General features: G+C 44.0%; 5 protein-coding genes and 1 long non-coding RNA gene across 10 annotated transcripts; 5 read left to right on the forward strand and 1 right to left on the reverse strand.

Moving 5' to 3' along the window:
* Positions 1-14402: 14402 nt before the first annotated feature.
* LOC133930125 (uncharacterized) lies at positions 14403-17409 on the forward strand. The gene is made up of 8 exons (XM_062376820.1): positions 14403-14613; positions 14698-14769; positions 14847-14915; positions 14996-15340; positions 15424-15541; positions 15646-15941; positions 16039-16375; positions 16500-17409. Exons 1-8 carry the CDS (start codon positions 14403-14405, stop codon positions 17407-17409), a joined length of 2358 nt encoding a protein of 785 aa, XP_062232804.1.
* A 423-nt stretch (positions 17410-17832) lies between these two features.
* Positions 17833-19233, forward strand: LOC133930126 (uncharacterized). The gene is made up of 3 exons (XM_062376821.1): positions 17833-18107; positions 18231-18473; positions 18945-19233. Exons 1-3 carry the CDS (start codon positions 17833-17835, stop codon positions 19231-19233), a joined length of 807 nt encoding a protein of 268 aa, XP_062232805.1.
* An 866-nt stretch (positions 19234-20099) lies between these two features.
* LOC133883707 (protein SCAR2-like) lies at positions 20100-21599 on the forward strand. Its single transcript, XM_062323125.1, has 4 exons — positions 20100-20732; positions 20814-20897; positions 21004-21111; positions 21202-21599. The coding sequence occupies exons 1-4, from the start codon at positions 20730-20732 to the stop codon at positions 21241-21243; spliced, it is 237 nt and encodes a 78-aa protein (XP_062179109.1). The 5' UTR covers positions 20100-20729; the 3' UTR covers positions 21244-21599.
* A 44-nt stretch (positions 21600-21643) lies between these two features.
* Positions 21644-24929, reverse strand: LOC133883708 (uncharacterized). Its single transcript, XR_009902949.1, has 3 exons — positions 24791-24929; positions 23565-23693; positions 21644-22193 (listed from the first exon to the last, which is right to left on the reverse strand). It is a non-coding gene; the product is annotated as an uncharacterized LOC133883708 (long non-coding RNA).
* Positions 22613-28994, forward strand: LOC133883706 (uncharacterized). Of its 5 annotated transcripts, none has more exons than XR_009902947.1 (9): positions 22613-22717; positions 25583-25661; positions 25736-25893; positions 25977-26189; positions 26270-26395; positions 26887-27020; positions 27105-27180; positions 27262-27593; positions 27680-28994. XR_009902947.1 is itself a non-coding variant. In XM_062323124.1 (4 exons), the coding sequence occupies exons 2-4, from the start codon at positions 27124-27126 to the stop codon at positions 27930-27932; spliced, it is 642 nt and encodes a 213-aa protein (XP_062179108.1). In that variant the 5' UTR covers positions 26419-27020; positions 27105-27123; the 3' UTR covers positions 27933-28994. The 5 variants fall into 5 exon arrangements, 1 of the variants encoding a protein (XP_062179108.1); XR_009902946.1 differs by having other exon boundaries at positions 22640-22752; XR_009902948.1 differs by lacking the exon at positions 22613-22717 and adding an exon at positions 23672-23725.
* Positions 28995-31972: 2978 nt separating this feature from the next.
* On the forward strand, positions 31973-34536 carry LOC133930127 (uncharacterized). The gene is made up of 5 exons (XM_062376822.1): positions 31973-32327; positions 32429-32499; positions 33087-33200; positions 33288-33650; positions 33736-34536. The coding sequence occupies exons 1-5, from the start codon at positions 31973-31975 to the stop codon at positions 33982-33984; spliced, it is 1152 nt and encodes a 383-aa protein (XP_062232806.1). The 3' UTR covers positions 33985-34536.
* The last annotated feature ends 36895 nt before the right edge of the window (positions 34537-71431 follow it).

The following is a 71431-nucleotide window of genomic DNA, read 5'->3' on the forward strand; positions in this document are numbered from 1 at the left end:
TATGTCTGGTCTGGTAGAGCCGAAGGTGCTAGAACATATGGCTGCATTGAAGCCATTGATCGCCATTGAGAAGAAAATGCCAAAGAGTTCGGCCTGTGAGCCTGACCCTGGGTCTGCTAAAACTGCCACGTGCTGCCTAGCCTGTACGGTGCTTCGTGATGCACTACCCTTGCAAGATCAAAGGGTTGCTTCCCTAGGCTTTCCTTCAGGGCTACAATGTATGGACATTGCTTAGTTGTATGACCAGGACCTTCGCCATGCAACTCACAGTACAATGTGCTTGGGTCACGCGGAGCTCAACCTCCTCGGCCACCTTGACCTATGCCACCTCTACCGCTTCTGTCTTTGTGGGCTCCACCACCTTGGGCTTTGACGATCTTTTGCATTACATCATTGAGTCTAGACTCTATCTAGTTGACTTCTTTTTGCTTTGTTGTATACCTGGAGGCCTCATTTTTCTTTGAGTGCTTCGGCGTGTCTTTCGGTTGGCCAATGTTTGCGTCCTAGTTTGATGGATAAGGCTTTGGTGTTTTCAACACTACCGTTTCGCTTTGTCGACAGTGATGGTACACTTTAGACCTTGCATATTCCTCCATTTTATAGAATATATCACATGACAATCATCAGACTTCATGTCAGTTAATTTCAAATCTTTCATGTTTACTAGTCTCTTTATGTTTGCAGAGTAACCTGATAGAACTTTGATACCATGCAAGCACTTTCACATTGCAATTTTCTCCGTCTTTCTTAGACTATAGCTAGCGGGACCAAGATATTTGTCGCCTTCTTCCATATCTTTAGGATGTAGATTAAGTCTAAGTTTCAAACGTTTCAGGTCCTTCAGTGTTTAGAGTGTATATTTTGTTTTGCCAGGTATGACTAGTAACGTACTAATCAAGCTAGCACACACATTCTTCTCCATGTGTATGACATCTATTGTGTGTAGAACCACCAAATCTGACCAATAAGCTAAGTCATAAAAAATATATTTCTTTTTGAACATAGGAGCTCTAAGATTAGATTTCAGAACCGGTGTACTCCGCATCCCTTTCCCAAGGATAACCCTAACTCCATTTACCATATCATATACTTACCTCCTAGTGTGATGCTTAGAAGGTGATCGAGTCTCAACTTTCCCATCAAGAGCTCTCATATTTCTATGGTACGGATGATTCTTATGAAGAAATTTACGATGACGTAGGTACACCATTTTTCAACAATTCTTTAGCCACAAGCTTTCTATTTCATCAAAGCAATGCACGCATGCAAAGTAGCATTTTGATAGTCTAGCCCGATAGGTTACTATGGGCTGACCAATCTTGTATTGTTACAAACAACATTGCACATAGGGTGAAGTTCTCTCATTTGTATTCATCTCATACCCGCACACCATTGTTCCACAGTGTTACAAGATCTTCCATTAATGGTTTCAGATAGACATTGATATCGTTGCCAAGTTGCATCAGCCCTTTTATCAGTACTAGCATCATAATATACTTCCACTTCATACATAACCAAGAAGAGACATTGTAGATACATAGAGTCATATGCCAAGTGCTATGACTACTGCTCATGTTCCCGAATGGATTCATCCCATCCGTACTCAACCTAAATATTATATTCTTCACATCTTCTACAAATGGCTTCTTGTATTTTCTTTCGATGTTCCTCCACTGTGTAGAATCAGTGGAGTGTCTCAGCATTCCATCATCCTTGTGCTCCTCGGCGTGCCATCACAACAATTCAACATGCCTTTTATTTGCGAATAAACGCTTCAAATGGGAAACTATAGGAAAATACCACATCACCTTGACGGAAGTCCTTTTCTTCTTTCCTTCATCATCGATATCATCACTGTCACACTTGTAATGTGATGCACCACATACCAGACATGCTTCCAAGTCTGTATGCTCTTCGCGATACAACATGCAATTGTTTGGGCATGCACGTATTTTTTGTACTTCCAACCCCAATGAGCACACAACTTGCTTGGCCTGGTATGTGTTTTCTGGTATCATATTTTCCGTTGGAAGCAATTTCTTCAAGAATAGTAATAACTCTCTGGAACTTGTATCAGACCATCTATTGCTTGTCTTCAATTGTAGCAGCGAAAGCATGATATACAACTTTGTGTGCTCTTTCTCACATCCCGGGAATAACAGTGTTTTAGAGTCCTCTACCATACACTGAAACTTTTGAAACTATCTCTCATTGGTGAAGTTCTCCTCCCCATCGCGCAACATCTGCTTCAGATCATCATCGTCGTCGTCAGCCAACATCTGCTCTAGATCATCATCGACTAACGTACCTCTGACAGGCGACATATTTGTGTATTCATCAGCCGGCATATCAGTGCACAAGTCTTCATTTTCTCTATCAATGTGTTGTCCTTCCTGTACAATCTCAGCTTCACCATGCTTGGTCCAACGAGTATAGCTAGGCATAAAGCCCATTAGCATAAAGTGAGAATGTATCTGCTGGGTGGTGAAAAACTGCTTCTTGTTCTCATAATCGACTTATGGACAACACATGTATTGAGACTGTGTATTTGACTTGTGCGCCACGGCTACGAGCAGGAAATACTCTATGACGTTCTTATACTCTACGCTCACACGGCTCGCATCGTACATCTATCTTCTATACATCTACAATTATATCATTATTGTAAATCAATATTCAAAATATTTAGAATATTTTGTAATCACCAACAAATAAATTACCTCACCATCTCCTATCAGCAATTGACCCTAGTTGGAGGAGCCGTCTTTTGTATGCTTTTGTATCTGCTTCTGATGAGTGTTTGTTGATGTCATCCCTAAAAAAAATCATTATTATTCAAGCCTTATGTAGGAATAATTAAGTAAAAATGAAAAATAAATATGCTCATACATAAAGTTTCTATATTAGAGCCTGATAATTAAATAAAATATAAAAATATAATTGGATCTGGCTGCATACCTAAATATCATGGTGAAAGTTTTTAATTCATTAAAAATCAAAATAAATACGCTCATACCTCAAGTTTTATATTGGAGCATGCTAATTAATTAAAATATAAAAAATATAATTGGAGCTTGCTATATACATAAATATCATGAATATTTTTTCTAATTTATTAAAAATAAAAAATAAATATTCTCATACCTAAAGTTTCTATATTAGAGCTTGCTAATTAATTAAAATATAAAAAATATAATTAGAACTTTTTATATACCTTAATTTTATGGCTAATTTTTCTAATTCATTAAAAATAAAAAAATAAACATGCTCATACCTATAGCTAATATAAATCAATAATAAAGATACTTTTCACTATAAGCTACTAATTACAGCTTCATATTATAAATGGGGTATAATTGCATTTACATTGTCTTAAAACATCATGGTCATATATTCATCTCCATCATTTCAAAGTCTAGAGCAATTTAGCAAATAAAATTCAACTATAAATATATTGGAGATTAAGTTACATACCTTATAACATCTAGGACATGAGGATTCCTCGAAAATTTAAAGCCCCAATAACTTGGTAACAAAAAATGGCCACCACTAAGCAAGAACAAAACTACTCATTGTGCTTGTACTTGGAGAAAGAGAGGACCACTTTTATATAGCCGAGACATCACTGCTGGCTCATATAACTATCTAATAGTGATGCTCTGCTATCACTGTCGGTTAGTGGCTTCAGTCAGTAGTAATGGAGCTATGGATCACTGTCGACTCAAGCATTGGCCGACAATGATAACCCTTATCACTACTGGTTCATAAATCACGATAACATATTCTTTCCGTATGGTTTATGGATCGCTAGTGATATCACTGCTGGTACATTAACGATTAATAGTGATGGATTGATGTATAAATCTATTTTTATAGTAATAAGTGTAGAGAAAAGATCTATCTCTACTTTATCGTAAGAAAGAAATGTGTTTCCTACGCTATCCCTATTTTTATAGCAATGATGTCTCGACATCTCTCCTACTTAAAAAAGAAATAAGGCGTGATCCGTCCGTCGTGGAATATTCCTCTACCTCCCCTCGTGATTCCTCTGCCGAGCGTCAACTCCGGTCGAAGTTCTTGGACGGCCCTGCCATTGATCCTCGATTCCCCGCCATGCACGCCCGCGCGACCGCCGCACCCCTCTCTCCCCGATTCCACGCCCCGGCTCCCGAAATCGCCGCGCCATCCCCATTCTCATCGCCCATCCGTATCAGCCACACTGGCTTCTCCGCTTTCCCGCCCGCATCCTTCTCCGCGCCCCTACCCCCTCCCAGGGCGAACCGTCTTGGGCCCATGGATATTTCCTTGCCGCCACCACCGCCGAAACACCCGCACGGCACAACACCCCAACCGCAGTCGCTAGATGCACTCGCCATCTTCTCCGCAGCCCCCTATAAGTACCTCCGCGTCGAGGGCAACACCACGGCGGCATTTTTTTGGGGTTGGATTGGAAGGCTCGCGAGGTGAGTAGAACTAGAACCATGAGGTGGTCTCGATCGATTACCGGTGTTTTTCTTAGAATTTCTTAGTTCTAGAATTTCTGTTCTCAAAGATGACAACAATTTTCAGGCTCAGCACCGCCAGAGCACCCTTTCTCCCCGATAGCTGGTGCTCCCTTTCTCCCCGACAGAGCACACGCACCGCCAGTCCTTCCAGGTCCTGCTCAGGTGAGCTCACCATCCTCTCTTGTTGCCAATCCTTGTTTTGATTTTCGCGTAGCAGGTTTCTTGTAACAGATCGATTCGATCTGTGAACTGGGTACTTAGCACCAGATTTCTTTTTTGCATTCTGTTCTTGGAGGGAGCAGTAGACCAAAGTGAAACTTGAATCTCGTTTGACATAGCTTGAAGCCTCTCACTAACTCACAAATATTAACGATGGCATCTGTTATCCTGCATGTTCGGTTACAGTAGGTATGATATACACAATTCACAACTATCTGCTCATGTATGTAACAGCATGTTGTCACTTGATTGATTCGAATATACTTTTGATGTACTGGAAATTTGGTTTTAAGATGAAAATTTTATTTCACAAACTCATGAGTAACATGAATATTCATCCTGACCAAACTTATAGATGGCAAATTTGCGTAGCAGGTTTCTTGTAACAGATCGAATCGATCCGTGATCTGGGTACTTAGCACCAGTCCTACATGTTTCATTTCTTTTTATTCAGTAGTTCTAAATTCGTGACATTTATCCAAAATTTCTTGCATCGATCCAATATGGCATATTGTGAGACTTACATTGGGTAGCTTTACTTAGTTTTTGCAGATACATGATTATTTTAGCCCATGTGTGGAGATTGTGAGTTCGTATTCATTGTGTAAGTTGTGCTCGGATGGGAAGCCCAGTAGAAATTTTCATAGCTCACGACTCACATGGTTTCCACCTGTGTAGTTGTGAATGGGTTTTGATTGAGTAAACAAAAAACAACACGTGAATGGGTTTTGATTGAATAAACATGTGCAGATGTGCTGGTGTGGTTTATAAATTTACATGTTCTTAAACATTTATTCTGCAAATTTGCCAACCCTCGCCGCTGCTGGTGAGCTCCTGCAGACTCCCTGTCTCTGTTTGGTCGGTTCCGATGTTCTTGGGGTGGGATTTGTGTGGCTACATACTCCAGCTGATAAATTTACATGATTATTTTAGCTTTATATGTGCAGGTGTGGTTTATAAATTTATATGTTCTTAAACAATTAGAACTTTACATGTTCTTAAACTTTAGAGGTGATTGAATATGCAGCATGTATAGGTGTGGCTTAGTTTTGCCACTTCTACTCATGATTATTTTAGCTTTACTTAGTCCATTGCCTTGCCATTGCCCTAATATTTTTCACTATTTAATTGTCCCCTCATATTTCTAACCTTTTGTTTATGTTTTGTCAGTTGAAAACAAAGGGTGCCTCCCAGCTAAAGGATTATTGTACCAATTTAGGTAAAGGAGTTTGTCGACACCAAACAGGATCCTTTGTGGCTTGTGATAAGGTCAGTGTTAATGTTCTTGAATTTCTGGGTTCTTGAATTTCTGTGGAGCCATAGTGACTTAGTTGAGAATGCTTCTTAGTTGAGAATGGTTTCATTTTGCCGTTCCAGTATGGGTTTAGGTTGGTGTTGTCTGTTCTGGTTTTGAGAAAAGAATTTGGGTTCATCATGGGCCGATTAACTGCACAACATTACAAGTCCAAGCACATCATGTTGTGCCTAGAACTAGATGGCATTGAACATAATCTGGGTTCTATACTTCTATCATGTGTAGTAAGCACTGAGGGTAATTAAAATTGAATATAGAACAGGAAACCCTTTTAAAAAATGTTAACATACCACTGAGGTGGGCTTCTCGTTTCTAAAATCTGTACAAGTTTTGAGCAACTTCCTTGGGTTTCTTGTTAGCCATTTTCTCTTGCATTGCAGCAAGAGATACAGAGCCAACAGATGTTCCAGTTTCAGTATCTGTGGTTTTTTTTCCTACCCTTGTGACCGGGTAAAGCCATTGCCACAGCATATAAAGCCATTGCCACCGGGTCACGGGCATCCTGATGACTGGACCTGGTGACATTGGAACTAGGCATCCCAATGCTACATCCAAATGCCATCTACCCTTTAAATTAAACAGATCACCATCCCAGCAATCCCAGCAAGGCCTTCAGTTATGTCTGTCAATAGACTATATAGTGCTTGGTACCTGTGTAGTTGTGAATGGGTTTTGATTGAGTAAACATGTGCAGGTGTGCTGGTGTGGTTTATAAATTTACATGTTCTTAAACATTTATAAATTTACATGTTCTTAAACTTTAGATTAGATTTGTTTTGCCACTGCCTTCAGTTATGTCTGTCAAGAGACTATATAGTGCTTGGCACCTGTGTGTCAATATTTCCTTGCTAAAGCCAGCAGCAAGGCCTTCCAGGAATGGCACTATCCAGAACCCACAAGCTAATTTTGTGGTAATCCATAAAATCATGACCTGTATTCATAAATTATAAATGAGTCCTTTTTTTTCTTAATACCACATTTCAAGTGAAGTGTAAATATCCTACTAATAGATCATTAGATTTAATTAGTGTCTCTGATTTAAATAATTCCTTTAGCCAGACAATCCGATAGAAGTGCTCCAAAGCAAAATTCTTGGAAGATTTTGTGCTGAATTCCCACTTTTGTCTGATTTTTTTGGTTACTGTTCATGTTCTTCATGCAGGTATTCGGTAGCATATTGAGCTGTTGTTGCACGTCTGTCGATTTTGAGCTGTCATTTCCTGGCGAGTTGTGATTTGTTCCTTCCATTGAAGCATGCACTTTAGTTATCATGTATTTAACATTTTTTTGCTGCATTTTTCTGCTGCATATTTAAGTTATCCTATGATTTACGATGATGGTATACCTTTCACTGTTTGATTATCAGTGCATGTTTGGTCTCGGTTGTGCGAATGCTCTAAAATGCTTGATACCATGGTGATTTGTAGCATGCTTAGATATCATGTTCATGTATCCTTCAATTCATGGCATGTAATGAGACTATCATCCAATCTTAGCACCCTAAAGAAAAGAGATATCTTGTCTAACTTGTGTCCATAATCTTGTCTCACTTTCGTTGTTATCCTGAATAAAAAGAAATGAAACATATAGGTGAGCTCGCCATCCTCTCTTGTTGGCAATCCTCGTTTTGATTTTCGCGTGGCAGGTTTCTTGGAACAGATCGATTCGATCCGTGAATTGGGTACTTAGCACCAGTCCTGGATGTTTCATTTCTTTTTTGCATTCTGTTCTTGCAGGGAGCAGTAGTCCAAAGTGAAACTTGAATCTCGTTTGACATAGCTTGAAGCCTCTCACTAACTCGCAAATATTAACGATGACATCTATTATCCTGCATGTTCGGTTACTGTAGGTATGATATACACAATTCACAACTATCTGCTCATGTATGTAACAGCATGTTGTCACTTGATTGATTCGAATATACTTTTGATGTACTAGAAATTTGGTTTTCAAGTGTGCTGGTGTGGTTTATAAATTTATATGTTCTTAAACATTTATAAATTTACCTGTTCTTAAACTTTAGATTAGATTTGTTTTGCCACTGCCTTCAGTTATGTCTGTCAAGAGACTATATAGTGCTTGGCACCTGTGTGTCAATATTTCCTTGCTAAAGCCAGCAGCAAGGCCTTCCAGGAATGGCACTATCCAGAACCCACAAGCCAATTTTGTGGCAATCCATAAAATCATGACCTGTATTCATAAATTATAAATGAGTCCTTTTTTTCTTAATACCACATTTCAAGTGAAGTGTAAATATCCTACTAAGAGATTATTAGATTTAATTAGTGTCTCTGATTTAAATAATTCCTTTAGCCAGAAAATCCGATAGAAGTGCTCCAAAGCAAAATTCTTGGAAGATTTTGCGCTGAATTCCCATTTTTGTCTAATTTTTTTGGTTACTGTTCATGTTCTTCATGCAGGTATTCGGTAGCATATTGAGCTGTTGTTGCAGGTCTGTCGATTTCGAGCTATCATTTCTTGGTGAGTGGTGATTTGTTCCTTCCATTGAAGCATGCACTTTAGTTATCATGTATTTAACATTTTTCTGCTGCATTTTTTTGCTGCATATTTAAGTTATCCTATGATTTAGGATGATGGTATACCTTTCACTGTTTGATTATCAGTGCATGTTTAGTCTCGGTTGTGTGAATGCTCTAAAATGCTTGATACCATTTTGTTTTGTGGCATGCTTAGATATCATGTTCATGTATCCTTCAATTCGTGGCATGAAATGAGACTATCATCCAATCTTAGCACCCTAAAGAAAAGAGATATCTTGTCTGACTTGTGTCCATAATCTTGTCTCACTTTCGTTAACCACCGCCTTGTACTGCTAGCTCAATGGAGCCAACTAATGTTACTCGAAAGAAAACGTATGCAGACTTTTCCTACCGCCAAGTAGTTTCTAGGTGAGTACAATTTCACCTGTCAAATCAAAATTAAAATGAATCGTAAATACGTAAAGCTAAAATATGTTCTTTTAATACAGATTCAAATTATTCGACGACATTGAATATTTGGACTTGGAGAGATTATGGAGTGTCGCCGTTAGGGTAGATGCCAAGTTCCCGGTCTCTCGTCATCGTGATAGCCAACACTTTATTCTCATGGATATCAATGTAAGTCACTTGTATAATGGATAGATATAACAATTGTGTTATACGAAATCTTATCACAACCTAACTTTGTCGGTTATTAAATTTTAAGGGATCCAAGATAGAAGCAATTGCATCGAATAACAACGTTGAGAGATTCAACACTTTACTCGCAGAAGGGTGTGTTTATACCTTGCATGAAGTAAGATTCGATCCTAACTGGGAGGAGGCAGTGCAGTTTCCAAACATTGGGCATCAGGATGAGTGTGTCTTGAATGACCGCACTAGGGTTGAATCGTATACTGTCGGTGTATCAGGAACCAGAGGTCCCTAAATCCCGAGGCCAGGCCAGCCATCCGCCGCATGGCGCCATCCCGCGAGGTCTCTCCTGTAGGATGAGAAAAGATCAAGTCCCGGGAGAAGGTGCTCGGGGCCACAGTCAGTTGTCCCTGAGCACCCCAGTTCCCCGATGATCCACGGAGTCTAAGTACTGGGAAGAAAGTGCTCGGGGAGGTGTCCGCTCAACACCGAGCACCCTAGTCCCCCGATGATCAAAAGAGCCAAGTTCCGGGAGAGAGTACTCGGGGCTGCGTGCGGTAGCTCCCGAGCGCTCGGTTCCCCGAAGATCCGTACAAGAGTGCTCGGGAGAGAGTGCTCGGGGCTGCACGTGGCAGCCCCTGAGCACTCGGTTCCCCGAAGGTTTGTGCAAGAGTGCTCGGGAGAGAGTGCTTGGGGAGGCGAACAGTACCCCCGGGCGGCCGGAACCCCGAGGACAAGGATAGGCATTCTGGGGAGAGAGTGCTCGGGAACGAACAGTACCCCCGAGCACTCGGTGCCCCGACGACCCAGAAAGGCCCCCGAGGGGCCCGCCGATGAGGTGTCAATCAGTCAGAGGTCCGAGGCTGCATTTAATGAGCATGCGTGGCCTGACACCTCCAACTGCTCCCGTCGCAGCGTCAGTTCTTGCCATGTTTTGGCAGAGAGGCGTGGGCTTATTAATTGCACGGGTCCCGTCCCGTGTCATCCGGTTTGTCTTGGGATAACATCGCGAGGATCAAGGCGTTTCGTCTGCCGCACTGCTGTGGCAGAGGAACAAGATAGGGCGGGCACGCCGGGTTGCTCTGCGGCTGCCCGGTGGGCCCTCTCCACGGCGCCCGTTGCCAGGGCGTTTATGGTGACAGGTGACCAGGCGTGCGACGCATTTTCCATCCCCGGTCACTTCACCCAGAAGAAATGGTGACGCCTTTTCCAGTCATGGTGTCTTGGAACTTGTGCCCCCTCCTTCCCGTTCGGGGCATGTCTCGGCCGGCGGGTACTTAAAATAGACGGCAACTCAGAAGCAAGACGAACTCTCAGAGAGAAGACCAACAACGGCGTGAGAACACCAACCACACAACGAACCAGACCAACGAAGAGAGATACTGTGAGCAAGGCTGAGCACAGTTCCAGCCGAAGAACAAGGAGCCTCAAGCTCTTAGTTAGGCTAACATTCTTGTAACCAGCAACATCCTTGAAGGACTTCCTCAGGATAGTTATAGCATACAGGAGTAGGGTATTACGCCCCTGTGCGGCCCGAACCTGTCTAAATTCCGGTGCATTTACTTCTCCTTGCACTAGGTCGACACCCCCATCACCGGCCGTTGCATTCATTCCCATTTATTTCTCCGACGAACTTATTCAGGATCATCCCCCTGGCCGAATCTAAAAAGGGGTCTCTCGGGATCCCTGCGACAGGAGTTAATCCTCCGACATATACCATGCCTATTCAATTTCCGCTCTATCCGAAACATCTCACGCCAATCCATGAAGTGTACCGACGTCCTAACAAGACATTTGTAGGTAAGAATTAAGTGTGAAACATTTCCTTTTGTCTGTTATATAGAGAGAAGCAGGACTGTTCATTTAATAAACTGATAAATCGTACAGATATAGCTGGAGTTGTTGTGCACTGGTGTAAACTTGAGCACGTTGGTCATAGTAAACCCTATAGAGAGGTCATACTCATGGACACAAGGTACACAAGTTATTATGCAGTTAACTCAAGCTTTATATAATAGAGATAATAATTTCATGCAAAACATCATATTTTTTAATTTTATAAAATTGTAGGTTCAACCTGATAGTTGTTGGAATTTGGAGTCAGCTTTTAGAGCGGTATGCGATAAGCTTGCAATCTACGGGAAATAATCATCACGTTATCCTTGGGACCATGCTAAAATTGAATAAAAGACACAGTGAGTGTTTCCTCACATTTCTTTTTAAAGATAAAGAATATTGACATAGTTTCTACATATATAACGTCGTAATAACTAAGAAAATGCAATATATGATAGGGTGTCTGGAGACTTCAGATCACATGAGTTTTGCATTCAATCCAGCTAATCTTCAAACATGTCAACTGCGTGGTGAGTAGTTCCAGAACCATCCATGAAATTTTGTACAACTCAAAGTACTTAAAGGGTAATTATGCTAAACCAAATAGTTGGATTAATTGAAACATCCCTGATTGGATAATGCAGCCTTCGAGCGGTGGTGCGTCACGGGCAAGAGGGACCTCAGATTCGTGAATAGATTTCTTGAAAAAAGGTGGGCGTACCTCGCAACAGTGGTGTGACCTATGTTGGATACTTATGGATTCAAGTTCACCTCGAAGGATAATTTTTTAACAGATAATGCTAAATTATGATTGGTTTGTAGTTTTAGATCAGACATGCTTGATTTTATTTTAAAATGGTAATAATGCTTGGTTTGTAGTCACCGTAATTTGTATATTCTTTAAGCAAGAGCACCTCTTTTCTTTCATAGGTAAGCAAAGAAATTACGAGAATATTTGGTGCTGTGCTATACCATGAGCATGTGGTCTAGGCACGCGTGGCAGGAGCGATGCATGTATGGAGAGACCATTTTTGTACATGCATTTATTGTTTGGTCTACTTACTTTCTGGGTGATGTGTTTTGATTGTTTGCCTGTTATTATTGAAGGGAATTGAAATGTATGGGCTGAAAAACTGAGTTGAAGTTGCATGAGCATGTGGTCTACGGCATGCTCCAATTCTGGCTGTCGGTCATGGCAATTCTGCGAATTTTTGTTTAACAAATTATGCAAATTTTAGTTTAACGAGTGATCGAGTTACATTGCTTGTAATTCCATTTTGCATGACATCAATTGATCGATCATCAATGCATTATTTTGAGATATGATCGAGCTGCAGACTTAATTATTTCCTCTTTTTGCTTGCTAGATAGATATCCCAGTGTGTATATATCATCTAGGTAATCTCAATTGATCAAGTAATTAGTTGAATTAGATAGATATCCCAGTGTGTATATATCATCTAGGTAATCCCAGTGTGTATTATACATGTTTTTATGTATCCATCTCTCACGAAACTTCAGCATCGAATTCACACCCTAAAAACCCATATATATGATTGTCCTCGTTTCCTTTCGCCTAAGCTGAACAAGGTTATATATAAGCTGGCTGTACGAATCTCGCAAAGCAATTAAGCAAATCAGTTGTACATCAAATATAGGACTCCTTATTTTCGAAAGAACAAAAGCCCAGTGAAATGGTGAAAACAGACTTTATTCATTCACTAGAGGAGCGACTCTCTTGCAACAGAGTAATGTATTGATTACTGAATGCACTTGATCTTGAAATATCATATACTCCTTGACTGCACCATGAAATGCATTTTCATACTTCCAATGAAACACATACCAACCACATATAACACTAGGACTTCCATCGCTCACCTTGACTGATTTAAGTAGGAGAGATATTAATCTAACCAGCGGAGATGTCCGGGTGTCGCACACCATTCAAAGAAATATCCAACACCACCAACACAGGTATTGCAAAACAACTTATGTCTACTTCAAGTGCATATGTATCGTTTGATACTTCACGACTAAATACATGTTGTGCCTTTATAGGTACTGCTAACAATATCAATGTTGGTGGACCAATCACAACCATTTCACAGGCGGCCCTCACAGATCCTAAAGAACTTAAAAGGCAACGGGAGCGGGAACGGTATGCGTAGAAAAAAGATGAAATACTAAAGAAGCAACGTGAAGCATACCATCGAAAGAAAGCTGAAGCCGCCCTTATAAATGCCCAACAACATCAAAGTGCTACAACAAATACCTCTATCCATTTGCCAGGTACTTCAAAAAGTAATCAACGATCATTATTGGTATACAAGATGTACTTATTAGTTAAAGCAACTAAATACATGTTGTATTTTCTTAGTTGACCCTAACATTATCAACAAAGAAAATGTGGCTCCTACAAATTCGCAATAAGTTTGTACCTCGTATAAGGGCCAAGAAAACATTATCGACAGTGCGAAGACAACAAATACCAACTTTGTTCAATTGCCAGGTACCGTGAATATTTATATGCTCATGTTATAAATTTCAACATACTATTTGGTTCATTGTTGACTGCATGAATATTAGAAGAGGGACACGTTGTAGGTGACTACACACGTACATCTGGACTAGCAGGTGGACACGAAAGCATCATTGGCATCACTACGACTCCAAACTGCCATATTTCAGGTACATACATTGACCTATTTTTGCATGCTACTATATTAAAATTGTTGTCATTCATTTGATGGTAATTTGTAGTGTGTAAGTATCCCACAATTGTGATGCACACAGATGCACATTATTACATTCCTGATGTTGCCACCTGTTCCTATTCCTCGCATTGCAGAGCAACATAGTACCATGTCAGAAGAGCAAATACCACTACAATGTACCCCTGATTCTATCCAGACCATGACCATTGATGATTGTGGCACCCATACTCCACCTGCTAATAATTCACAGATGGGAGAGTTAATAAACAAGCAAGTTGAAGCTAAACGAGTGAGGGATTGTGCGCGATACGCAAATATGACACCTGAACATCGGCAAGCAAGACTCGATCGTCAAAAGCTGTCCTATGCAGTGCGACGCAACACCCTTAGTGAGAAGCAGATTGAAGCAAGTCACGAACGTCGAAGGGTGCATAATATGACACCCAAAGACAAGCAGGCAAAGAGAGATCGCGATAAAGCATGGAAAGAGTTGAGTTGCAACACTCTAAGCCAGGATTCCATCGCCATGCAAAACCCAGTGTATGTCCCTGAGGTTGTGCCACTCGCTGTGGATGCATCCGGTCCACATGGATCCACAGTCACATGTGATTGGTCGATTCCTGCGGTCAAAGGTACCCCTATTTACATCCAGTTAGCATGTGAGCAGATGCCGGACATGGAGATCCCCGATATGGCTGCCAGTCAAATATCATGTAGACAACGTGTAATACATGGAGAAAGGCAAGCATTGCTAGCCCGTCGTAACAAGCACTTTGCAACATGGCGTGACAAGAAACAGTCTGCCTTGATAGAAGAAAGTCCAGCTGAGAGTGCGGAAGACGTCAAAGATTTAGAACCTACAACACAATCAGTCGTCATTAACAATGGTAATGTTCTTACATGTGTTGTTCTTTCCTTGCAATCCAATACAATATAGGTACTGATGTACGGTACTTGTTTTGTATTGACAGAAAATACCCCTCCGGCCCCTCAAACTGACAACGTTGCCACGCCTCCAACACAGCCACCAGTTAACGATGACGGTAATTTCCTTGATTGTATTAATTTTATATTTCAAATGAAATCAGGACCCTCATAAAAATTTATATTACCGTAACAGGTGATGATGATGGCGTCATATTCGAGGAGGACTTCGAACATGAGGAGGGCTACATGTTCGGTGGTCAAGGTACTTTTGACATTTTTTTCGCCTTCTGTCCATATCTTGTATAGCTTTATGTAACTACTTGATGCTAAAAATATCTTCAGACCGAGACACCAACGTGGATATCGAATTCGATCAAGCTGACAACGCCTCTGCTTCTATCTCTAGCGTACTCAATCCGTACGACCACGTGTATAGCAATATACCTCCAGCCACGCACATGCTGAAGCCTGGTGAAGACTGTCAATATTGCAATGCGAAGAAGTTCGAGCATGAGACAAAGGGTTTTTGCTGCCGTAATGGGAATATTAAACTATCCACCCCAGATACGCCATCTGAGCTCATGAGACTCTGGTCGAGTTCAGACACTGATGCTAGGCACTTCCGTGACAACATTAGGTTTTTCAACGGTCATTTCTCATTCACCTCGCTCTACTGTCACCTTGACAGTGAGACCACTGACATGAGAAAACATGGTATTTACACGTTTTGCACGGCCAAATGTACCACAACATACGGTCATTCGGTACAGATGGCTCAGAACTAAAGCACCTGGAGCTTTACTTCTACGATGATGATTCCAATCTAGAGCTTCGGTTTCGTCGCTGTTGCAAAGAGCTGTACCAGCAAGATAATGATGTCATTAGAAAGTTGGTTGATATACTACGTGCAACCCGTACTCTGAAAAACTCCAGAGTATGGGACAGGTTGAGGACCTTGATGACTATTGTCTGACACTGAACCTTGACCATAGGTTGGACCAGAGAACATATAACGTGCCAACCACTTCAGAGGTTGCCGTTGTTTGGGTTGAGGGGAGCGACCGCCGAAGGCAGTTTGAGAATAGTGTTATCCTGCAAGGGAAGAACAGAGAAGTATATGGCATCCGGTCGTATCATGGATGCTATGATGCACTGTCATACCCTCTCTTCTTCCCTAGAGGCGAACTCGGCTGGCATACCGACATCCCAAAGGTTGGTGTGTCCATCGATCAGGTGAACGCAGCTCGTGCGGCTCGTAAGGCTCGTGGTAATAATGATGAGGATCCAAGTTAGTGTTCTCAAAAGATGGCATTTGCACTACCAATTCTTGGCACTGTACTCTCTTATGTACAACACTAGCCTCTAACACCATATGCTATGTGCAGATTCTGGTGGTATGCTATGCATGTCCGTGCGAGATTACTACTGCTACAAATTCCAAATTCGGCCAGAGATATTCAACCCAATGTTGTTTGGTAAGCGTCTTTTTCAGCAATTCGTGGTCGACACATACATCAAGATTGAGAGCTCGCGACTGGACTACATATGGGCTCATCAAAAGGAGTTAAGGGCGAACCTGTACCAAGGCTTGGTGGACAGCTTGCATGCCAATGAGGGAAGAGTAGACGCTATTGGAAAATGGACTGTATTGGCTACATCATTTATTGGAGGACCTCGAGACAAGAGGCGTCGGTACATGGATGCTATGGCTTTAGTGCGGAAGTACGGGAAGCCGGATGTCTTCCTCACAATGACATGCAATCCAAACTGGGATGAGATCACGCGCGAACTCTACCCTAGCCAGATACCCCCAGGATCGTCCTGATCTCATTGTGCGTGTTTTCAGGGCGAAGCTAGAGGAACTAAAAAAGCAGTTGCTTCAAAAGGACATTCTTGGCAAGGTGAGGGCCTATGTCTATGTGGTGGAGTTCCAGAAGAGGGGCCTACCACATGCCCACCTCCTGCTCATCATGCAGGGGCAGTACAAGCTCACGCGTCCCGAGCAGTATGATTGTCTCATCTCAGCCGAGCTCCCGAACAAGCATAAGTATCCTGAGCTCTATAAGATGGTCGTCAAGCATATGATGCATGGCCCTTGCGGTGTGCTAAACCGCGAATGCCCGTGCACAAAGGACCGTTCATTATGCAAGAATCATTATCCGCGTCCTTTCAACGCTACTACCTTACAGGGCAAGGACTCCTACTCGGTGTATAGGAGACGTGAAGATGGCCGCTGTGCAATGGTTCGAAAACACCTGCTAGACAACAGGTGGGTCGTCCCTTATAACCCTTACCTTCTTCAGCTGTTCATCTGTCACATCAATGTTGAGGCGTGCTCGAGCATAAAGGCCGTTAAATACCTATTCAAGTACATATACAAGGGCCATGACCAGGCCTCTGTGACTGTGAGCGAGGCTGACAAGGCAGACAGCAACGAGGACATAGATGAGATCAGGCAGTATAGAGACGCGAGGAGGGTGACCCCTCCGGAAGCCTTGTGGAGGATATACGGCTTTGAATTGAGCAAGAACTTTCCACCTGTGATGCAGCTGGAACTTCATCTCCCAAACATGCACATGGTTTCGTTTCAAGAGGGCCAAGATATCCGACAAGTGGTAAACTATGAAGGTGCTGATAAGTCAATGCTGTCAGAGTACTTCGAGACGAATAGATTACATGAGCATGGTCGAGGTATCTTGTACCGGGATTTCCCCGAGTGGTATACTTGGCAAAAAGGCAAGAAAAAGAAATTCTAGCAAAGAAGGGTACGAGAAACAGGTGGACAGGTTGGTAGAATCGTATCAGCTCATCCGGCGGAGGGGGAACGCTACTATCTCCGGGTTCTCCTAAACCACATGTCTGGTGCTACATCCTACGATGAACTAAGGATGGTTGACGGCGTGATCCTACCGACCTTTCGTGAAGCTGTAGAGAGAAAGGGCCTGATCGAAGCAGACAACACACTGGACGAGTGCCTTACAGAAGCCGAGTTATTCCAGATGCCACCATCGCTCCGAAGGCCCTTTGCAATAATATTGGTATTCTGTGAGCCCAGTGACGTGTGAGGACTCTGGCACAAGCACCTGGAGGCAATGTCGGAGGACTATCGTCGTAATAATCTATGCATAGTCGCTGTAGAACAAATAGTTTTGGTAGATATCAGGAATATGCTACAGTCAATGGGGAAGGACATAAGGTCATTCCCTCTTCCCGAGATCGATGAGGCACATGATACGGCCAGCGGTGTGCCTAGGGAGATCTTCGAGGAGTCCACCATCGAGCTCAATGTTGAGGACGCAACTCTGTTGGACTCCCTCAACACTGAGCAAAGGGCTGCCTACGATGAGATTCTATCTGCTGTCGATAGCGACGAGGGTATAGTGTTCTTTGTGGATGGACCTGGAGGCACCGAGAAGACTTTTTTGTACAAGGCATTGCTCGCAATGATACGCGGGTAGAATAAGATTGCTGTGGCAACAGCTACGTCCAGTGTTGCAGCTTCCATATTGCCTGGAGGAAGAACTGCGCACTCGCACTTCAAGATACTGCTGAGTATTGATGATGGTGCATTTTGTAGCTTCACGAAACAGAGTGAGATTGCCAAGCTTCTACAGACTGCATCACTCATTATTTGGGATGAAGCCTCCATGACTAAGAGACAGGCAGTGGAGGCGCTGGACAACAACATGCGTGACATAATGAGCCGACCAGAACTGTCGTTCGGTGGAAAGACGGTTGTGTTTGGTGGAGATTTCAGGCAGGTCCTTCCTGTTGTCCGAAAGGGGTCAAGGGCTCAGATAATTGATGCGTTGTTACATAGGTCATACCTATGGGATTGCATGCGTCACCTAAAGCTTGTACGTAACATGAGGGCACAGAGCAACCCGTAGTTTGCGAAATACCTACTGCGCATCGGTGGTGGCACTGAGGAGGCCAATAGTGATGGCGATGTGCGTCTTCCTGATGAGATATGCGTGCCGTATAAGGGGAGGACACTAACCTTGATAAACTAATAGACTACGTTTTCCCAAGGCTGAATAATAATATGTCAGATCCTAACTACATCACCTCGAGAGCCATCTTATCCACACAGAATGATCGTGTGGATAGGATTAACATGAAGATGATCAGTCGCTTTCCGAGGGGATGAGATGGTGTACCATAGCTTTGATCGTGCAGAAGATGATCCCCATAACTACTATCCCCCTGAGTTCCTTAACTCGCTGACTCCTAACGGGTTGCCCGCACACGTGTTGAAGCTCAAGATTAACTGCCCTGTCATATTGCTTAGGAACATTGACCCTGCGAACGGGCTTTGCAACGGTACGAGGCTGGTAGTCCGGGGGTTCCAGAGAAATGCCATCGATGCAGAGATTATGCTAGGGCAACATGCTGGAAAGAGGATTTTTCTGCCTCGAATTCCCCTGTGCCCCTCTGATGATGAGATGTTCCCTTTTCAGTTCAAGAGGAAGCAGTTTCCTGTTAGGCTCAGCTTCGCCATGACGGTCAATAAGGCACAAGGGCAAACTATCCCCATCGTCGGTATTTACCTGCCCGAGCCAGTATTCTCTCATGGTTAGTTGTACGTCGCGCTGTCAAGAGCCACCGCCAGAGCGAATGTCAGAGTCCTTGCCTACCCGTCTGATAACAAGAAAAGGAAGTGCTCAAAGCATAGTGGTACGTACACGAGGAACATCATCTACATAGAGGTTCTTACGTCATAGGTGAGGTATTTGTGGCATATTTGTCATTTATAGTCTACATAATCATCATTTGCTTTTTTTAATTCTATCCATCTAATTTTAGTTATTTTCATTTGTGCAGGTCAACTCCCTTGCAGGTTTAGCACACATGATGGGGTTTGTTTAGCCATCAGAAGATTGTTATACAAATGTTTTTTTTAATATCTTGCTTTGATGCTGGTAGTATGCAAGAGAATAATTTTGCTCGATCCAATACTGGTAGCTAAATTCATTGCTTGCTGGAATGCTTGATATTTAGTGTTCACTGTTTAGGTATTACAATAAGATCTTCGATGGCTACGCGTGCAATTAGATCAATCTCGATCAGGTTCAGAAGAAAATAAACCAAATAGGGTTCCTAAACAGGAGGATATGATGAAACCTGATTTGCTAGCGCAACAGAAAGATGACGAATGTTGTGGTTCTGATGACAAATCAAGTGAGTTTTACATTGGCTATAACATCCGCATCAGTAATGACGACGCAAACACGATCTATATCCACACCATCATATGTGACGCTGAGCCAGAGGATAACAACCCAAAATAGTTTTACCGCTAATCTAGTTTCAGAAATAGTTTCCGAAAAGGATCAAAATCGAAAAAAAAAAAATACGGCAGCCACTCGCCCCTTTCCATCTCTCTCTTACCCACGCGAGCGGGGCCCAGGAGAGCCTAATTCCCCACCGTCGCTATCGCTCGCCGTTACCGTTTCGGTTCGGTTTCGTTTTCGTTAGGGCGGAGAAAGTGGTACGGAGGCGGGGGGGGGGGGGGGCATGGCCGACGCGACGGGGACGCCGGGGCTGCCGGTGGCGGCGGGGAGGGAGAAGGACAAGGAGGGCCGCCACCGCTGGGCAGCCAGGTGCGGCTTCGCCGTACTCGGCATCATGAGCACCCTCCTCGTCTACAGCGTCCTCCAGGTCCCTCTCTCCCCGACCCATTTCTCCACTCCGACTACTATTGCTGCCAAATTTTTCCCCACCGAGAGATTCTTCCCTCCGGCGAGATTCACGGCAGGAAGAGAGCTAATTTTGCGCTCGCGTCTGGAGGCCGGGCGCTGCGTCGGTCGGATTTCGCTTGCTCCCCTTCCCTTGTTTGCTTCCGTCGCTGCTTGATGCACCAAATGAATACGGAACTCCCAGGGGATCCATATGCATTCTTGTTTCGGTCACTGGGCCCTGGCTTGCCATGGTAATAGACTGTCCACATGGTTTAGTTGATTGGCTGCAATTTCAGATGGCTTCATCACAGTTTTGATTCACAAAGACACCAACTCATTCAGAGCTAAAACCGCCTAGATATCCTCTACTTCCAGTTACTTTTCATGACAAAAACATGGTATGACTCCTTTCATTATTTGCTTTAAATCATTTTAAGATATTCACCTGATCAGATATCTTCCTTTTTATTTCTTTTCAGCTTAGAAAGGCTCCAACTATGGTTCAGCCTTCAAGTAAGCTTCCAGATGAGAAGAACACAATACTAGAACAGATAAAGAATAAGGTAAGCGTTGAAGGTTGCATCTAAGCCAACCACTGCCATTATAGTGATTTTTTTGAAAGGAGATACAGTCAGATCATGCTAAAAGTGCCTCAAACCAATTTTACAGTCTTTCAACTTGAAGCCTGTTCTTACAAAGAGACCAAATGTGATGGGTGGTCCCAGAACGAATTTACAAGTGGTGGCCATTCTAGAGCGTGCCCATGCGATTCGCCAGGTTATAAGGCATTCTGCATCTTGCTACAATTTCAGTTGGTCATAGCTGTATCATCCACGATCGCAAGATGATTCTTCTTTTGTGAAACAGGCTGTTGCTGATGAAGATGACGAGGATAGCTGGAGTGAGTAGCTGATTCCTCAAAGCAATCTGGCGCCCGATGTTCCACAAGTAATCTGCCAATCCAGGTCTTGTGATCCTGTTCTTGCATGGAGCAAATGATCGATCGAATGGAGCCAGCGTTCTACAGGATTACATGCCAAAACAGTTGGTCCAGACCATGGCAAGATAGGGGCAGCGCTGTAAACAGTGTGCCTACTTAATGATTGCTATGTTTTGGAGCGCGTCATATGTTTATTATCTTTTGATGCAACTCCTGAGTGTCTGGTGCTTGGTGAGGATTGTATATGCCTCACAGGACTCGTGTGAATTTTGTAACTTGCTGAATGTACAGAAAGAAGCATAAGTGTCAAGATTTTCTGGGCAAATCTGGAGCAACTCAAGCAAGCAACTTGAGACTGTACAGATAAATAATCTTCATGCAGTGTGTTACTTAAACTAAATTTGATTTTTTTTCTGTGGGTAAATATTGCAGAACTAAAGGCATTTTGCAAAACCATTTAGAAACTACTATAGGTTTTAGTGTAGTACCACACTGTTATTTTTCTTTTTTTTTAATATAAAGCCCACGTGTCAGGATCACACTGGCATGATAGATCATGGGTCAGCTGCAGATGGACTTCACAAGGATCAACATTTTCCACGTAGGTCCTGTTATGTTCAGTCCAGCAGTGAGCTTGCATTCTTCAGCCTATTTTCTTGTCCTCTTGTGACCTCTCCTCCCTCTGGTGGTGGCTGCGGATTTCTTAGAAGAGCTATGAAGAATGAAGATGGTCGCTGCCTGTCTCTGATGGCTCATCGTTGACGCTTGCCTCTTTGTCGCCTCCTCCCTCGAAGAGCTCTGTTCTGTCCGTTCAGTTCTCCTCTTCCTCCTTTGGAGGCTTGTCAGCAGATTCGAATTCAGCAGCTTTGTCTCTAAGCTGTCTGAGCTTAGCCTTCTTTGAGTTTAAGACAGCCACAAACTAGATAAACACAAAATAGAGAGTCATGCACAAATACATTAAGCTAAAACTATGGCTTTTTAGAGTTGTAATCAGTTAGAACAGAATGAGAAAAACATTGCAAAAACCAAAAAAAAAGACATCAGAATGTGCTTATTCTGTTGAGATCCTTCCCCATATGTAACCTATTTTAGATCTTCAGTTTTAAAATACACAATTGTCTATTACTCTATTAGTATACTGAAGTCCTGTGTTGTTTAAATTACTTAAGCAATCCAGCGTCAGCCCCCTGTTTCCCTGTGTGTTCCATCTATGAAAAACGCTTGTTTACTTTGTATTGAGCAATACTGAGAACATGCTTTTAAAATCTTGTGGTCCCTTATTTTCAGGTTTTGATGTATGGGGCGTCATTGCTTGAAATGCCAGAGGCAGAACTTGTGGAGGTGAGTTACAAGAATGCTACTAAGCTGTTTTCTTATCCTGGATCCAAAGTTCACCTTGAAGCTGAAGCTGTCTGATGGGTTTCGTCACTGCCTTACTCACTGGTCAGCCAACGTGAACACTGTTCTTCTGATTCATGGTATTTTGTTCTTCTGAGTGTTGTCTCTGTATCGAGTTGTAGTGACTCTCGGAAACAATAGAGAAATGGTTATACTTCTCTACTAATATAGAGAAATTAATGCATATGTAATTTGCAGTGAAAATAAAAAAAGTATTCAAGACATTCCAGGAAAGAATATGCCATATGGCACCGCTGTTGCCAATATTGAGATATTCTAATCTTTCTATTCTATATTTAGTCATATTTTCATCACCAAGTTTAGATTTCTCCTACACAAATCCTGTGAAGCTCTAGGCTGCTTTTGATTCCTTGTTTGCATTGGAGTATATTAGCATGATTGTATTTCTCTGTTATATTATTTGCAAATTAGATTGATTGTATTTGTATTTCAGTGTTTGGAGGCCCCAGATTGATACGTTCACATTGTCTATTTATTCTCTTTATTTAGTTTTAGTTCACACTTACTCAGAGCTTGTGAATTACACCTATGTGTATTCCTGTATTCATTACTAAAACTACTCTAAAAATGCGCAGCACCAGTTACTCATAAATTTGACGAGTTACAAAAGAAACATTGACCAAGAAATTGGAATTCCAACTAGCATCTGCGCCCCAGAAGCCTATTTTCAGTTCCTTTAGACAAAAAGTGGTTCAGTGGTTTGGCAGTTGGGGGCAATTCAAGCAAATCAAGTTCATGTTCATCTGCACCTCAACAACCAATTCACCCTGTGGTTCTCTTTAAATTCAACATTGCCATAGCTTAGCTAGACTTTCCATAATCCCATGTAGTCTGAAATGAAAGATGTAAAGCAAAGGGTAAAGGGACATACACTCAAGCGTATTTTTGCAACCATAAGAAAACCCAGGATCTCAGATTTAGTCTACTGTGTATTAGGTGAAGGCTGCAGCTTCCAACGCCATTCCAACTTGGTACCTTGTCTTTCAAATGTCCATGGCAACTAAATGGAAGGAGAAAGACCAAACGATTCAGGTAAAAAAGTAAAGTGAAAAAATTTGAGAAGCAAAAAATAAGCAAGGACATGGACTTTCCATAAGCTGGAAGGAAAGTTTGAATAGTAGATACATAAGCTGGACCATATGAACCTCTTTAGACACAAGTGCATTACATCTTCATATTTCAAGATGGTGAGACCTCAACGAAAGTTAACAATCTTACTTGTTCATACTGTGTTGATTAAGTTGGAAATAATAGTAACTCCGACTACATTACTAAGGTCTGGCTCCAAACAATCAAGACAACTAAAAGTGAAGGAAGTAAATCAGTCCTAGAGGTAGTGGTGAGCATATACTATGAAGAAAAGTTTTTTCTCCCTTCCATGAACAAGTCCTGTTCTATATGCTAAGTTCTGAAGGTTATTCAATCACTTAATCTAAAGTTGTTATTTGCAATTTGCTGAATGGCTACAACCAACACATTCGATGTCATGTCCCTTAATCTAAAGTTAATGTTTAATAATTCTGTAGGGTTCACAAGCATAACAATTCTAGAGGCTTCTAATGTTTCTACACCGTGCTATAAGATTGGTAAATCTCTATGTCCTCTCTCCAGCAGCCCCTCCCCTCTCCCAGCAACCCCCTTCCCTGCCTAGCACTAAATGTGTAGCAAATTACAAACAGCAGTGCATTAGCATTGGCTAGCCTCACAATACATTAAAAGTCAAGTTGCTATTCAACCTTCATTGTAGTGAAGCAATTCTTAACTAGGTAAACAAAGGAACTACTCCAGAGTCCAGATGCGTTGTGGCAGCAATATGCATAATCAGTAATCACACCACCTAGCTGCCCACAAACAAGCTTTACATCAACAGAAAATTGTCTTCCATGTGAGACAACAATTTTTTTTGAGATAAATGTGAGACAATTCGACACAGAAGCCATGAACCATCCTGACAAGCAATGCCAACACTACAAATCAAATTACCAAGCCATCGATTGAACAGGAGGAAAAACCTCTGACTCCTAACAACTTGATGAATCTACAAGCGTAGCACGCGAATTAGGCGGAAAATCCAGCGGGCGGCTGGTGTACCCTTACCCCGGTGTAGGCGTCGATGGCGGCGTTGATGCGTTCCTCCTTGAAGAAAGTGTTGCCCTCTTGCTTTAGCAGGTTCGCCTGCTGCTTCGACGCCGCCAGGGACATCTCCCTCGCCTCGAGCTCGCTACGAGGAGGAAGGGGGAGGCGCGATTTGATTCAAAAAATCCCAACTAACCGAATCCGATCCTAACCGCTGGCCCTAACTCCCCTCTCTATTTAAAGCCACCTCCCCCAACCCGTCCGCCGAGTGCTCTTTTCCGCCGCCTCCTTGCCCTAGCTAACCACTCCGCCGCCGCCATCGGAGCACCGAGCTCGAGCTTGGGGAAGCCGTCGAATAGCGCCGCTCCGCCCGATCTAAGCTCGCCCTCGGCACAAAGAGCTTTTCTGCACGCTTCCCCGCTCATCGGTTTTTCTTCTCCACCGCCAGACCACCACCTCCGCCGAGATTTCTTCCTATCGCCCTCCTTCTTTGTCAGGTGGCTGTTCGTTGAAGGCTATTTGATAGAAAATATTCGCTATACATAGTTGGTTGTAGGTTGTATGTTTTTTATTCTTATTTGTTATGTAGACAACCATTAATTCATCAAGATGAGATCATTTTTAGCTTCAGGTTTTTTTTAAGTAGGATATTATTTAGACATGTTCTCGCTATTGCATTAGTGGAAATTCAAAAGGGAGTACAACCTTTAGCCATCTCTCCGCACATGAGTGCAAACGCTATTGCCTATGGCACCTTTTCATGCATTTCATCTTATGCCTTTTCATGCTTTTCATCGTCGCGAGTTTGTACAGGAAACAAGAGCTGGAACTAGAGTTATGTCGCTGCATAACAAACCCAAGAAGGCTCTATCGAATGGAATTGTCCCGCATGGTACTTATTTCCACTATATTTTGTGTCATTTTTCAGTTGCTACATTAGTCCCTTATGCATCTGATTTTTTCCAGATTATATTTGCACAAAAAATGATCTTGATATTATTCTACCAATTAAAAACATGCCTTCTTTACCTGGAAAAGAAGTACTTGTGCTCATCGATGATGCTCTCGTAGACAGGAGGCATTTGGAATGCCTTTTCCAACCGAGTGCATTTTTGAATGATGAGGTAATAAGTACATATGTTAAAAGCAAATATGCACAAATATTTACTTCTGTTATCTAATCGTTGTTGTTAACTTGCAAGTACAGGTCATAAATGCATGCATTTGCTTATTAAGGGCTCAAGAGCATCTACAACATAAGTCCGGTAGTACAGTCTACCTTAAGACTACTTATGTCTCAACCCTTCTGAAGCGGGATGGTGATAATAACATTAGAACGGATGATCTATATGCTGCACATGACACCATTGAAAATAGCACCATCGAACGAAGGGTGGAAAGATACTTGGACCATGACATGGTAAAAATTAACTTCTAATTTATGATTTTTCTTGTTAACATATATAAGTGCCTAATACTACATGTGCAAAAAATATTTAGGTATTTATTCCAATAAACATCAAGGGAATCCACTGGTATCTTGCTGTGATTGACGCCAGAAAAAGTGAGATACATGTGCTCGATTCGATGGGTCCCGTATATGATCGCGAAGACCTCAGTACCACTGTGAGTATTTGTTACTAAAGTACTTCTTCTTTGCTACTCCCTCCGTCCCAGTTTAGAACGTTTAACTATTTTATACAAAGTTTATATAATAATAGCGTTTTTCAAAGGTGATGTGAATAAGCAAATGTAGAAAGCTAATGTTGAGTCTAAATTTAGAGGGTGCGTAAATTTAGAGGGAGTAGCAAAGAAGAAGTAAAATGCTGGTTCTTTAGAGGGTGCGTAACTTTACATTGCATATTCTTTAGAGCGTAACTTTAGAGCTGGTTCTTTAGAGCGTAACTTCTAAAGGGTGGTTCTTTAGATGCTGGTTCTTTAGAGCGTAACTTTAGAGGGTGCGTAACTTTAGAGGTGTCCTACGTAATAGGAGGTGTCATTTGGTGCTTTATAATTGGAGGTGTCCTTTGGAGGTGTCGGAAGGGAGTAATATATATAAATAGCTTTGGCGTGTAACCTTCGGTGCTAATATTTTTTAATTTATTATATATAAATAGCTAAACGGATTGCAGAGGCAAATAGACATTGTATCGCAGCTCAAGGAGCTTAAAAACCACAAGTGGCAGAACCTTCGGGTTGCTTCATGGCCGGTTAGACAGATACAATTCGAAAAGATAATGTAGACGGACAGGTACATCTCAAAAATCTGTTTACCTACAATTTCCTTTCACTGATTAAATGAATATGTGCATGACGTTCTTTTTTGATACTGTAGCTGTTCATGCGGTCTTTTCATGTTAAACTACATGGAATACTGGACAGGGGATGTGTTGTCCGACAATATAACTCAGGTATATCATACAGGGTCATGATAGTTTGTTATATGTTTAATCATATATTCTGTAAAAATTAATGTTATTGTTATTGTGCAGGATGATATGATACAATTCAGGACAAAATTAGCTGCTATTTTGTTATCATCAGAACTAAACAAGAGGAAAGGACATCCGTTAGTCGAAGAGAACGATGAAGAAAGTGGAAGTCCAGATGATGTTGTGATGCTAAAAAATCCCCCTAATCTATGCAAAAGGTCACAACAATCCGTTCAGTTTAAAGTCATAAATACAAATGAGTCTGCCGATGAAACTAGAGACCAGTCCTCATTGTGTGCCCTTTCCATGGTGGACATGCCGATAGGCAAAAAAGAACTGACAGACGTCGTATGCAATTATATCATGCCAGTTGATGATGCTGAGACATTAGAGTAAGCTTCTTATATTCTATTTATTAACAATCTAATGTACTTTATTTCAATGCTTATATTCTTAGTCGCAATTGATCATTTTACAGGACACAATGGGTGCAAAGTTTGAAGCCTTACCTAATTTGCTTAAGTGTCAAGCAACTCCAAGCATCATTAAAGATGGATCAACCCATGTCCAACGCTTGTTTCAACATGGGTGTTCGGATTCTCACATACACAGAATACAAGATGTTGAAAAGTTCCAAGAAAATGGTTTCAAAGCACTATATGGACCTGCAATTCTGCGTGAGTTTTTATATTCTCCTAGGAGGGCGCTGTGATCCAGCGGGTGGTCCATGAGGTGGGCAGCGGGACTAGCTACCCCGTCCTCACCAAGACCAACTACTCTAATTGGGCGCTCATGAAAGTGAAGCTCAAGGCCCGGGCGCTCTGGACCGCCATTGACAAGGGCAGGGTCGATCCCCAGGAGGACATGATGGCGCTCGATGCTCTCTGCAGCGTCGTGCCTCCGGAGATGGTGTCCGCAGTCGCCGACAAGGAAACAGTGAAGGAGGCTTGGGACACTATCGCAACAATGTGGGTGGGCGACGGTCGCGTGAGGAAGTCAACCGCCCAGCAACTATGGCGGCAATTCGACTTGGCGGCATTCAAGGACGGCGAGAGCATAGAGGACTACTCGCTCTGCCTGAGCGGCATGGTGTCCACCCTTGCGACGCTCGGCGAGACCCTGGAGGAACCCAAGGTTGTGGAGAAGATGCTCCGCAGCGTGCCGTCTCGATTTAAGTAGATCGTGCTTGCGATCCAGACGCTGCTCGATCCGGCCACGCTCACCCTCGCCGATGTGACTGGACGTCTGAAGGCCGTCGAGGAGGCGTTTGAGCCACCTCCACCGACGATGCAGCACGATGGCAAGCTGTTCCTAACGGAGGAGGAGTGGGACGCGCGGCGGAGGCAGCGCAAGGGCGAGAACCAGGCCAGCGGCGCACGAGCAAGAAGCTGGTGCATCGTGACAAAGGACACGGGTGCGGACGCGAGCGCTTGAACGAAGGGGGCAGGGCGTCGTTTTCCTCTGGACCGAAGGCCTCTGACCAATGCCGTAGCTGCGGCAAGCTTGGGTACTGGGCTCGGGACTACAAGTCTAAGGGAAAGAAAGAGCAGGCTCATGTGGCCCAGGAGGAGGCCTCTTTGCTGCTAGTGCAGGTGGATGTCTCTCGACTTCCCACATCACTGCCGCCGCCGCGTACGACTCCATTCCCTCCACTGCCGACCGCGCCTTCGTCCGCCCTGTTACAGCTCCCCCTGACGTCCACCCCGCCGTAGCTCGTGCTGATGTTCGTCCCAAGCGGAGCCTGCATGTAGCCACCCTCGTCGATAGCTGCTCTGGCTGGATCCAGCTCGTCATCAGGCTCGGTCGGAGGAGCACGATGGGGGGGGGGGGGGAGGGGTGCTCCGGAGGGGGTGACACCACGCGCGTCCCTGTGCTGCGCGGGTGCCATCGAAAGGGCGTCGGCCCTGGCTGGCACGTGCGCCGTTGGAGAGGTGTTGCCCAAAGTCTTCGCACATCTCGGGGCGGAGGACGAGAATCGCGATGCTGAGAAGTGGATCCTCAACACCGAGGCGACGAACCACATGACAGGTTTCCATGCCGCGTTCGTCGAGCTAGACACCCACGTCTGTGGCACAATTAGATTTAGCGATGACTCCATCGCGTGGATCGAGGGCTGCGGAACGGTGCTCTTCGCGTGCAAGAACGACGAGCATCGCTCTTTCACCGGTGTCTACTTCATTCCTCAGCTCATAGCCAACATCGTGAGTGTTGGGCAGCTCGACGAGGCGGGATACGACATCAACATCAACTCTGATGTGACGAGGATTGTCGAGCCAGGAGGACGGCTCCTGGCAAAGGTCGCGCGCACGGCGAATCGGTCGTATGTGCTCGATGTCAATATCGCACAGCTGATCTGCATGGCAGCACGCGGCGAGGAGAGCACCTGGCGGTGGCACGCCAGGCTCGGCCACATCAACATGCGGGCGCTCCGCAAGATGGCGTGTGGGAGGAGATGGTCCGCGGCTTGCCTATGATCGAGCAGGTGGACCAACTGTGCGAGGCGTGCCTTGCTGGCAAGCAGAAGCAGACACCGTTCCCAGACCAGTCGCATTGCCGTGTGGAGCGCGCGCTTGACCTGGTCCACGGGGATCTCTGCGAACCGGTGGTGCCGGCGACACCTAGCGGAAACATCTACTTCCTGCTACTCATCGACGATCGAAGTCGGTACATGTGGGTGAACGTGCTGTTGTCCAAGGATCGTGTAGCGGCGGCCATCAAGGATTTCCAGGCGCACGCGGAGGCAGAGTCTGGCTGCAAGCTAAGGGCACTCCGCACGGATCGTGGCGGGGAGTTCATTGCCAAGGAGTTCATGGAGTACTGCGTGACTGATGGTGTCCGGTGACAACTGATGGCGCCATACTCCCCGTAGCAGAACGGCGTTGTTGAGCGCCAGAACGGCATGGTGGTCGGGACCGCGAGCTTGCTCAAGGCGAAGGGGCTGCCGGGCTGGTTCTGGAGTGAGGCGGTGAATACCGTCGTGTACCTGCTGAACTGGGCACTGACGAAGAGCGTGGACGGCATGACGCTGTTCGAGGCGTGGTATGGGAAGAAGCTGGCCGTTCATCATCTACGGACGTTCGGCTGCCTCGTCTACGTCAAGAACACGACCCCTCATTTGAAGACGCTGGAAGGTAATCTTCGTCGGCTACGAGCGGGGCTCCAAGGCGTACCGAGTGTACGATCCAATCGCGAGGCGCGTCCACGTGACGCGGGATGTGATCTTTGATGAGGTTGGTTAGTGGGACTGGTCCGGTGACGAGGAGCATGGCGTCGAGGCAAGCAACAGCGACGACATCTTCTCCGTCGAGTACAGGGTCGTGCCAGAGCACGGCGAGCTTGTGGACACGCACTCAGCTTCCCCTTTTTCACCAGCGACCACTCCAACAATGCTCCCTACGTCGCCTCCAACCACACCCACGACGGCGGGCGTCACGACACCAGGCATCCAGTTCACCTCACCACCGACAGGGCTGGGCGACCAGCTGGACTCCGACCACGACGACGGGGCGCTGCTGCGGTTTCGGACGGTGACAACGTCATCGGCCCTGCGTCGCCGCCTGGGTATGCGGTGTGTGATCTGGGCGACGACCAGCTCTTCGTAGCCTGGAGGAGCCTGCGTCGCTGGCTCAGGCGGAGCGGGACCCGTGCTGGCGCTGGGCGATGGAGGAGGAGCTACAGGAGATCGAGGAGAACGGGACTTGGACACTCACTGAGCTCCCCGCTGGCCGGCGTGCCATTGGGCTCAAGTGGGTGTACAAGGTCAAGAAGGATGAGCACGGCACGGTGGTGAGGCACAAGGCGCGGCTCGTCGTCAAGGGGTACGTGTAGTGCCAAGGTGTCGACTACGACGAGGTATTCGCCCCAGTAGCGCGCATGGAAGCGGTGCGGCTACTGCTGGCACTGGTGGCGCATGAAGGGTGGGAAGTCCACCACATGGACGTCAAGATGGCGTTCTTGAACGGCGACCTCCAGGAGGAGGTGTTCGTGGAGCAAGCATCGGGGTTTGCTCAGCTCAGCCATGAGCACAAGGTATTCAAGCTACACAAAGCTCTGTATGGTTTACATCAAGCTCCTTGTGCCTGGAATAAAAAATTGGATGAAAAACTGGGTGTTCTGGGATTCAAGAGAAGTCCATCTGAACATGCAATCTACTGCCGAGGTACTGGTGTTGAGAGGCTTGTGGTGGGTGTCTATGTAGATGATTTGGTAATCACAGGAACCACCAGCAGCAGCATCATCAAGAAGTTCATGGTACAAATGGCAGAGATATTCAAGATGAGTGATCTTGGGTTACTCACTTACTATCTGGGCATTGAGGTGAAGCAAGATGCAGAGGGAACTACTCTGTCTCAAGGGAGCTATGCAAAGAAGATCCTTGAGAAAGCTGGCATGGTGGATTGCAATTCCTGTCAGGTGCCTATGCAGGCTAAGTTGAAGCTGAGCAAGGAGAGCAGCAGTCCATGTGTGGATGCTACTGAGTACAGAACCTTGGTTGGGAGCTTGAGATACTTAGTGAATACCCGATCTGATTTGGCCTTCTCGGTTGGGTATGTGAGCAGATTCATGGAAGAACCTCATGAGGAGCATCTTGCAGCTGTGAAGCACATTTTGAGATATATAACTGGGTCTCTTCTATCCAAGGAAGAAAGGTGTGAAGGCAGAATTACTGGGCTTCAGTGATAGTGATCTGGCTGGAGACTTGGACAGCAGGAAGAGCACTTCTGGAGTCATATTCTTTCTTGGAGACAGTCCAATTAGCTGGCAGTCCTCAATGCAGAAAGTGGTGGCATTGTCGAGTTGTGAAGCTGAATATATTGCTGCTGCTACTGCTGCCTGTCAGGCTGTTTGGTTAGCTCGGCTACTAGCTGAGATTTTAGATTCAGTTGTGAGCAAGCCGGTGCTAAGGGTGGACAACAAGTCCACCATTTCATTGATCAAGAATCCTGTGCATCATGACCGGAGCAAACATATTGATACTAGGTTTCACTTGATCTGGGAGTATGCACACAATGGGCAGATTGAAGTGAGGTTCATTAGAACTGATGAGCAACTTGGTGATGTTCTAACAAAGCCACTTTGCAAGATAAAGTTCCAGGAGCTCTGCACCAAGATCGGCCTTCGCCTCTGTAAGTAGCTCTGTGCACAAAACTTAGGAGGAGATTTGTTGAATAATTCTTATGCACCGTTAGATGCCTTAGCATGTTTAGCTGTTTTCTCGGTTTAGCAGTTAGGCGCATGGCTATTGTTGGGCTGTGCGCGAATGGTGCTCTGACATGCGCTGTGTTCGCATGGGAGCACGTTGTGTGCCACGTTCCAGGCGTTTGGGATGGCACTCGTCGATGACGGGCGTGGCGTGCATGTCGGGGATCATGGCCCCAAGTTAGTTTGTAATCCCTTTGCTTATATGCAATCAGTGTCAAGAGAAAAGTTTAGCGCAATACAAACGAGACCGTGTCTCTGTGATATTCCACTGCATTCGCGTGAGTTTGTGTGTGTGCGTTCTTGAGCTCGCCGGCAACGCGCTGCCATTGACACTCCGGCGATCTCTGACATAGTATTTCTGTTACAGAATATTGAAATTTACATCTGTTGCTAAAAAATGCACGCTGATTTAGAATATTGAAGTTTGCATCTGTCTCAAATAGCCATTGAAGTTTACATTTATTGCATCTGTTTACAGAATATTGGTAAACTGTTTCCATCTGTTTACAGAATATTGAAGTTTACATCTGTTGCTCAAAAATGCATGCTGTTATAGAATATTGAAGTTTGCATCTGTCTCAAACAGCCATTGCGACAATACGCTAAAAATTGGTGAGTAATTAAAATTTGGTTCTTCCTGTAACAACCTATTGTTTGCATTTAAAGTGATCTTGTTCATCTAGTCTGAGAAGGAAGGGAGAGCAGTATCTCAAATTGAGGCATGGGTCTATACACATCGTGGGAAAAATCCTCAAGATCCAACCTCACTGAACATAGAAGATGCTGCTGCATGCCTAGTACTGTTTCTGTTATCCTAATTTTCAATGGGGATTAATTATTTTACTCATTTTGTTGCATTGATTATCCATCTTTTTATCTTACAGGAGAAGTACAAAACAAAAGCTATTGAGCTAAATGGTCCAGATTTTGATTGGTTGCACTCTCCGGTGGATGCAAGAGCCATTTATCAGTGCTGTTTTGGTAGGCCACATGGGAAATGGGCTACATTCAATGGAATGGTTGATGATGGCGAGGTCCTAGCTGTGGCAAACAGTCACTGTGAATCTTCGAGAGTCTTCAACCATCAACATCGAGAAGAAGAGCATGAAAGAGAAGGTTGTCCGAAGATGCGCGCCTTGCAAAGGAAGATGGGGTGGATCTTCACTGCAAAGGAGTATGCTCAGACCCTTTTAGAGTGGGGAAGAGGGGTACAAAACCAATATAATAGCATGCAAAGTTTTATGCAGGTGTGAATTTAAGATGTCAATTTCAATATTTTTGTTCCATTTATGCACATGGATTTCTTTCTTAACTCCTGTCTTCTTGTTCCAGAATGTGGCTCAGCATACCGGGATGTCTGCAAGTGCAGTTCCATCTCCACTTTCCCTGCCCCCTCCTCCTACATGTGGAGTATCAGCACTCCAAATCCTTCTCCTCAAAATGTTAAGTATTTCAGCTTTGGGTTCCTGCCACCATGTATTTTCTTCCCTGTGCATTTGTTATGAAGAGTGCATTTTTTTCTTTTCTGCTATTGTGATTTTTGGCACTGGTTACATTGCCTTGGAAGGGCAACTGCTGTGACTTTCAGGCTTCAGCTATTGTTTGTAAGAATTGTTACATTCAGAGGTGTCAATGGTTTCATTTGACAAATCTTTTGAAGGAAACTTGCTGCTACTTTTTTGAAGGAAACTTGCTACTACTTTCTTGAAGGGAACATGTTGCCACTTAGTAATGTCCAAACTGATCTTTAATATCGAGTGTTGATTTTTATGGCTATTGTTGCTGTTGCTAGTGTCCCAGTTGGATGTTTTTTTTTATTCCTCAGATCTAAGGGACAAGTTGTAGTATCTGAACGAACGCCTGAACACAACGCACACTACACACTAACACACCAACACACCCCTAGAGCGCACGCTAGAACTAGAACCTATACCAACACACGTCTACCAGAGATTCACGAAGATTCCAGCTCCGCTAGCGACGGGCGCGTCACCTCCCCTTGTGGTCCATAGACGCCTGAGGATACCTGCAAATTTATTTTTGGGAATAAATCCCGGTGAGACACCCGAGTCCGATCTCAGGGATCGAACTCGGGCGGGGAGCGCTCCACCGGAGCTCGCTACCACTGGGCTACGAGCCCGTTCTCCAGTTGGATGTTTCTTGTGCAGGCCAGTAAGTAACAAAACTTGTTTCTTATGCAGACTCCTACTGTTAGCTCAGCCATTGGAGTAGAGAACCTGGATGATATTTTGCGTAGGGTTGCCCATGGGATGAGGCAGGAGGGAACTACTCTCCGGATTTGAATGATCAGCTTGGCCCGTTTTGAGAACTATGTTTGGAGTTGAAGCTTGCTACACAAGTAGTGGAAGGCTATTTCTTTTGTCGTTGGTAACTTGTGTGCCATATTTTTGTCGCTGCTAAGCTAAGAAGACATCAAAGGTTGTGCTACTAGATGCAAGCAATCACAAAGCGCAGCACCTATGGTATGTGCAATTTTTAATCTCTATATTTGCATACATCATGACTGGGTCTATGAGATTTCTAGTATTTGTATGCACACTGAATCAAGACTTGGGTCTGCGAGATTTCCAATTTTTTTATGCAAAATGGTTTGACTTGTATGCAGCTGCACCTATGTATTAAGATTTATGACTTGGGTCTAATTGCTTGCATCTAATGTGGTGTTTATGGCATGCTTGTGAAATCTAGACCATTTTGTATATTTGACCAGTTTATTTTGTGATCCTATAATTGATCGGCGTTGGGAAATATCAAGGCTATTTAAAAAAATAGAAACAAATATTCCCTACTAAAGCAACCAAGCAAAATGAAAGGGTAGGGAAGCAACTTTGCCGTATCACTGTCATTCCCTACCCATAAAAACTGCAGGGAAACAGTCTTTTCACGTCGGAGTAGGCTCACCACGTCAATTTCATTCCCTACCGGAGAAAATCGTAGGGAAACAATCATTCTTTACGCTTGCTACCAACAAATTGTAGGACACTTTATCTTTCCCGTCGTTCTTTCCCCTGCCATTCTTTCCCTACGAAATACAGTAGGGAAACTCGTTCCTACTACTTTGGAGTCTTTCCCTAGTAAAACGAGTTGTAGGGGTGTTTGGTTTTTCTAGTAGTGGCAACAAATAGAAGGCAGTAGATTGATAGTCGTAGGGATCGAGAGCTTGCTTAGTTGGTAGTGGATGTTGTAGTGAAAATAGTTTTATTAGATTATATTTATGATTTTGATGATTAATAATAATATAGTCGTTGGGACTAACATGTTTATCAAAAATATACGGTACTAAATCTTATAGAAGTAATACATCAATAAAGTCACCGTAGTCGGGATAAAACTTAGTTGAATACGAGATTTCTTAGGAAAAATGTACTCACCGGGTGATCCAATGCTAAAAGAATTGTACGCACCGGAGCTTTGTGTTCAGAGCCAGCTTTACCTCACCGGATGGTTTGGTGTCAAATGAGCAGAAGCAGCGAAACATTGTTGACAAATGGGAGAATGCAGATGCTTCATCGGATGGTCCAGTGATCACCAGAGGATTACGTCAGACTAATTCTTGCAGAGAAGAATCTAAGCATAGAAGAACGAAGATCAACTCATCGGAATGTCCGGTGTTTGTGTTGTACACATCGGATGCTTCACACCGGAGTATTTCCTACAGAAGCGTTTTCAAGAGTTGAAGATCGAAGAATACCTACCGGATGGTCCGGTGATATGTGTTGTGTACATCGGAGGCTTACACCGGAGCAATTTGTACAGAGAGGCTACAGAGGCTCAGATGACTCAAATGTACTCATCGGATAGTCCGGTGATGGAGATGATATATACATCGGAGTGTTTGATGTTCAGGATGACTTTGAGTGAGTTCTAACGGCTAGTTTCTGATATTGTACTCACCGGATGATCCGATATTAGTACTATTATTCTCACTGGATCATCCGATGTTAACAGCTTTTTTGAGCCATTGAGCTAACGGCTAGTGCACGAGTTTGAGGCTATAAATACCCCTCCACTCAGTCATTTGAAGATGCTAGAGTTCAGAGAAACACAGAGATACTTGAGAAAACATTCAAGCCACTAAAGTGCTTAAAGTGATCATGCAAGACAATTAAGTACAAGATTAGTGAGTGATCTAGCTTATAGGCATAGAGAAAGTTGTAGCTAGGTGCTGCAGCTTGAAGAGTGGATCAAGAAGTGATCCTAGCTTATATCAAGTGGTATTTAGCGCATTGGAGTCTTGGTGACTCGCTGGTAACTTGAGCCAGAGTTGCTCAAGCTTGTTGACTTTGCGGCAAGACACACGTGAAGACCCTTGCCTTATGGCTTTAGCTCCGAAGTGATCACAACAACAAGTGAGCGGAAGATAAGCTAGTGGTGAGACATTGTCTTAATGGCTTGGTAGCTCATCCGGCTTAAGGTCTTGTCTTGGTGTTTCAAGAGTCATGATCGGGTGCAGACAGGAAGCATATCTTTTGTGGAGCTCCAATATGGATTATGGGTGGCATTCATGCCATCGATACCATGGGATAAAAATCACTTGTGCTAAGTTTGCTCTCTCTACCTTATTCACGCTTCTGTATTTACATTCTTGCAACCTCTTTTGAACAGTAGAGTAGACACACTAGATAAACCTAGAGTATATTTAGATAGAAGTAGAGATAGATTTATCTTGTGAAGTTTTAGGAGCCAATTTGGTTTAGGTTTTTAGGTGTCCTAATTCACTCCCCCTTTTAGGACGTCATCGTTCCTCTCAGCCTCTAGACTATCAAGTGGGGCCCATAGTTCAAGGAGGTGTTTACAAAAGGAAGCAAAGGCAGTGGCTCAATCCATCGAACAGATAGCTCAGAACTTCGTCTTCCTCCAGTTCTCTTCCTTCTCTGAGTCTATCTCTGATCCTCATCCCCACTGCTATTCTTCTTCTACCCAACCACCTTCTTCCTCCTCCTAGTCTACTTGCTATCTCTCTCTGATTTCCTCTGTGTTGATTGTTGAACCCTGTCGTTGTGAACCGAATGGTGATAGCAATACAACTGTGTTCTGTGGTGATTGATCATGTCTGTGATCAATTAAGGTGCTTGATTCCACCGGGTACATGACAATTGGTATCAGAGGCTCCACCACCAACTTCACCTCGTCACCGCCCTCTATCGATGCTGAATAAATGTTGGTTGAGGAGTCCTTGTAGTGGCGGCGGGAGGTGATGTATACATGGATGCTGGCGAAGCTCGAGGTGTTGTGCGCCCGTTGGGACCACATCTTCACTTCTCCATCAGCTTCCCCTGCCTCTACTACTTCACTGGCCTTCGTTAGCGTTGTTCCAAGTCTAGCGGCAACTCCAGCTAGTTGCTTCCTCAATGACTATCTACGGCCAATTGGTGGCGTGAAGCAGCACCGCCGCTACAGTCCCTAGACGACGGCACTGCGCAAGATCCGCGAACTCCTGAAGAGCATCGAGTCTTCGTTTACCACCTTATCCAGGCGCGCAACATCGACGATCCCATCATCGTGCCTACTCTGACTGGGAACACCGACGTCCACGCTCACCGCACTATCTCTATCCCCACTAGTGCTACCACTGTGTCAACCGCCGTGCCTACTTCCATCACTGTGCCTGCATCCGCACTGAGCCCTTGCTTTAGAGCTACCACAGAATTCCGTGTGGCCTCGTTAGCACCAGGCTTTACTGCTGCTGCTGCAAACCTCCGTGTTGTACAGATCTAGGGCCAGACAAGGGTGGCCAACATGTTGCATGCTTGTGCCATGCAGCTTCATCATAGTGGCGACCAGGACCGCTTCATCAACCTCTTGACTACCCGACCAAGTATTTTGCTAACTTGCTTCTTCACCGGAGGGCTACTTCCAGACCATGCTCTGTGATGAGCTACACCCTAACCTGCTATTGTGGCGGCGGAACCTGGCCAATGCCATCGAGGTCGGTGTGGGCCCTGATGGGCTTATCGACCTCGATGGCGTTGGCTAGGTTCCGCTACGTGCTCGCCAGCGATGATGTTCACGAGGTGCTCGGCATAATGCCGCAATCGTGGCCAACACCTCCATGGCTACATTGTGTTCCTTGCATGCTCGACGCCGATGCCACCGCACTCAACGGCTTAGTGGACAAGTTCCCTACGCACTCCATGCCTTCGGAGCTTGTCGTGCTGATCTGCGCGACAAACTTCCATGGCATCGACAACTGTGACTACGTGTCCCTCTGGGTCATGTGTTTCTCGCAACTTGATGGCGACACCATGCAGTATGTGACGGTCACCTTCATGGAGGTGCTAATGAGGCGTGCGCTCAGGGCGTGGCTGGGCCTGTGCCGGGTGTTGCCCCCACTCTTGCCTCGTGCGACGTCCACATCGACAGAGTTTGCCGCCGCCAACCAGTCCATCCTAGAGACGATGGAGTTCGAGAAGATCGTGCACATTATCGACTCTAATGGCGCGGACACCACCCAACGGCCCAAGCTCCTCCACCTTCTAGCGATGTGACTGGAGGGCCCACTCCATCTCCGTCTCACTGCCGTCCATGAGCTCAAGGATGTTCCATTGTAGTTCAACCCTATGGTTTGCCACCTAGAATTAGAGTAATTAGCCATTTATCTAACTGCTGAATTTAGAAGGATTGAATGAATGAATGAAAGCTCTAGAAGACCAAGCTTAGCCAAAAACAATATTTTTCAGTATTTAACAGATTAAGTGTGGCGCCCGTATGGAGGAAGTGTGTATTGTGGATAGTGGAACCATAAATACCATCTTAAGAGAAAATGTGTATTTTCAGTCTATCAAAAATAGCTCTGGAAAAGTGATGACTGTCATTAGTAGTAATAATTACATAGTAGGTTTTGGAAGAGTCATGGTCATACTACCTATGGGAACTACTTTGCACATCGAAGAAGCATTGTTTTATCCTGAATCTATAAGGAATCTCTTAAGATATTTGCGCTAATAGTTTTCATGTAGAAGTTGGTGAAGAAGATTGTAGGGAGAACCTACTCATTACTAAGCGTGATAGTGAAGTGAGAATATTAGAAAAACTTTCCTCCATAAATAGTGGCTTGTACTACACTCGCATTAAAGCACCTGAAGTGTTTACTTATAGTGCATAATTTTTCTCCCTATGGAATGATAGAATTAGATCATCCTGGTCTTAGAATGATAAGAAACAAGGTCATGGCATAAATGTAAAGAATTTCCTGAATCAGAAAGATTTGTATGCCCTGCATGTGCTATTGGAAAATCAATAAGAAGACCGTCTACCTTGAAGGTACAAGATGAAATCCCTGCATTCCTGGACCGAATCGAGGGGGATATTTGTTTCCTATTCAGTCGCTCTCTGGCCTGTTTCAGTACTTCATGGTATTAATAGACGTATCCTCGAAGTGGTCATATGTATGTCTATTACCTACCGGCAACCACATCTTTGCAAAGTTGATCTCGCAGATCATACAGATCAGAATATTTTTCCTAACCATCGAGTGAAATCCATTAGAATGGATAACGCTGGAGAATTTACTTCTAAAGTGTTAGATGATTATTGCATTGGTATGAGAATTAAAGTTGAACATTCTATACCGCATGTCCGCACTCAGAATAGACTAGGCGAAGCACTGATAGAAGCAATAAAATTCATTGCTAGACCTTTGTTGCAGCCCTGTAATTTGCCTGCTATATGTTGGGGATATGCAGTCTTATATGTGGCAGCTCTCATTTATTATATACCATCCTCCTATAGCATCCATTCAACTATGCAATTAGTGCAAGGGGTAATTCCGAAAATTTCCCATTTACACAAACCTAGATGTATGGTTTATGTGCCAATATTGTTGCCACAGCGAACCCCTGGATGAAGAATGACGGGAAATTATTTGGCAGGCCAAAGGAATTGCGGCACATGATCCTCGCACTAGTGAAGCAAATGAAGAAGTATAGAAAATTATCGTTTTGCAGAAATTAGCAAATGATCTACCTGATCATTTTTGTGATTTGAAGAGCGTGACTAATTCACATGTGCCTGCACGCAATGCACCGGAGAGGGTGGAAGTTTTAGTGGAAGGTACCTCTCATCTTGTCCTAAGAGCTCCGAAAAATAAATAAAGGACAAGGAATTTGATTTCTCAAGTCCCAAATAGCCAGAGACGTCTGGCTAAAGTGGGAAATAAGAGCTTGCCACAACTGATCATAAAAATACACTAAAGAAAAAAGAAGGGGAGCCAGTTGAGACTTGGCGATTATATGGAACCTCAGGAAGTAGGTATACCAGATTTGAATTTTCCCACGCAGGAAGAAACCAGCAAAAATACGCGCGCTGAAATAGAAATTAACGCTGGTAAACTAAAGGGTCTTGCTCCAACAGTAAGAAATAATGAAGAAACACCTGGAAGTGCACCTAAAAGAAATTATGAAGAGCAAAATGAATATGCACCTAAAAGTGCAACACATGATCAAATAGCAATAAACTATGTGAATTCAGGGGAATCTTGGAAAAGAGCAACCACAATAGTTGATATACACTTCGCAGATAGAATTGCTACAGTTATAGATCATGACCATGATCCTACATCGCTCATTGAATATAGAATAAGGTCAGATTGTGAAGACTGGCAGAAGGCAATAACAGTTGAACTGTTGTCCCTGAACAAAAGAGAGGTTTTGGGCCAGTATGTCGCACATCTCTTCACATCAAACCAGTAGGATACAAGTGAGTTTTTGTTCATAAGAGGAATAGTGTCACAAGGTTTCGCTCAACGACCGGACATTGATTATGAAGAAATCCATTCCCCGGTAATGGGTGGCATTACCTTTAGATATTTAATCTCAATGACAATCAATCTGGAGTTAAAAATGAAATTGATGGATATTGTGACCGCATATCTTTATAGGAGCTCAGATTCGGACATTTATATGAAGGTACCTGAAGGAATACCATTGCCGAATCATGATAGAATAATTAGACAACTTTATAGCGTACAATTGAAGAAGTTGTTATATGTTTGAAACAGTCAGATCCTAGAATGGATTGCAAATGTAGATGATCCGAAATAGAAGAAGCAAGCTTGTACTTGATGTATGAATTTGAAATGAAAAAATTAGTCCTGTAGCTAGAGCATGTGATAGATGGAATTTTAGTACATTAGTCAAACTACACTCAGAAGGTGTTAAAGTGGTTTGGTTTTGAAAAATCATTTCCCGCTAAAACCCCCATGGTCGGAAGGTCATTACAAGAAGATCAAGATCCCTGTAGACCTAGAGAAGAGGGGGAGGAAGTATTGGGACCAAAATTCTCAATACAGTTTAAAACCCACTAGAAGGCATTGGAAGAACGTGAATGATATCTTGCATTACTTGCAAAATAGCAAAGATCATGTATGTTCTACGGAAAGAGTCAAGACATTAGTCTGGTTGGATATGCAAATGCTGGGTATCTGTCAGACCCGCATACAGCAAAATCACAGATTGACTATGTTTTCCTATGTGGTGAAACTGTAATTTCTTGGAAATCGTCAAAGCAAAGTCTTGTATCTACTTCGACGTACCACTCAGAAATAATAGCTTTATATGAAGTCGCACAGAAATACGTATGGATTAGAAGAGTGATCAATCATATCTAGCAGCAATGTGGTTTGAACACCACTAGTACCCCCACCATTATCCATGAAGATAATGTTGCATGTGTTGTACAAGTGCAATCGAGATATGTGAAAAACAACTTAACGAAGCATATCACCCCTAAGTTCTTTATGCTCGTGAATTGCATAAAATGAATAAAGGTAATGCATACCAAGCCATATGAAAATCAAGCAGATTTATTCACTAAGTCTCTCTCTGCATCTCGTTCTGAAAGATGTATTCGTGGCATTGGGATGATGATGCTTAGAGAGTTGTATATTTCAGGGGGAGAATTTCATATAATATCGATATAAATAATTAAATCTTAGTCAAGAAGATTAAGTGTCCAAAGTTAATCATGAAGTTTTCCTTAAATCTTAGGTGAATTATACTCTTTTTCCCTTAAATGAGTTTCCCTGAAGTTTCTCATGTTAAGGTTTTTAACGAGACAATTCGTGTGACTATGTCGCGAGCTATGTACTCTTTCTCCCAATATTTCCCTCTGGGTTTTTAGAGAGTTTTAATGAGACATATGTACTTCGCGAGAAGTACCCAAGGGGGAGTTTTAGGAAACCTGGAGTTTTACAACTGAACGTTGGCCCGTCTTGATCTCTTGAAAGATTTGATTTTATCTCTTAAGGGTTTTTAGTACTGTATATATATGGGCAGAACCCCTCGTTGTAAACATATATGAATAAATAATAGACAACTTTTCCCCTACATTGTATCTTCTTTTGTAATTGTTCTCTCGAGGGATCGCTGAACTACACTTGGTAGTAGTGGTTTCTCAATAATTTGAACGTGAATTTTATACCTATAGCAATAAGAGGAATAACTTTTAAAGGTGGAAAAATCTCAGCTTATCGACCAAAACAAAAAAAACAATAAAAAAGGAAAAATTTACAACAAAGTAAGAGAGTCAATAGAAAGAAACTAAAAGGAGATGAACACAAGCATTGGAGATAAACATGTACTTCATTTATTGAAAAGGTCAGCCCTCTTTTCAGCAAATTACAAGGTATTTTTCTCACAAAAACTCTTACCTATTACAAAGACTAAGCTCTCTCATCTCCTTTCCTCTAAAACCTAGCACTCAAAGCTCAAATGATTGGCTCAAACCTCCCACATAGCTCTACCCATCTATTTACAGGCATACAGAGATAGCTTAGCCCTTAAACTTTCTTGTTCCCAAAATACCCGTCTCTTCAAATGGCTTCCTACGTACCATCGAAGCATTTTGTTTCATTTTCGCTCCATCCATTGAACGGCCGTGGTGCCTTTACGACATAGCTTCATCTCGATGTAACCTTCATGATGATGCCATTTGCCCTCCATCCTTCCATGGTTTTGAGGCCAAACCGCGAAACTACCTCGCACGCTTCTCAAAGCGTGACTTGCTGCCACTTGCTTTCACCTCAAGCAAGTATCCCGATGTCGACACGTGTACTCTGTTTTGCGATCTTGATCGCTGGTAGGTCTCTCCCGCTCCTGACCCCTCGGAGCGCCTTGTCACTTACACTGGCATCCCCTTCGTTTGACTTCATCAACACACCGTCTTCATCCTTCTTTTCATACTTTGTTTGACCTCCATATGCACAGCTAGGATCACCCTTAACTCCGTCTGGCCTCTTCAATCATCCGACACCAAACACCTGCTTATCCGTGATCATCCTGCCGTCAGCTGCCAAGTTGCATCTATCACATGCACATCATGAGACAATCACACACATATCTCAAAACCATCTCCAGTTAAATCCAAATCAAAATCCTTAGCTTACCACACATCCTAGAAAATTTGTGAACGCCGGATGATCCAATGTTCACAGTTTCTAAGCGTTGGACCATCTGGCATGCATTTCTTCTTCGGATCAGCCATCTTGTAACCTCTCTGCAAGAAATGCTCCGGCGAAGCATCCATCGTTAATCCCTTTGAACGCCGGACTATCCGTTAAGTGCAAGTTCACCAAAGCCAGTTTGCAACCTCTCAGCAAGAAAAGCTCTGGCGTTCACTTCACTTCATCACCAGACCATTCGCTGTACACTTTAATCTTTGCCTTTAGGATGAAATACTCTAGCGTGTATATTTTTTTCAAAACCCATTTTGCAGTCTCTCTGCAAGAAATAGTTTGACGTTCTCTTCACTTTATCGTCGGATCATTTGGTGTGTACTTCAACTCTTGCTTCTGAGATGAAATGCTTCGGCATGAAGTCTTCCAGTGTGTCGGATCATCTAATGTGTACAAATTACCCAGCATCGGACCATCTAACGTATGTAATTTTTTTGACTCAGAGACAAAAATGTCAACTCTATTTTCTCTGCAATTTTGATTAATCATGATCATACTTGCAATATATAACCGTACTCACGCAATTTACAAATCAACAAAGCAAAATAACAACATTGTCAATTACTCATCACATATAAATCAAGACATATTTTAATTTGATTTCTCACTATTATTTACACATATATAAGTATTTTTAGTGGTATTATGATAAAGATGTACTCGGGTACTTGTCCGTGAGTATAGTATTTACGTATATCACCTTGTAATTAAAAAAATCGTTTTATCTCCCTTCAGCTAAAACCACCCTGATTTTGCTGCACGGCATCCTGCCCCCTACCCCACATCATAATCATTAAACAAATAAAATCCCACTAAAATCCCACTAAGACCCACATGCAATCCTTTAACAGTTTGGCGGATTGGGTTGTGCAGGCAGCGCTAGTCGCCGGCGACGACAAGCGAGGGCTAGCGCTTCTTCGCGGTGGCGACGGAGCCGGCGCCGGCCACCTCGACCTCCCGCAGCGCTCGCGCCATCCCAGCTCCCCTGTGACTCAGGTGACGCGGCCCCCACAAGTGGCGCCCGTGCCACCCTGTAGCAGCAGCAGCAGCTAGCCCCCCTGCAATTGCTCCAAGAAAGACTAGTCGAGCGCTCAAAGAAAGCCTGCAATTGCACAAACGCATCACCTCCATCAAGAACGGGAGAACAACTAGACAACAGCTCCAAGAATCGACTGATCCACAACAGAAGAAAGAAACAGCTCAAGAGGTAAGAAAGAAAATACAATTTTTTGTGTGTGTGAGTTTGGATTTGGCCGAAGGTCAAGCGCGGTGGCAAGCTCGGGTTGTCCTTGTGCCGGAGCTCGCAGGACCACAGGGTGTATATGAACAGAGGTAGAAGAAAGCCTACAATACGACATGTGAGTCCCATGATCTCTTTGTTTTAAATTGCTAATTTCGCTGATATAGTTGCCACGTGGGATAAAATACGTTGATGTTGTTGCATATATGTCAAAAACATTGCCAATCATTGCCACCTCAGGGGAAAAACCACCTTTGTTGGGATGTAGGAGGTATTTTGATCGGTTTTCATAATTCAAATTGCTTGATGCCTGGTTTTAGTGTGAGGGGGAAAGTCAGACTCGAACAACAAGAGTTTGAGGAGGCAAATAGAATTTTGGAAACAAGTGAGCACGTAGGATGGGCTTCTACATGTTTGGGCCACGCGGTGGGAGTGAGTCCGGTCCGCCTGGAACGACTGGTTTGCTGCCTTGTGGGCTGTAGCTCGTCGGAAGGACCGAGAGTCTGGACCCATTCAGCTTTGTGAGTTTTTTTTTAATATTTTTTTATTAAAATTTTAAATAAATAGATTTCTGGTCGCAATAATTGTAAAAGTAGGAGTTTGCCGCCTCCTGCAGCCCTCCCAGAGAGCGGTAAGGCCTTCTGAGAGAGTGTCAAGAGGGCTAACTGCTCTCTCAGAAGACGGGTAGGGGCTGCCGCCCAATGAGAGGGTGGGTAGATTTTCAACCGCCTTCTCAATGGGCGAATAGGCCATTTTTTTAAAGTTGCAAAATATACTGCAAAATGTTGCTTAATTTTTGGAATTGGGTTTTTGCAAAATTTGGAATTAAAATGGTTAAAAAGTAGCCAAAACGGCACATTGGGGAAGCGATATTTTGGAGTAGTTTACGTATTGTTCGGAGAATAAAAAATTAATATTTGTGAACAAATTATATATGTGAAGCACTCGCAGCATATTACGCGACAATGAGGTTGCAAATGACGACAAACATAAGATTATACATATGGTGAAAAACATTACATGAGACTGTAACCACGACGACGCCTACAATACGACAGAAAAAAGGTGACATGTACGGTTTGCACAAAGACCTACTTAATAGTGGGTTGCTCTTAATCATAACATGCTTTAGGGAGTGGAAACATGTCGGGTTACATTAGAAACTCTCTACTGAGTGCACCTAGGATATTTGCCCTTACGCAGGGCATCAGGACCAGCCGCCTTAGCGCGACGGACCCTCTCCCGCTTCCTTGCCCTCTCAGCTTCTCGAGCTTGAGCCGCGGTATGGTCCTGTGTTGCCTTCTTATGCACTCTTCTTCCTGCTGCTTCAGGTGTAGTTCCTCTTGCTATTGCTCGTACTTCCGGCGTGCGTAAGCTTCCCTTCTCCACCGCATGGTTATGTCGACCCACCGCTTCTGGTCTTCATTTGCTCAATGTCGAGCCATTGAATAAAGTCACAGATCAATGGAGGGGACTGGACAAATAGAACAAAATGAGAGATTAGTAAAACAATGTGTGAAATCGGGAAAGATGCGACTGATCTTTGTTGCTATACCGGTGGATACTCATACGGTTCATGTTGAGGCTTATCGTATTGGTAGTTGGCACACATGAAGAAGCGCAGCCCGTAGGTGTATGAGATGTCCTGAGACTCGCGAAGCTAACAACGGTCACCACAGAAGCACATCGGTGGTTCGACCCCCTAGGGGATGAAAATCCCCTAATGTTTCTTGGGTGGGCTTGGTAGAGCTGAGGAAGATATTACAGTTCAGAGAATTGAGAAATGAGTGGTGTATCCATGTATGAAGGTTGGGTTATTTATGGTGGGGGAAGGCAGGAGCATTGGATTCCCTCTTAAAGAAAGGAGTGGGTGGAAGGGCTTAGAGGGGGGTAGGATCATTGGATTTCCTCTTGAAGAATGGAAAAGTTGTGGCATTGATGCTGGATAGAGATTCCATGTGTCAAGGTACATGTGTTATCATTTAATTTGTGGTAAAAGCTGTCCCGTATTGTCACTTCTTGTCTATAGCCTGCGCAAGGACAAATGTGTTGTCATTTCATGGTTAAAGTTGAGTGGTGCGGTCAATTCGTGTCTGCAGATTACGCCAGGAAAGAGGTGATGTCATTTAATGGTTAAAGTTCAGTTGTGTGGTCATTTCGTGACTAAAGTTAGACTCCCGGCTGAGTTTTTGAGTGGTCACTTCATTTATAAGTAGATTTGTAAGAAATACTTTTTTAGGTCTGTCGTGAACGGTTCATACATGGTCGAGGACGATAGAAAGTAACGTGTGGTCATGTTGGATTAATAAATGCAACTAGCGTGCGATCACATTGGAATAAGAAATGCAGTTACGACATCGTAAGTAGACCATAAAGATTACACGCGTCCGAATATGTTAGAATAGATCATGAATCGAATATGCATATGTAAGTTACAAAAAAATGTACAATCCTATTGCTGTCTCCCCCGCTGCTTTCGGTCGTTCCCCCCATCATGGTCTCACTGCCGCTGCCGCTGGTTGGCCCTCATGTGGTCCCTAAAGTAGGTCAGGGCATCGGGTGGACTGACCTGCCTAGTAGGCCTAGTAGGGAACACCGATGTCGAGGTCTCCTCCTGGGTGTGCTGTGTCCGAAGTGGAGCATTGGGTACCTGAGACTGCTTGAGGATGTCGTAGTCTGGTGTGCCTCCGAAGAAGTCCTGCATGAAGACTGAGAAGGATCCGCGGGCATCCATGTGTACTGGCTGGAGGGGCATATGAACAGATGAACGTATTAGATATGGAAAATGTGGAAATGAAAGTAGTTGTATAAAATGCACTATTGTACCTATGTGGTATGCCGGTGCAGCAGCAGATGGCCAGACGTGCGTGCCGTAGTAGGGGTAGAACGGTGGTGGTGGGATCGGTAGCGATATAGCTGAAGACGGCCCGGCCTCATCTCCGAAGTAACCTATGGACAATATTAGATGTACTATTGAATATATTGAATACGGCAATGTAGTGTCGCCTAGTACCTAAGTGGCTTGCTAGTGGTGAGGGTGTCGGCACTGGGGTCGGTCTAGGTGGTAGTGTCAAGACGTGTGTAGGTGTACCTAATATTTGTTTAAAATCAATGCACCAGTAAGAAACGAATATATTTAAATGTCGTGCATATGAAAAATTCGTACCTATTGGGTCCGGGCATGTAGGTCATGGTACAGGGGGCAGTGTGGGTGCCAACATCAAACCTCCTGGACGACTCGGCATGGACCCCACTCGACCTGGGAGGCGCTCCTGCGATGTCTGCGGTGGACTGGCAAGAGGTAAGTTTCAAGGCCCACATGGTCTTATCGAAAATCTCGCTACATCCGCTGCACTGACATGCACCCCTTGCCTGAGGCGGTCCATGGTACTAGCTCCGTCCCTATGAATATCATAAAGGCCTGTGGAAACAAACAAGAAATAAGAATTTCAATAGTCGTTGTTACGCGAATATGTGGTACTGAAATGAGATGTAAATTACACATACCGCTAATGCAGCGTCCTCATCCGAATGGCCCAGGTAGGCCTCCGTAGTCGACGCGACGTGGGGCCGAACACCCTCTGGGGTGAAGGTGACCCGTGTACATGTACGTGGCACGTACCACCGTAGGTACTCCTCGAAGCTCCGCTCGTTGAACGAATGCGCCTCCTCCATGACATCTTGAAGGGCTTGGGCCCATGCTGAGACGTACGAGGCCAAGCGATCTGCCCAGAGGTTGCCAGCTAGCTATCTCTTGTGTGTATACCTGCAAGTGAATCACGTTAAATAGAATGATAGTAAGACGAATGTTATGAATTATTCACTTTATTATATTTACCTGTGGACGTGCACTGGAACAGTGCGAATATGGACGAGAGGGAAAGCCTGGTGGCGCCCGACCTGCCGCATGACGTGGTGCGGTGAGTACTCCTTGACGTAGATGTCGAAGACAAGCGGTGTCTTCGTAAGCCAGTACTCCTCGTCGCGGGTACACAACAGAGACAGGCCCAAACCCGCACGGCCTTGGATGGCCAAGAAACTGTATGGCATCCATACCACATCATACACGCTGTGAGCCTGCTCATGCGCCCAGTGTGGCTGTGTGAGAAACATAGTCAGAATTCAGAACAAAAACATGTGAGAAACATGGTCTACATCCATAATAAAAACATGTGACGATTAAAGTATTAAAAAAAGTACGTACTCGGCATCGACACCACAGCGAGGCCATGATAGGCGCGTCCTCCTCGGGCTCGCTGTACCATTCCTCAGGGTATGGGGAGTGGTCCACAACTGGCCGACCTATGGCGAACCGCTCGTAGGACCACATCTACAGTAGTAGTGGGCACCCAGCAAAAGTGGCAAGTGGCTCCTTCATGCATTGGTCGCATAGTGCCCGATATGTCGTAGCAAGGATAGCAGATACCCAACTGAACTGTGGTACCTCCTCGCCAGCCGCATCCGCTATCAACCTCGCGTACGGAACAAGAGTCCTCACCACCAGGTGGCCTTGGCTGCTGGTGAACATAACCCAGCCAAACAGCCAAAGCAGGTAGGCCTCCAAATGCCTCGACACCAAGTACACATCGGCCTCTGGGTGCATGTACGTAGGCTGCAAGTATGGCAAGTGATAATAAAGAATAAAACTGGATACTCAAAAAGTAAATGAGAAGTTGCATTGTAAGGTACCTGGAACTATAGGATTGACTTCTTCGTGGGTCCTCGTGGATCGGACAAGAACTCAAGCACGTAGGGGGTGCGTCGTTTGTCTGCTGAACTGAGCCAAAGCGCTGATGCATGACGTTCAACCAGTCAGTATCCATGTCGATGACTCCAACCGCAGCTCCCACGCAAGTAAGCCTAAGAGGTAGGCTACGTCCTGCAAGGTTGGAGTCATCTCGCCGCAAGGGAGGTGGAAAGTATATGTCTCAGGCCTCCATTGGTCAACCAGAGTTGCTATCAGCGAGCGGTCAAAATAGAATCGACGCGCTGCTGCCTCGGGGTTCTCCGTCAATCGGGCCTCCACCAAACGACAAAGTGGTAGGAGTCCCGCTGTTGCTAACCTACACCATTGGGAATATAAATAAACTGGGGGATGCAATACATAAATGAATCGGCACATGCGCATAAAAGTATCGGCTTACCGGTGCTTCCACCGATCATCGACCGTAAGTAGCTCTCCAGGGCCACATGGTCGGAATACTCCTAACTCCGTCTGGTGCACAGAGGACAAGAAGATGCGGTGCCTCTTCTCCACTGCAGGGTCGAGAAGCTCGGGGGTCGGAGGGTGCGCTATATCTGCATTAAAACCACATGTACATTAATTTATTGCAACATGTAGACAAGAACAATATATATTAATGGAAATTTACATTGCAACTATATGTACATGATTAATACGTACAGTCTATTACATGAAAAGATGTCATAGTTACGTGAGCAGAACTGCATATTACATACACGTATGAGAAGTAACATGAATATATTGCGACATGTACTTACAAATGTAAGGTCAAAATGCTAGAGAGCGAAGTACAAATATAATAGCAAGGTACAATAAATACAATCACACTAGAACACGTTGTAATACTCACCTACACAACAGGTGTATTTTAGGACAATACTTATACGTGTGACTTTTTTCATTGCACTAGCTGCATTGCTTGACCCTTGGACCCGCCTCAGATTCATCAATATCGTTACGAATCCGGTGAGTTTGTTGACGACCCTGTGCGTTCTTCATCTTTTCCAAATCAGGCACATAGATTCGTGAAGGGCATGGATTACATGTAAATATATCAACAATGTCGTAACCATACAGCTGATGATTCCATGTGGGGAACCGTCCAAATAGTATTCTAATTAATCATCAGGAGGATCATTATTCATAATCACAACCTCGACGATTAACCAGAATACCATTCCGGTAGTCCCGGCACGTGTTTGGTGCCCAGGATCGGAACACATGCCTTCCAACTCAAATATCACAACACAGTTTAATAGAGAGCAAGTAATTAAGCTGTATTACAATACTTAAACATGCAACTGCTTCCACAATTCACAACAAAAGTGGAACAACAATAACTACGCAGCGGAAGATAAACCTATACAACAAAAGAGTATGGAGTCGTATGCCCTTAGGCTCCATACCAAAAGCGCCGGAGTTCGGAGTAGAAGGTGCTACTCCTGCCCGCCACCCTGATCGGCAGGCACAAAGTAGCCGAACACTGCCTCTTCCTTGCCAACCTGTGAACCTGAAACTTAAGGGCAGTACCCTTAGTACGAAGGTACTAGCAAGTCTTACACAGTATGAGTATATATATTCTCGACTCCAAGGATTATGCATTTAAAGCTGTAGCAAGGATTAAGATATGTTTAAGTTCATTAAGCGGTAAGCAACCTAGACTCTAGGTGTAAGCAACTGACTTAACCAACCACCAACTCAAACCCTGCCAACCAACTGATCAGAACAGATATATAAACAACAAGTGTATAAAAGTAAACTATTACCACCAAACCACCGACCACGTACCGACCAAACCACCCAAACCAACCATGCCACAACCCACATCGAAACTCTACGACCAAAACATGGTCGCTCGGAGGAGATAAGCGATAGCAATGCTCATGACCGAGAGCGCGGCAGTTCGAACTGATTATACACCCTGCAGGGGATACTCCTGGACCCACACAACACAGGGACCATACGGCTTGTGCCACCCGCTAAGATGCACACAAGGGGGTACCCGTGACAACCTTTCCCAACCAGGCCAAACCATGTGGATCAACCATAGCTCAGCGCGGCGGTATTAGAACTACTCCACGAGCAAACTAATACCGCTAAAAGCCTGAACTCAAAACGGACTCACACCGTCTATGACGAGGCCCACATGACCACGTCTGCGAAGGTAATCAGCTCGCCTACCATTATATCAGCATGTGGTGAGTAAGGTAAGTGCTAAAGCCGACTACACCGACGGTCGGTGCTTAACCGGTGCAAGCGGTCTATAGTGTCCGGGTTCCCTCCCCGAACTGCCTGAGGACTCCTCGTGAGCAGATGACACCCCTAATACCGCCCACACCTTGTCTCAACTCACCACTCACCAAACCGACTCATCATCAACACAACCACAAGTATGAACCAGTAATAAGCCCTAGGCTCGCGACAACGGTGGACGCCGTCGTCGACTTCTACCGGAAAGCCTAAGTACCATTAAGCATAGCGAACTATAATTAGACCTCGACGACACCACTAGGCTCCAAGGAATAACAATTGACCGAAATGGGAGAATGCATCGGCATAGGTTCTACCCGACTCGGTACCCGACACATGCAATGTATACATAAGCGTAGATAACATACTAGATTTTCAAGTAGACACGATGCAATATGAACGATGCTTGCCTTGCTGCCCTAGCTGCTGCTCACAGCTACTCGAACCACGATCACCACCGTTAGAACCTCCGGGAATAGCCTTGCTCGCCTCGGTCGTCGAATCGACGTTCTCTATAAGAATAATCGCGTGCAATGATGAGTATGAAAGCCATGTAACAACGGAGGTGACATGCATTATGCCCTACGCTCAAAACATCAAATATTTCATAATTGCAATTAGCGTTAACCATTTAAACATTTCCCGAAATACTTTAAAGCATAAACCAAAGCTTAAACCAAACTGGAAAGTTAAATATGCTTAACATGAGGATGCATATTTTTACTGAACAGGGCACAATGTCGCAAGATTCACAAAATTGGATTCATCAATTTTGGAGCTACCAAGATTTAATTATGAATTATCAAAGCCTAAACATGTTTCATTTATTCAATAATTTACAGCACACATTTCATGCCCACTGGTATTTTTAATGGGTAGAGCATGCCATAACAAAGCCAACAAAATTGGTTTAACAATTTTTGGAGCTATCTACAATTTTCTACGCATTATACAATCTATCAGCCGATTTATCAATACATATTTTAATCTATTTGCATTTTCCATTTAAACCGGATATTAAATAGCCCCAACCCTTTTTCTACCGGTGCTGATCTAGCTCAAGCCACTGACCGCGGGCCCGGCTCCCTTGACCGAAGTCAAAATCAGCCCACGGCCGGCGCACGCGCAACAGGGGATGGTCAGCGGCCCTTGCGGTGGCTGCCAGCGGCGAGCGGCGGCCTGAATGGCTCGGCCGAGGGCAGCAACAGCACTAGCACGAGCACGTGGTTACGGTGGGGGCACACATCGACGCCGGCGATGGCCGGAGCACGGCGAGCGGTGGCGAGGGGTGAAACTAGCACGGCGGCGGCATGGTTGGCGTCGCCGGCGGCGAAACCGTGGCGCAATAGACTCGGACGAGGGCGGCTATAGCTTCTACGAGGGCGCGTGGACCAAATGGCGCGGCCAAACACCGAGGAGCTCGATGGTGGCATGGCCGGCGGTGAGAGCTGTGGCGCGGCGGCAGCCGGTCGTCACAGACGCACGCGCCGACGACGGGACGAAGGGAAAACGGTGTGCGCATAAGGTGTACAGGAGCACGGGATGCTCACCGTGCAGCGGGTTGGGCCGGTGAGGCTGTAGAACAGCGGGGCAATGGAGAGGGGCGGAGAGGAGGCTACCGGCGTTGATGGAGAAGGCTCGGCTGGCTCCAATCCGTGCGGGAAATGGCAGAGGAGGGCCTTGGCGTCCTCCCTCGGTGCTCCACCCTGCTCGAGCTCGGCGGGACACACCGGTGGCGCGCGTTTTTGGCTGGCGGCCACGGCTCTGCTTTTTGCTCAGCGCTGCGCTGCTCTCTGGTGCTCGCTGGTGCCGCGCGAGAGGAGCAGCAGAGAGAGGGGAAAGAGAGAGGGAAAGCAGAGGGCAAGGGGAGGGGGATAAGGCCTGGGTGCTGATCTTTTGGCCGGCAACGTGGAGGTGGCCACGAAAGTCAAGCATGGCGGTGTCGCTTGCTCTGTGAGAGGGGACGGCAGAGAGAGCAGAGAAGCCGGGGGGGGGGGGGGGTGACAAGCGGGCCCGAGAAACAGTAACTGGCCGGCAAAATATCCCCACTACTTTAGCCATCCATTTGAATGCCTTCCCAAGGACCAAAATTGGTAAAACAAATTTTGTTTGAAACTAAAATTCATAAGGAACCCATTTGAACTTGTTTGACCCAGAATTCTTGAGCCAATTTTGAATAAAAATTGTTCAAAAATGCTATCGTTTCCAACTTGTGATAATTTTTATGCCTTCTAAATATTTCCCAAAAATTTGGAAAAATTCATTTATATTCTTCTCCTGGCATCTACTAATTTCTAAAATTGTCACCAGCCCTATGTTCCATAGAAGTTTTAGGAGATGCTTTACAACGCATCAGTTAAACCGGGTTTAACCAAATTCGTTTTAATCCACATTGCATGTCTATACTGCTCAAAACAAAAACAAATGATGATAATGATGCTCATTAGTGCTTAATTACGTGTTTAGAAACTCTGGTTCGTGACATTCCAAGTGTTCAGTATCTGATCCGTCATGAAGTACTTTGAAACATATTACCTGGGAACCATATTGTGCTCCGCACACGCAGCTATGATGTGTGTACAAGGTTTGTGAAGCAATTGTGGCTTCTGGCAAGTACAAATGCATGTCCCACTCCTAAGCACGCACTCTTGCACATGCCGCTCACGTCTTCAACCCCTACGACCCTTATCCTGGCATAGGACACTGAACCTGTGCTCCACAGTCCCCTCTTGATTAGCGCGATGCATGTGTGCCTTCTTTGTGGCCTTCTCCATATACTCACATAGCATCCGTCCATAAAGCATACGATTATCTTCCATTACCTTGAAAGCAGCTGCGTACCGATCAATAAAGTATTAACAAGTCCCATGCAATATACCTTCTACAATTCCAACGAGTGGGAGGGATCTCATACCTCGCATGACCCAGTTATAAACCTCAGCAAGATTTGTTGTCATTATTCTATACCTTGCCCCACTACTGTCGTACAGCAAAGCTATTTTTTATTTGGCTCATTACGTATCCACTGTGAAAAGTTTCTAATAGTTGACCCTGACCTCTTTACTATCTGAGGAATATCTGTTGGGAGAGGTCCAAGAGCTATCGGTTCATCACCTGTGGCTACAACCTCAGTTGTCTGTTTCAGAGTTAGTTCGTCCAGTCTTGCCCATAGGGCATTGAACTTTCTTTGCTGGTTTTGACTGCACAATTTTTTGAAAAGCTTCATCAACTCTTTGTTTTTAAACTGTCCGTAGAAGTTCGCACCCATATGGCGCATGCACCACCTGCTCTTCAAGTCGGGCCACTTCGCTGTAACACCCTGTCGAACACTCTCATATTCAATATCCAGCAAAGCCTGCAACAACCCTACATGTCTATGATGAATCAGACACACATATGGCCGGTCCAGAACAATAGCATGCTTCACCCGCTTAAGGAATCAATACCAGCTGTCCCCATTCTCACTATCCACAAAGGCAAACCCTAGTGGCAGGACTTGGTTGTTACCGTCGATCCAAATTACAGACAATATCTGTCCTTTATACTTCCCAGTCAATAATGTCCCGTTCAGGCAAATGATGGGTCGACAGTACCGAAATGCTTTGATGATTGCAGCGAATGCAAAGAAAGCATGTTTCAATACTCGTTTCCCGCTGTACTCCACATCAGTCGAGGGGTAATGCTTGATATCATAGTAACTGTCTGGGTTTCTTCCACATATTGTGGCTAATTGACGAGGTAGATTGTGATATGAATCTTCATATGTCCCGAACCTCATCTCAATAGCCTTCTATTTCGCCATCCATACCTTCGCTTAGTTTATTGTATACTAGAACCTTTGCTCAATAGCATGGATTATTGATCGTGGCTCATACTTCAGATTGTCCACAATCTCCCCATACATAACATTAGCAATAAAAGCAGATGACATGTTCTGGTGGGTGAACTCTATTTCCTCAATGTGACAATTATGCTCCCTGACTATTGAACACTGCCAGTAGTCTACCTATTTCCCCTTATTGCGTGCACCCGCCAAGGACATTCAGGCACCAAACACTTCACATCGTACTCCCTTTTACTGGACTTAACAACCATGAACTGCCTCCGAAGAGACAGCGACCAGAATTTAACTGCATCAATAACAACCTCTTTGTAGGGTACATAGCATCCTGAGACACCTCGTTCTCATGATACCCCCACGGTGTCCGATCAGCCTCACTACCCACCAGCTTCAAAAATTCTTGATCCCTCCACTTAGCAGGAACTGGAGCATTGCCCTTCTCGTCAGATGAATCCTCATCGACAACGGCTTCCTCCAGCTCTTGATCCTCCAACTCCATCTCTTCAATTATGCTAGGGATGTGCTCCCCCTCATCAGCTACACCCATCGGTTGCATCTCAGGAATATCCCCAACATCTGGCCTGGCCCCAACATTTACCGGGTCTGATTCAACTACCACTGTCTCACTTGGTACCACTACTGCTTCCACAGAGTTTACCTCTATTTGATCCTTCTAGTACACCTCAGCTAACAAAATCAGAGGTAGCCCACATTCACATGATATAACTACATACTGCCTCCAAGTAGATGTGGCTTCAATCGGGACGAGCTCGCCAAAGTATCCCTGACTAGCACTACTGAGGACAGCTTTCAGCTTAAGATCATGTTGCTGTGGATCTAGTTGAAAAAACCGCATCAGCCACTTGCACACACCCACAATGGTCCTCTCATTGGCTTTGCTAAGACCCTTGACGACATGACGAAACCCAGATAGATCTACACCATTAGGACCATAACTAATTTCACCCTCACCATAATATATCTGAAAAAATAATTTATCTGTCATCCCTGGAAACATCCGTAAATATAACCAATGTTAAGACCAGCAAACTATATTTTTGATTATCGAAACTAAAAAAATTACCGACACCGACTACTGCCTAACAATAGGTTCTTCAATAATAACCCTAACTAAACTAACCTACAATTATTACTCTGTACAATTTACATATTCAAAATTACCATACTAAAAATACTACTATGTATTTAATAGCTATCCTACCATGTCGGAATTAATATTGACAATATACTACTAAATACAACATTTTCTAAACCTTAAACCCTAGGTTATACCACTAAACCCTAGGTCATACAGTGCTAAACCCTAGGTCATACAGTGCTACCATAACCAAACTAACCTACAATTGTTACTCTATACAATCTACATATTCGAAACTACCATACTAAAAATACTACTATGTATTTAATGACTATCCTACCATGTCGTAATTAATATTGACAATATTTTACTAAATAAAGCATTTTTTAAACCCTAAACCCTAGGTCATACCGCTAAACCCTAGGTCATACAGTGCTAAACCCTATGTCATACAATGCTACCGTAACCAAACTAACCTACAATTATTACTCTGTACAATCTACATATTCAAAACTACCATACTACAAATACTACTATGTATCTAATTGCTATCCTACCATATCGTAATTAATATTGACAATATTCAATTAAATATAGCATTTTCTAAACCCTAAACCATAGGTCATACATGTCTAAACCCTATGTCATACAGTGCTACTTTCCTTATTAACAAGAATATAAGTATAAAAGAAATTACCGGAAAATGCTCTTCAAATCCGCCGATCAAAAACAGCAGGGCTTCGCCACGCTCTCTTCCTCTCCTCTCCTCTCCTCTCCTCTCTTCTTCAGACTTTTCTCTTTTTTGATTAAAATGAGGATTTATCCTCATTTTTCACCCTTTATATAGAGAAGGGAAGAGGGGGGCGCGCGAGGCTGGCTCCTTACCGCCCCCTGACAGGGCGGCAAGGGGCCGCCCTCTCAGGGGGCGGTAAGAGGGGCGGGCACGCGGGAAGCCCCTACCTGCCCTCTGAGAGGGTGGTTAGGCCTCTTGCCACCCTCTCAGGGGGCGGTTAGGCCACGCACCCTCTCAGGGGGCGGTTAGGATTCCTTACCACCCTCTGAGTGGGCTACAGCCCTCTCAGGGGACGGCAGGCATCTAGTTTTGCAATTATTGGGGCGAGGAATCTATTTATTTAAATTTTTACTAAAAAAATATAAAAATAAAAAATTCTAGCTTTGTAATCCGAGATCATGAGGGCCAATGTGTTGGAGCTGGTGCTGGCAATCTGTAAAACTTGCACTCTGCACTCCAGGCTGAAGCGACTGCACTCCTAGTGGCAATTCGCTATGCATCTGATGTTGCGATGGACGGAATTCTCCTGGAAACGGACGCCATCACAATTCATCAAGCGATTAATAGCTCTTAGCAAAACCTATCAAGCCTTTTGAGGATTGGATAGGCTATATGCTAGTCTAAAATAAAAAATTTCTATCGCATTCACTTAGGGAATCATGCTAGTAGGAGATCATAGATCGTTACCGCACGACGCCTAGTGCAGCGAAAGAATAGTTAAAGTAGGCCGATCTAACATCGTGCGCGTCAAAATTCTCGAGCAGTTTCTTGATCAGATCTGCGACCAACCCTGCGCAAGTGATCTGGCCCCTCGACTAACTCTGAGCAGGTGGTCGTGCTTCTCGACCAACTCCGAGCAAATAATCGTGCTTCTTGACCAACTCCGAGCAAATAATCGTGCTTCTTGACCAACTCCGAGCAGGTGATCGACCAGTTCGTCACGGTTAGCGACCAATCCCGAACACGTCATTTTTAACTCATCGAGAATATCAGTGCCATAATAGCAGCAACGCCTCTATAGTATCCACATATAGTGGGCAGAATCGCCGAGCGTCAATGCGCTAGCACCGCACGCGCGACTAGGGTTTTGGGAGATCTGTGGAAGGCTGCGGCTAGGGTTCCAGAGTGGCTCAACCTTAGCACACCCTATCCACGCCTCTCCTTATATAGAGCTCGCTAATGGGCTCCCACGTTGGAAGCCCTTTAGGACTCTAACTTCCCATGAATCATAATCCAATCAAAACCCATATGTGATCCAATTTGCATATTTTGTTCCAACCCATTAAGTGTGACCCGTTAGGTTCATGTACAAACGACTACGACTCGGAAACCCTTTCCAAACTGAAATCAATAGTGGTCCCTAGCAGGACATGTTGACTCCCGAGTATACATAAAAGATCATATCGGCTGAACCTTGATATACACATGCGCCGATCTCTTCGCCTCACGATATCAGTCAAGCTGAAGGCGAGATACGTGCCACCCTTGTGATAACTCGACCATTCACTCAATCAAGTAGTTGATTCATCATGATTAACTCTTTAGTCATATTGGCATGGTGATGCACTTTCTCAATCCAACTACCTCGAGTGGCCCAGGGATATCTCTCCTGTTATCAAATAGGGGCAAATTTCATCTTGATCGCTCATACCCCACGATATGTGTCATGACAAATCCAAAAACTATCTTTATGACTATCCAGTTACAGAATAGCATTTGGCAGCCTCAAAGTATGTCACTGCACATTTTGGGAATCAACGACAATCTCAGGTCTAAGGATCCTGCAGGTACACCATTTGAGATAACAACTGATGGCATATCATAAATAATAATCCTAGCAGTATCTCAAGGTGGGTCGATCCAACATCATGTTCTCTAACATAAATATCCACATTATCGATCTGGTATCTCTATACCTGTGATCCATGAAACGTGATTATCAATCAATACATGTGCTGGTCTTACGTATCATCACAATGATATGCGACTAGGGATAGACTAAGAATAACATCATGATATAAACAAAGAGTTTCATGAACAAGTCACACACTTGTCAATCAATGTAAACGATAGTCATTCTTAGAATAACACATTATTCAGTAGTACATAAATATAGACGTGTGATACAATTATCTCTATGATTGCCTCTAGAGCATATCACCTTCAAAGCCTTGGCATCATCTATAGAGAAGCAAATTTTCCTCTATCCTGTAATTTCATCGAGTTTAAGGTGCTTCACTGTGCCCGTTCTTGTAATAGAGTAGCACATAGTTTTTTTATACAAGTCGAACGAACATACACACTCACTTATGTACATCATACTCATGCTCATACACACACTACATGAGTGCGTCATAGCATATGTACAAATAAGATAGAAAGCATAACCTCAAGTAACGTGGGCATATGCTTTGACATCTAAACGTACCCATGTATGCATGCACTATTTCTCACGGGATTTAGGGGCTGCTTGGATTGGAGCCGATGCTTGACCTGCTAATCTTTTGGCGTTGACCTTGCGAGAGCACAATCGTTTGGATTGAAGCCAAGGGTTGGCTCATCCACACCCCCGTGCCCACTCCAGTTTATTTCCGCTCTCACATTGAATGAAAACGCCGATGGCCGATTCCTCTGCAAAATAATTGGCGCACCCAAGTTTGGTGAGGTAGGCGTGGGCCAAAACCAAAAAAACCCTTAATCCCAAGAAATTGCTTGAACTCATGCCAAGTCTAGAACTCAAATTTGAATAGACAGATATCACCCTAAGCACCCTAACTAATTAAACTATGCTCGGTTCGCAGCGTAGCACATAGCTTGGATAGTATGGGCTCTATGCAACCGGGTGTCTTCATGTTGTGGGACGTTTCGGTTCCGGTCGATGTAATACCAATTGTGACCAACAATATTGTTGTGTCTATGGTATAATGGAATTGTTATTTCCTAAAAAAATATAGACCTTGTTAATTTGGCCCAATCGATTTACCGATTAATTTGGAAACACCCCCAATCTCGAGACAAATTGACGACCGCGAGTTCTTGATGCTGGCGAGATGTATAACGAAGAGATCAATGACCTGTTGATGCTGGCGAGCCAAAATCTCCGAATCCGCAAGGGCTTGGAGGTAAATGCAAGGAATGCTCGGATTTGTCATCACATTACTGTGCATATGTTTTTTGTAAGAAGTTGAATGTTTGTTGTAGACCCTATACCGCAGAGTGCATGTGGCCATATTAAGCTGGGAGGATATCATGAACAGAGAGGAGCAAGTGCTTAAGCTCCTCAAAGTTGGAGAAGCACTATTTCTGTCAATATGTTTTGTTTTTAGCGATTTGTAATCTTGTTAACCGTGATAGGATGTGTTATGTGGAATATCTAAATACATGGTATATACGTCTAAGGAGTACACTATATATAGACAGGATACACAGTATATATGCTTAATAACTCCGGATATTAGGGACTCGAATCTATGGGACCTGATATACTCGGAGATTATAAAAACATAAACTAGGAATATTTCAATTGGGTTAACTAACTCAAGTACAACTAGTATCCAGATCAGATTCAGCTGCCTTGCCTTGGCCAATAAGATTCAGGACTCCCTATCGACTATGGTCGGGAGTAAAATAGTGTCTTGACCCCTATATAAGGCGGGGTCCCTGACCCCTAGGAGGGAGGACTTCTGAACCACGAAACAATCTACACATATACAACTCGAGACAAGTGAGATCAAGACTCTAGCAATTGAAGATACTCAGTGACTTCAACCTTAGATTAGTCTAGATCCAATCTCCACTATTGTAGTAGATTTAGCTCCATTGCTTGTACTCGAGATAGTCAATATACAATAACATCCACACAGAATGTAGAGTATTACCCCAATCGAAGGCCCAAACCTATATACATTGTGTGTCTTATTTCCTGCTCGATCCTTGGTCTCGAAGGTACCCCTGTTTAATTATGGATATATTATAGGCACTAATCTTTGATAGTTGACGCGCTAGGTAGGGGCCTTCATCTATTTTTCAGGATTGATCATGTCTCGAGTGCTCGTCTGCGTCAGATTCTCTGATGTCGGTTTCTACAACCACTTAGAGTCGCCGGCAGCAATCTTCGCATCACCTCTCATCGGATCCAAGATCACATTCGGAACTATGGCGTACCGCTGGGATGATCAAGGTGAACTGATTCATATCGGCATCGTCGAGTCTAGCCCATTGGACACATATTGCGAAGTGGGACACCTTGAGTAGGATCCCGAGGAGCCTAATGTTCTTCGATTCATAGACACCGACAGCGATGGTCACGAGTGTAGATGACAACTCAATAGATGGCCAGAGCAGCTGAATAGATCGATTCATGTTTCTGGCCTGAGGAGTTGATGGCTTACCCGTTGACCAGAATGTGGGAGATCTAAATGCCATAGTAAGAAATGGTACAAGAATCCCAGAGGATCCAGCAACAGCAGCTGTCGCCGAAGGTACCGGTATCACCAGAGAATTACCACTAGGGAAATATGCAATCGGAGCCTTGCAGGTCCCTGACACCACCCATCATCGACGGACCGCAGAGAGTTAGGTGAACCCTGATATTCGACGCCGACTTGTTACAGAGATGCTTCTTGGTCAGGTGATGCGTCCACCAACAATAGCTCCAAGATCAAGGAACGAACTCTACCGGAACAACAATCACAGGGCAACATCAGCTTGATCACAATTGAGCCTTGGTAGTGGTGTCTTTAGCACTCTGAAGGCCAACGTCCAGGGTGCCTATCTGATTCTAAGATCCTTCCCCGAGTTGGATATAGTGAATCCCTTAACACCTATGGTGAACCAGCTGAAGAATCTATTCGATGTAGCTTAGATCCAGACTACTCGAGTAAAAAGCCATAGCGACTCTAAGCACCCCAGCTGGCAAGGCACTGGTTAGAGGAGCCATAGATGCATACACCCCAAAGTAGAGGGATCGGCAAACAGGAAGCTCGGGTGGTCGAGCTCGAGCACAATCCTACAGGTCAAACTATAACTGCTCCATCCATAGGTACATGAATCAACAAGACTTGAGGAACTGCATCCCTCATGACAAGGTGACTTACGAGAAGTGCTCGATAACCATCATGAGGAGTACTATGAAGACGATCGTCATCGTAATGACAGTAGATCTTCAGGATGGGACAATCGATGTGACTCCCCTTTCCAAAGGAACATACGTGATAGTCCTCCTCCATCACCTCCTAATGACTTCGACGGAGGTTGTGAAGCCTTCGGACCCGAGCTCCGATCGATACGATGGCCCAAGAAGTTCAATGCGGGTCTAATCCAAAAGTACAATAGGAAATTCAAGCCAACGAGTGGCTATCGATTTACACTACTATTATACGAGTAGTTTATGGCGATAATAAGGTAATGGATAATTACCTACTTACTGCCCTCAATGGACCTTGAAGATCCTGGTTGTTGAACCTGCCATCCAACTCGATCCAATCATGGGCCGAGTTGAAGGCTCAGTTCATCGCAAACTTTCAGGGTATGTTTAAGCACCTAGGAATGCAAGACAATCTCCATCAGTTGAACCAAGATAAGGATGAATCTCTTCAGGACTTCATCCGGATGTTCAACGACAGGCGTCATACGATCCCAGATATCTCCGATGGGTCGGTCATCATCGCCTTCAGGAGAGGTGTCAAGGACAAAGATATGGTCAGGAAGCTAGCTACCTGAAAAATCCAGATGGTCAAAGAGCTATTTGAGATAGCCAGCAAGTTTACAAAGTGTGCTAAAGCCCAAACAATCTCCAAGAATCCTCAATATGGCAAAGACAAGCCTGAGTCTTCAAAAACGGGGGGAAGAAGGGCAAGTACAGTGACAAGCGTAAGGATCTGGACACGACTGTAGACACAGTCGAGAGGAGCAAGTCACACAACACCGGAGACAACAAGGGCTAGAGCCACGGTGGTGGGAAGTGGTGTCACGTTCACCAATCCAACAAGCATGACTTCGACAAGTATCAAGTTATCAACAGGAAGCTTGAAGAGAAGCTCCAGGCTACTATTGTTGACTACCATAGCAAATAGGCCCAGGTATTGTCGATGACGAGCCCAATTTCCGCAGGGCTGATTAGAACTTCGCACACATTTTCGAAGGATCTGTCATGTATGAGTGATGAGCCCATGGCTCCGTCAGATACTATCAATACCGCCAATAATCCTCAAAACATACAAGATCTAATTACAAGAGCACATCCAATTACAAGAGCACGTGCACGGCAATTAGACCACCAGGTGAACTCGTTTCTCACTGTTCATGCTTCCTTGGATGGATTCTTACTAAATTCTTGTGATGTTTTATTGCTTAGGAATGTGGGAGAAGTACCACAATCTTACCCGAACATCACCCCTCGAAGGCCAAGTCTACTTGGACTCGAGGATGAGCTCTAGTTGTGATCGTGGTCGTAGTCGTGGTCGTGGTCGAGTCACAGGACAATACGTCAGTAAAACGAGTATAACTCTCTCATACGAAGTCCATTTTAGGCAATCTTGGACATTCTGAAAATCTTATGATGAGCCCTTTCCAATGGATATGAGCTCGACCAAATATTACTTATAGTGTAGTCAAAGTCAAAGAAATAAAGTGTTGCACCACCATTTTGGACCTAGTTGGGTCTTGTAATCGTGTCGGGTCGGGGTCGGAGTACAAGTTGTGTACACATCTTTCCATGGCTGCACAACCCTAGGCTGACCTACTCACGTCCCCCTATATATACATAGTAACTGTCATAGTTTAGGCTCAGGTTTTGCTTAGATTATTCTATTTTATACAGTTTCACCATTTGTTTGGTTTGTGGACCCCAACTTGAGTACTTCATTGGTAATTGGCAATATTCAGATTACATCTACATGTTCTTGCTTGTGTTCTCGATTCGCTTGCAAGAAAAGCCTTATTGGCGAGGTCAACTGCATCTTGACACGGTTGATAACCACAGAGTTGTGGTGTAGTGGTTGCGAGGGTTCTCGATCTATTATGTTCGGAGCCTTTGGATCATCAACATCGAAACTCCATCAATCGACTTATCATATTACCTTCGGAAGATTGGGCAAACGCACATCAATTGGTATCAGAGCCTCGGTTGCCCGTTAGGTAATCTCATTTATCCCCTTTTGTTTCGTCGTTTTCTATTACCTAAAGTCCAAAAAATTGCCCACAAAAATATTTTTATCTTAGTTTTTCCACTGTCCAAACCACTTTGTGCCTTCGCAATTTTGTTTTTAGTATTCATGTTGTTGAGTTTGAGTCTATCGTCGGTGTCTTTGTTTCTGGTCGAGTCATCGTGATCTAGTTTTTAGTGTCGAGTCTTGCTATTTAGTTGTCGTGTATCTCGGCGTGTCCTTGTTTGCTATAGCCAAGATTGTGTCTCTAGTCGAGTCGACCATAAAGTCATGTTCGACCACTAGTCGCTTTAACCATCTACTTGAGTTCGACCTCTAGTCAAGTTGACCATCAAGTCATGTTCGACCACTAGTCGCTTCAACCATCTATTCGAGTTCAACTACTAGTCGAGTCAACCATCTACTCGGGTTCGACCACTAGTTGCTTCAACCATCTACTTAGATTTGATCACTAGTCATTTTTTGACCACCTCTTCGGATTCGACCACTAGTTGGATTCAACCATCCTTTCGGATTCGACTATCAATTCAATTTTGCCTCCATAGTCCAGTCGAGTATATCTGTTTCTGGTTGCTCTCGGACACCTCCATACACCCTTCATATTGAGCATTGTCCGACAAAGTTCGAGTAGCAATCAATAACCAAAACAGAGGTAACCAAAGTTCAGAGAGAGAGAGAGAGAGAGAGTATCTTTTTATTATCTTTATACCCTTGCTCTCCGAAAATAGTTTGTGACCCATGTACATCACTGGTCCTAGAAAAGGCAGTAGGTGAGTTTTTGAGTTTGTGTCACATTCGTAAAAAAAAAGAAAAGAAAAGCAAGCAAGAACAAAGAGTCCAAAAAAAGAGAGAGAATTCAAAAAAAAAAAAAGAATTAGTTTACATTGCGAATTTTGTTCCATTGTGCTTGTGTCTGGTATAGTTTTCGGCTTTCTTGAGCTAGTTCTAGGAATGTATTCGGGCCAGCAACTGTGACGAGTACTGTGGACTTTTATTCAGCTTTACTATTTCAATTATTGCCCTTCCTTGCTACTAAATATTGCCTGTCCAAGCTACACATTCTCTCGATAAGAACAGTTTCTCCCCTTTCAACTACCTCACTCGCACCCAATAAGGTTTCATGAACCAGCCACCGGTTGTGCTAACTGCAGTAACTGCGGTGATTGGTAAGAACACTTGCAAGACCGTGGTAAGACGCTTGGGAGTGTGTGACTCCACCTCCACCACAATGTAGTAGGTAGGGATAATTTATCTTTCGTTGTTTTCTATCTTCGACTAATCATGGTAGGAGAAACACCGGATGCACAAGAGTGTGTTTTGAGGGAAGAACTGAAATGTACGTGATGTCGCCTAGAGGGGGTGAATAGACGTTTCCTGAAATTTAAAACTTTGCAACGGATTACTGAATCCGGATACTCTGGGTCAATCCGGAGACTCCGGGTTATATAGAACCTGGATACTTCGGGCTTATCTGGATAATTTGGATGATACAGGAAATTGAAACTTATGAACTTTTGAGCAAATCTAAATGAGTCTATAAGTTACCACATATTCTAAGAGATGCCTAAATAGCTTATCACTAACAAACTGCAGTCACACGCACACAAGCAAGTAGATCGGGAAAATCCCCAAAGATCAATTAGAACAAGTAAATATGCAATAAAGTAAAGGAGACGAGGATTTGTTCTTAAGTTCTACTACTTCACAAAGAAGTGCATACGTCCCTGTTGAGGAGCTCACAAAGAGCCTGGTCTCTTTCAACCCTTTCCTCACCCAAGCAACCACAAAGATCAAGCTAGGGTTCTTACTCAAACGAAAGGGTAATACAAACTTCACGGGGCACTCCACAAGCTTGGGTGCTCTCCGGGTGATGTCTTGACATCTAGGAACTCAAAGCTCCAACATTAAAGAACGCGAATCGAAAGCTTGGCGATGACCTCAAGTGCTCAAGAATGTATTTTTGCTCTCTAGCACTCAATCTCACTTCCCAAACCCTAATATCCAAATCTTGCAAGATTAAAGCTCTAGAGGAGTTAAGAGGGCTATTGAATGGCTTTGAATGAGTTTGTCCACGAGTTGGTTCAACAGCTATTGAAGAAGGGGTTGTGGGGTATTTATAGCCCACTTCAAAAAACTAGCCGTTACTGTGTATTTTGTACTGACCCAAAGTATTTGGGTTCACCCAGAGACTCCGGGTAATACATGGGCACGCAGGCATAAACACTGTTTGGAGCCTCTCCGGAGGGTCCGGAAACACCATAACCCGAAGTATCCAGGCTGACCCAGAGGCTTCGAGTTAAGCACTAAAAGCCTACCCGAGACTCTATCGTGGAGTCTCACTCAGAGACTCCAGCCAAAAACCAGACTCCAGAGTATCTGGATAAACCCGGAGACTTCGGGTTGAGCTCTCATGCTCAAACTGAGACTCTTTGCTGGAGTCTCACTCGGAGACTCTGACCACATACCAGATACCGGAGTATCCAGGCTAACCTAGAGACTCTGGGTTGAGCTCTCAAGCTCAAACTAATTCTGTCTGCCGGAGTCTCACCTGGAGATTCCGATCAACTGATCAGAGTCCGGAGTATCTGGGCTAACCCAGAGACTCTAGGCTCAGACAACAAAAGCTTTTTTTCGGTGTCCGTGGGTGATTGTGTCTCTCAACTTTTATAGTTCTAAAAGGATACTTTGAGCACTGAAACACCTTCAAGACTATCAACACGCATCCCTCTTGATAGTATAGCTATCATTAACTCAAATTCAAAGTAAAATGAATTAAAGCCTATTGAGTAACTACACGCCGCTTATCTTTTCCTTTTGAGGGACACTAACATCTCTTAATTTATCCAATGGGACTTAAAACATGTTCATAACTTTAGCAAACCTATTACTCCCTTAATCATTTGTCATTAATTAGCCAAAACCCACATAGAGGATCTAGATGCACTTTCAATCTTCCCCTTTTGGGTGATTGATGACAACATGATTAAATCTTACAAGAGATAATCGAATTAAATAGTTTGAATTTTAAGATATATGGTGCGCTCCCCCTAAATATGTGCATTGATTGAAATTTGAATTTGAGATCAAATGCACATATTTAAGGAAATTTTGTGAGAGTTCCCCTATATCTTAGCATCCGTGGGGTGCAAGTGTGAGTGAACATGATAGCACGTGATGCATATGACAATATATATCACAAAACATAAGAAAGAGAGAAATAAACATTACATATCAAACATCTCATGGCATCACACTAACACAAATATTATCTTACAAATATAAATTCAACAACTATCACACCACACATTGTTCATCACAACTAGTTACATATCTTACATGTCCAACGGAAATGATAAAGATTCGAAAAGATAAACAAGACATGACAAAACTCATAACCCGGAGACTCCGGGTTGGAGCAGAAAGGATGGACAGCAGAAGAAGATATGCATTCTCTCCCCCTTTGGCATCAAGCACCAAAAAGAAAGAGAAGCAACAATGATGATCTTGTCACTGCCTCCTTCGGAGTCCTGATCTCCATCATCATTAGAGCCGTCATCGTTGTCCAGAGAACTTTCCTCGGCTCCTCCCAAATTTTCTTCTTTGGTCTCCTCGTCATCACCTTGGGCATGGGAAGTTCCTGCTGCAACCGTTTGGGCTTCATCATACCATGCCCATGGATTCTCGAACTCTTCTGGCTCGCTCACTTCTTCTTCGGAGGCAATTGGAGAGCAAGGAGGCTCAATCCTCAAATTAGCATAGATAGCCTTTTGCCGCTCTTCTATCTTCCTCAACCTCAAATTTGTCTTATATTTGTGCTCTTTGACCTTAATAGCATTGTGAGTGCACACCTTGAATATTGCTTTGAGAGCCTTTTTGATGAAAGACGAAGAGCCATGGGAGGAAAACATGCGCTTTGGAGCTAGCCTTTGAGCACTAGGAGCTGAAGGAGGAGGTGAAGGTAGAGGTGTAGATGATCTAGTGCTAACCAACCTCATTCTATATGGCTCATGCTTCATTTCCTTGAAAAAACTTTTCTTAGTGACCCTCTCAATCATGTACATGATGTAAGGGGCATATGGACAACTTCGGCTAGGAGTGTGTGATGTAGTATGGATTTCTTCCCAAATGAAGTATATCACACTAAAAGGGTCTCCCTCAGTTGACATCCTAGCGAGAAGATTTCTTGATATTCCTTGAACTGTGGTGGCGTCTCCACTTTTAGGAGCCAAGGTGAGTCGAAATAAAGAGTTTAAGCACTTGTAGAATGGCCTCATGCCGGTGACCATGCCATGGATTACTCTTACATGATCTGAATATATAAAATCCATATCTTCTGCCGAGAGTTGATTCTCATTCTCATTGTGAATCTTTGTCTTCTAAATCTCGCGGATATCAAACCCAAACACATGAGCAAAAGCTCGATATGAAATCTCATATTTCTCTCCCTCGATTGTCTAGAACATAGATTGATTTTCCTCACGATCATACTAGAGTGTTGCGTAAAATTGAGCAATCACTTTCTCAATCTAGTCATACTTAAGACCCAAGATGTATTTGATCCTCTTGGGGTCACAAGCTGAGATGACTTTATTGACTGTGGGATCATTCTTGCTAGCCATGTGATCCCAATCAATCCATTTCATAGGAGTTATTGGTTTCTTCTTGGTAAGGATCACAGTTTCATAAATATCTGCTTGAAAATTATTCCAAAAATGGTGATCAGCTACATTCTTCACATATTGAAACGGATCCTCATATCTTTCTTTCTTTACTTTGCTTGCCCTCTTCGTGTAATTTACAACTTATTTGGGCATATCATTTGTCATATGTATTCTAAGAGGCCGGTGAAACTTCAAAGGACTCAACATAGGACTTTCTTCTTTCTCACTCTCTTCTTGCTATTGACTCCAAGACCGAGAAGCCACAGCTTCCCTTTGCCTCTATCTCCTACTGCACCCCTTCCTCTTCTTCTCATTGCTTGCATCTTCGTTCTGCCACGAGGTGCATTTGTTGTTGGAACTATCTCATGAATATGAATGCCTGCTGATGAAGCTGGTACCTTTCGAATGATTGTGAGAGAGCGGCCATGCCCACTACCAATGCTATTGCTACTGCCGCTGCCCTTTGTTTGTTGTGGAGGAGGTTGAGCTTGCGGATCAAATTTTGCTTTTGTTCTCCTTTGATAAGCGTTACCCTTGTCTCAACCCATCTCCACAAGTCCTGAGATACACCAGAAGGGGAACAATTTGAGATGCGAGAAGGATTGTACAAGAAGGAATTGATAAACGAAGCTGATTGACAGAAAGCTAGACAACCCGGAGTATCTGGGTAGCCCGACTCCGGGGCAGTATGCTAGGGTTTGAGAGATTGAATCATAGCATTGCAACAACCTTGGAGTATGTGTTTCTAGGAAGTATAAAGAGCATATCTACCAAAGGAATCCGACTCTAAATCAACATACTGGGGATGTGTATTCGATATGATAAAAATATGTAGCCCAATTACTCATTGTCAACAACAAAGGACAAAAGCAGCAGAAGGTGTACCTTACCTATGTTACCAATGTCGCTGGGTAATGGCTCATTGAGATCTGGCACTAGAGACTCCATTGTTTCTACAGTTTCATTTGTTCTTTGCTTCTTGCTGCTCACTTGCGTTTAGGTCTCACGTAAATTATATTTGAATTTGCATTTAGCGGCAACCCAATTTTTCAGCTAAACTAGTACTAGAATTTGGCAGTGATAGGCACCAATTTAATGTTTCAGCTGAACTAGTGTATACACAGGCATGCATGCATCTGTACTAGTAGGTGTGAATGCTCACATAACCGCATTGGGGGAAGCAAGGTGACTAGATAACTTGAGCTGCATGCATCTAAGGAATAAATGGGGGCAAATCAGTCAGTTTGGCTAGCCCCTTGGTCTTTGAGGAAAAAAAAAGGCGTCATGTATAGATAGACGGAGGGAGTAGTTCTTTTAATTGGAATGTATTTTCTTAAACCACCTATAAAAACCATATTATGTCTTTTACGTGGTGAATATCCAACAAGAGATTCATTTGAATGAATAACGGATCCAGATCCTAAGAACAGTGTTATATCCATATCTGTACTAAAAGCATATGCATTAACAAGGATGTAGTTAACAATATTGCTGTACTTTTAGAATTTGGTGGATTTAGCTTATTCAGAAAGATCACACAGGAACTGAAGGGGCGGGTATTAAAGAGGGGAATTATGAAGGACGGGACGGTATAATTTTTGAGAAGTGTCCTCTAATAGTTAGAGCTAGCAGCTAGCTCTGATTATTAGAGCTGCCCTAAGTGTTCAATACATGTAGACATATATGTAGCATCATCAGGTCACCTACAATTATTGGCTGCTCCACTATAATTACCAGGCTTGGGTTGGGATCTTGCTATCA

Source organism: Phragmites australis, chromosome 10 (assembly GCF_958298935.1).
Source record: "Phragmites australis chromosome 10, lpPhrAust1.1, whole genome shotgun sequence".
NCBI lineage: Eukaryota > Viridiplantae > Streptophyta > Magnoliopsida > Poales > Poaceae > Phragmites > Phragmites australis.

Coding starts and splice junctions, on each gene's coding strand:
- LOC133883707 (XM_062323125.1), top strand. Junction 20,898..21,003: donor TAGAACAGATAAAGAATAAG/GTAAGCGTTGAA, acceptor CCAATTTTACAG/TCTTTCAACTTGAAGCCTGT. Junction 21,112..21,201: donor GTGCCCATGCGATTCGCCAG/GTTATAAGGCAT, acceptor TTTGTGAAACAG/GCTGTTGCTGATGAAGATGA.
- LOC133883706 (XM_062323124.1), top strand. CDS start 27,124: ATGTTAAACTACATGGAATACTGGACAGGGGATGTGTTGTCCGACAAT. Junction 27,181..27,261: donor TGTCCGACAATATAACTCAG/GTATATCATACA, acceptor GTTATTGTGCAG/GATGATATGATACAATTCAG. Junction 27,594..27,679: donor GATGATGCTGAGACATTAGA/GTAAGCTTCTTA, acceptor ATCATTTTACAG/GACACAATGGGTGCAAAGTT.
- LOC133930125 (XM_062376820.1), top strand. CDS start 14,403: ATGGAGATCCCCGATATGGCTGCCAGTCAAATATCATGTAGACAACGT. Junction 14,770..14,846: donor GCCACCAGTTAACGATGACG/GTAATTTCCTTG, acceptor TTACCGTAACAG/GTGATGATGATGGCGTCATA. Junction 15,542..15,645: donor GATAATGATGTCATTAGAAA/GTTGGTTGATAT, acceptor CCTTGACCATAG/GTTGGACCAGAGAACATATA.
- LOC133930126 (XM_062376821.1), top strand. CDS start 17,833: ATGGGGAAGGACATAAGGTCATTCCCTCTTCCCGAGATCGATGAGGCA. Junction 18,108..18,230: donor TTGCTCGCAATGATACGCGG/GTAGAATAAGAT, acceptor TGCATTTTGTAG/CTTCACGAAACAGAGTGAGA. Junction 18,474..18,944: donor ATTGATGCGTTGTTACATAG/GTCATACCTATG, acceptor CATATTGCTTAG/GAACATTGACCCTGCGAACG.
- LOC133930127 (XM_062376822.1), top strand. CDS start 31,973: ATGCAGAAAGTGGTGGCATTGTCGAGTTGTGAAGCTGAATATATTGCT. Junction 32,328..32,428: donor CAAGATCGGCCTTCGCCTCT/GTAAGTAGCTCT, acceptor TCGGTTTAGCAG/TTAGGCGCATGGCTATTGTT. Junction 33,651..33,735: donor GCATGCAAAGTTTTATGCAG/GTGTGAATTTAA, acceptor TTCTTGTTCCAG/AATGTGGCTCAGCATACCGG.